This window comes from Bactrocera dorsalis, chromosome 5 (genome assembly GCF_023373825.1).
Source record: "Bactrocera dorsalis isolate Fly_Bdor chromosome 5, ASM2337382v1, whole genome shotgun sequence".
Lineage (NCBI taxonomy): Eukaryota > Metazoa > Arthropoda > Insecta > Diptera > Tephritidae > Bactrocera > Bactrocera dorsalis.
The window spans coordinates 11,551,614-11,623,702 of record NC_064307.1 but is presented as its reverse complement, the minus strand read 5'-3'; the positions used below and the strand labels follow the sequence as shown (position 1 = coordinate 11,623,702).

Genomic DNA, 72,089 nt, shown 5'->3' with positions numbered 1-72,089 from the left:
ACTTTCAAATAAATCAATGCAACAGATGCGCGAAAAAATTCCTGTTCTGTGCACATTTAGTTCAATAAATAATGTTATTTGGTGTTTAATGAAAATAGAGAGAGAAAGAGAGAATGTTTGAGTAGCCGGAAAACTAAATATCACTCTATTACCTTATCCCTTTTTCGTCTTAATCAGAAAAGTTGGTTGGAATCCATTTCTTCAATTCTCCATTTTTGAAAGCATCTTAAAAGCTTTAAGTTGTCATCATCAATGGAGATGATCAAGAAATGAGAGAGTCAGAACTAGTTCAGCGCATTAAGAGACAGCTGATGCACTGGTTAGATCATGTCGTCCGAATGGATGAAAACACTCGGAGGACTAAAACACTGGATACCTGTTTCCGTCTATCACAACATGATTGATCTGGTTGGTGGCTTTTCGAGCCGGATACAACCAGGTAGCTTCATGAATTTTTTGTGCTGCGATCTAGTACTACACATAACCATATTTTGGGCCCCGGCGAAGTCGATCAACCCATTTGAGGATATTTCATCGTGGAGGCTGAGTTTACCGAACGTTGTGCCAAAGATACCTTACTTGCCCACCCTGACGTTAAAGTCGCCAAGCTCAATTTTGATATCGTGGCGGGGGTAGCTTTCAGAGGTATGCTCCAAGCGCTCATAGTAGGCATCTTTGGTCACATCGTCCTTCTCTTCCGTTGGGCGATATGTTGTAAAACTTCGCTTAGATGCGGATTGTGGCTGGACGTTCATCCACCGGGGTGAATGACACTACTTGGCGCCAGATTCTCATCACGAATCACACAACGATCTCGTCTCGTAGACCAGAGTGTTTGCGTAAGCAAAAATGTTGCCTACATTTCGGCGCGCAGCTCGAAAGTCATTTCAGTCAAAACAGAAGGCGAAAGTGAGACTTTGTTTATGAATTTCACTTGATGATATCAGCAATTCTCAACCGATTTAGAAAAAAACTTAGTACTACAAAAGACACTTAGTGATGAAAAAAATAATCTATACTTCTTTCCTTCCATGATATAGATTACCGGATGGAGAAAATATTTCCTACATTTTCCTTGGATTATCTGAACGTCTCTACCACTGTTTATCCAATGTATGTATGTCAGTTCGTCGCATATTGAGTATTTAATTTGCTACTCTTTATATTACACTCTCACCGAGAGTCTTGTGCCTGCTTTTACCACCAGCAGTGTCTCTGCATGTTACTGGCTGATTGCATGCTCCTGAACGGAAGGAAATTACTTGCAACAAACTCCCTTTTGACATTTCATTTAGACGTTTTACCATATATTCGTTCCCTTTTTTCCTTGAAACGCTCACAGTCAATTTATGCAATTAATGTCTACTCATTACATGCCATTTCATCCTTCCGCCGTTCACATAAACATAATATAGATGTCATAAGTAGCAAAGCCTGAAGTGTAATGAGCTTGACTTTGACCAGGACATTTATCCTTTTACTTAACATTTCGCTGCGCTCATATCCGTTACGTTGCGAGTGGCTTGATTGCAGCGAAATTAATAGCATTGCTGGCGACACATTCATACATACTTACGTTTTTGACTTTTCGCTTAGACTTTGACTCCTTGATTCATATTACATACATTCGTATGCTTTTGTGTTAGTGTGGTGCTGGTTATGAGCTGTTTTATGTTATAACTATTTGTGTTCCCATGTTGATTACTAGTTACTTACATCATATCTTGCTGATCAATCAATATAATAGTGTAAAATAACGGTGTCTTCAGCTCTTTTTCTTTTGATTTGCCTACATTCAGTTTTGATATTGGCTTTTTCTAGTTATAAGTACGTTACTACCTCGTTATTATCAGAGCAAAATTGTTGAGAGTGTGCTTTGCTTAATTGATACTTCCTAGAGATGCACATCCGTTATGAGATTTGAAGCAAAAGAAGGAGATGGAAGTGTGCTTTTTCAAATATTTGTTTAAGGCCTTGATGCGGTGAGTAACTTGGATATGTTTCAGGAGTGATATTTTTATACTTTCTAAATCTAAAACGGAGCAAATTTATAATAAAATGATCTGGTCTGATGGCAACATTATTCAAAACATCAATGAAGGTTGCTGCAACAAATTATTAGAAAAAGTGTTTGGATTAAACGGATCGAATCCTATAAATATATAGATATTGGGGTTTTCAATAGGACACTACAAAAGTAGACCGACAGTTCCGTAGGGACAACAAATGACGCCACATTCTTACCCGCTCTTTTGACATTTCTCTTCATTGAGATTCGCTATTTCATCATGAAAAGATATATGATCCAACAACGAGTCGAAATTGTTACTAACGAAATTTGGAGTCAGTGTCCTCAATTTAAAGAACTGTTATTACCATTTATCAGACGAATCAAGGCATGCTTCGAAAATTTTAATATGTTTCTTCATAAGTATTTTCTCGAAGCTGTATTGGAAGCCTAGCCGGCCTATAAACGACACTGTCAACTTTATTGCTTGTGAAGTTACCATTAGGCAGATGGTTTATCTAAAGGGAGTGAGTTCAAAGTTTAATTAATTTCTATTTTTTTTTCAATTTCTGCTGAAGTTAAGCTTTTGGTTTTAGCGTTTTAGCGGACACTGGAAAAGTTTCCTTCATAAACGTAGAACTATTATTTTTTTAATTTTCCACCGATATAACAATCTAAAAGTTTTGGGTTTGGTTGGCTTAAATATGTGGAATCAGACAAATTTTGTGCATTTTTGCTTCAACATTTTCTACCAGGGGTTAGATTCTCTAACGCGATTTGTGAAGAGATATATGCAGAGCTTTCAAGGACTAGCTAAGTTCAAGAATAAAATATTTCTCACCAGATGACGTGCCTATCAATTTTCGACCCCCACCAGAGCTGCGGTAATGTTTTACAAGCCAAACAGGCTAATATGACGTCAGTTAAGCAGCTGATTTTACAACCATTTAAGATTTATCAGTTGTAAAAAGCATTTCTCTGTGAGGGACGGTAGATTTGTTATACTTTGAATGTTTTTTTAAGTCCTTGACGATTTTTGTTTTAAAGGGTTACAAGGGTTTCCTCGGGTAAAAAACAGCCTTTTTTCAATAATCTTTTCCTCATATAAAAATAAAATATTATATTACAATTTTTATCATTACAAACATACACTATTTACAAAGAAATTCTGAAATTTTTGGGAAAAAATCTTTTAAACTCGACCATTGCGACGCCATTTCCGGTGATCCTTCGGAAAAAACATAAAAAACATAGTTTTGAAAAAGAAACGCGTTTAAAAACGGCACACTTACCCTAGCAAGCCTCGAGAGCACAAGTTCTCAAGTGTGTTTCTCCAAAACTGTTACTTGAAAATTTAGGAAAATATTCTAGAGGTGTTGTAGAATTAATTAGACAATAAAAATTATATTTTTTGAAAAATTTCATAAACTGAGTTTATCGAAACGAGGAACCAAACTCATTGAGTTCATTTAGAAGCTAAGCTCTACAGATAAAGCAAAAGTAAATTAAAGAATTTGAATGATGTTGAAAACTCTATAAAATATTTATCACATAAAAAATCAGAATGACTGGGTTGGTTTAGACATGTCAGTCTATCTTTTTATAGGCGAACTAGTTCCGCAGTTTTTGAGATATCACTCTAAAATCTCCCACACATGTTGTACTCCTCAAGAAGCTGCTCATTTGTCGAAACCCTTGATATCGGACTACTATAGCATATAGCTGACTTACAAAATGGCCAATAAAAATGCAGTCCTTGTAGGGAACGGTTATCTGCATGAAATTTGACAAAGAATGTTATTAAAAGCGCAGCTACATTTTCCGGGTATGTTGTTCAGATCGGAGCACTATAGCATATAGCTGCCATACAAATTGGCAGATCAAAATCAATATAAATATTTGTATACGCTGCTGTGATATCGATTAATCAGTAACAGTTGCTTTATCAATAATATTATAGCTTCGGTGCAGTCGAAGTTAACATTTTTTTCTGTTTTTTTCCTAACAAAACAGCATTGACCGTCAGACAATGAACTTGTAAGTCAAGAACAGACAACAAATTACAAATTAATGTCAAGTTGCAGACGCAATATAACATGGTCCATGTTATTTGCACTTAAGCAAATATCACACCATCGAGGAGTACACCTTCGCGTAGAAAATATGAATAATGTAAATCATAACGGTAATTGGGCGTTGCATGAAATTTGTTACCCAGAAGAGTACCAGATTTTGGCAACAAAACGGATAATTAAAATTGTGTGATATTTTTATTCATTACACACATACACACATATTTATATACAGACATCGTGTGCGGCGTGGGCGCTAAGGAGATCCGCATAAATCTCGAAGGACCAGCTGTGTGCGACGAACGAGTTAACAAGTTGCCAAAATTTATGAATTAAAATTGTCAAAGAAATACCTGAGCGTTGTAATTTTTATGTGCGTTTTTGTTGTTGTGTGCTGCCGTGCGAATTGAAATTGGCTGACAGATGAATGTGCATGTTCATATATATTTATGAATGTATGTTTATATAAGTAGATGTGCGTGTGATGCCAACTTTTAGTAATATTTATTGTGGGAAGTATTATTCATAAATAACATTAGTGGGTGCTCACACACACACACATACATGAACATTCTGACAATGATATATGTGTGTGAAGATAGTTGTAAATATTTTTAGCGGCGCTCATTCATTTCTCTCATGAAGCAACCACAAATTATTTTTCACATACATCAATTTTATTTATATATAGAGATATGTTTGTATGTATATGTTGAGGTGTGTTTATTATTGGAGCTTAGCCAATGAGCAGATTTTTGTTTATGTATTTAGGCATAATTATATGTATATACATATATGCTACTATCAGTAATCTAGGTGAGAAAGCGCTCTGATCTGCTGCATGAAAAAACAACAACAAAGCACAACATTTGCATACTTACCAAATATAAAGTGATGAATTGTTAGGCGTTATTTAAAGCATAAGTTTGTACATACTGATATTGCCAAAAAAAAAACATACATACATACATAAAACAAGATCGGTTGCTTCGAAACTTGAATACCCTTCACAGTTGCATTTCTTCTTGCATAAAAGTGTATGAAAAGGTATTTTCTTGATTTCGCTTGAACAGTTTGTATGGCAGCTATATGCATTAGTGGTCCGATCTGAAAAATATGTATATTCGTGGATTGTAGCGTTGTTTGAAAAATAAGCCGTACCAAATTTCGTGAGGATATCTCATAAAGAAAATACGTTTTCCACACAAGAACTTCATTTTCATCACTCAGTTTGTATGACAGCTATATGCTACAGGAGACCGATTTGAACAATTTCTTCAGATATTGGAGCGCTGTTTACGGTTATAATACTTGCCAAATTTCATGAAGATATCTCGTCAAATAAAAAAGTTTTCCATACAAGCACTTGATGTTGATATATCGATTGTATGACAGCTATATGTTATTGGAGTCCGATCTGAACAATTTCTTCAGGGATTATATCGTTGTCTTCGATAATAATATTTGCCAATTTTAATTAACATATCTCGTAAAATAAAAAAGTTTTCAATACAAGCACTTGATTTTAATCGTTCAGTTTGTACGGCAGTTATATGCCATAGTGATTCGATATCAGCAATTCCGACAAATTAGCAGCTTCTTGAAGAAAAAAGGGAGCATGCAAAATTTCAGAGCAATATCTCAAAAACTAAGGAAGTAATTAATGCATATACACATGGACAGAGAGACAGGACTTAATGGACTCAGCTCGTGTTGTTGATCATTTAAGTGTACATACTATATGTATAAATAAAATTATATTTATTTCATTATTTATTTACCATAACTTCAAATTTATGTTTGTGTCTTACATAATTACATACGGCGTCCTAAAACTATTTGCGTCTCCGTTGTTCCATTTTAAACTGAAATTTACTGTTAGTCAAACAAACTGTTGCTATTTTCGAAATGCTTTTTGATTTGTTTTCTTAACTGTTTCCTTAACGGCGGATATTGTGGTAATTTGTTAGCAGCTTTTGAGCTGAAATATTTTTATTTACCTCTACTCAATCAAAAGTTGTGTTGATTTGCGCCGTGAGTACAACGGAAGTGTCTATTTTTACACATACACACCTTATATATATTAATAGATAAGTCTTAGAATATATATTTTCCTGTAATTTTTTCAATTTCAAAAAATTTCAAAACCATTTATTGCTGTTTATTGACTTTCCATGTCAATCAGTTGCACCAAAATCAGGCATTCGTGTTTGATTTATAAAATAATAGATGCCCTGATGCCTATAGTAGGTCACCTACGAGGAAAGAAGCGATTCCGGGGAGGACATGAAATAGCTTAAAAAATGTATAACTTAACTTACTATAGTAGAAAACTTAATACATAACACTTTAGAAAATGTTTTTCCTCAAGTTGATCCCCCTCAATTAGTCAGCATAGGCAAACTTTGCAAAATGTTGGTAAAATTTAAAGAAAGGAGTCAATGACCTCGGGAAATTGTAAGCAAAAGTGTTATAGATCTTAAATCTAAACAAAGGAGTCACTGAACCCACTCTCCCACAAAATGTAAACAAACAGGTCATTGACCTCATAATATATAAACAAATGGACCATTGACCTCGCAACATCCTTGCGAAATGCAAACATAAGTTTTTGACTTGAGTAAAGATAAACAAACAAAAGGGTTGTTGACCTCATAAATGATTACAAGGTGTAATTGACCCCTTGTAGTGTAAACAATGGTGCAAAAGTTCCGTTTCTTACTAGAAACTACTTATTACTCTGTACAGCCGACATCGGACTACCGTAAGATATACATAGCTACCATACAAAGTGATCGGTTCAAATCAAGTCCTTGTATGTAATTTTTTATTTTTTTAATGATTTATATTAACTTAAAATTTTCCTGTAGGGTATTTGTAAACAAAAATTTGAATTGGAATTTTGAATGAAAACAATAAATTTCCACGAAAAAAAATTATTTATTCACATTCCACATCGAATTCGTATATGATGAATATTGTGCTAAAAGACTGACTCTCTCAGCAAAAAACCCAATTTTTAAAAATAGTTGATTTGTTTGGTTTCGTTACGTCAAACTTGTTTGTGTGTGGAATTTACTTCGAAATATTTTTGTGAATATTATTTTAAGTGCACATTGGCAAACAACAGTTTTCAACGAAAAATTTTTTAAAATTTTTGTTAATATTAATTTTATTTATTTCCAATCAGAAACTTGCTCATATGGCAGTGAAATGCAATCCACTAAACGCAAATGTTGCGCAACATTCCCACTGCTAGCAACATTTTAAATAGCGGCACTGTGCAGCCGAAATCTGCAATGTTTACATTCTATTTCCCGCCAATTGCAAGCGAAGCCGGCACGCACACAACCATGTAGGACACCAATACACGGCGAAAGCTTTATACACACCCACACACATACACACACGCATACATAACAACGGTAGCCACACAAATTTAAGAGCCACCACCAAAATCCAAAAGGCAAACAAATACAAAAAACCTACAACAACAATGCTGCGAAACAGACGCGAAAGTGGTGGCATTTGGCCAACAAAAACCAAAACGAAATGTCTAATACTGTTTGCATAAGCAACAACAACTGTTAACTACATACATAGGCGAATGCGAGAGAGTAAATTCATGTTAGTCGGCTGTTTTAACAGTATGCTATTTAACAGTGTAGCAACACTAAGTAACATTTGTTTACATGCCGGTGTAGAAAGTCGGCGAAAGCAGTTTTGGCGCAACCGTAGACACAGACATTCATCCAACACGTGCCAAGTGGATAGTGGTGTCATGGGTGGGGTTGCCAGATGGTGTATAAAATATTTATTTTAAATTTATTTGTCTGGCAATTGAGTGTTAGTGTTAACATTTTCATAAAAATTACTTAGGGGACACATTTAAGTGGTTTCATGAGTTTCCTCGAGCAAAACACGACTCATTTTAAATAATTTTTTCTTATAAAAAAAATTAAATATTTTATTCCAACTTTTTATTATTCCCTAGGTACCTATTTTTAAATATTTTATGGAATTTTTAATGGAAAGTATGAAAAACTCGGCTATTATGACATTATTTTCGGCAGTACCTCTGGAGAAAGGGTACTCTGCGTTAACTGCAAAACTTTCTACAGGATCACGCGGTGTATTGCAGTCACTTGACATAAAATATGAAACTCCGGCAACGTCTGCGCAACGCCTAAATACACCACTGTAAATAAATGAAAGCGGTGCACGTGAGTGTGCTCTTCAGTTTGCTGAGCTGCATGCAATCGCTATGCATTTCCTCTCCCATAGTACCGTTACTTGCGCCACTCCACAGCAATACTTGCACATATGTATGTAAGTTGAGGATGGTCGGCCGGCTGTTGGCTGGCATTTGACGGCTGTTCGCTTTTCGCCTTTCGTCTTTTCACTTTTTCGCTGTTCACCACTGCCTGCTGTTCGTCGTGCGCTGTCGTCTCTGTGCTTGGGCGGCCCATTCGGCCTTTCGTGCAATGTAACGGCAATCGGAAAATTCAGTTGGTAACGACTTTTCCGTGCGTTTAGACGTCTTTTCGTTGCGAGCTTCTCACAAACGGCCTTCGCGTGTTTTTCAGTTTATTGCGCCATCCGATTCGCGCATCAACTCTTAGAATTTAGCGCAGCAGGCAGGCAAATACGCGTGCAGAATTCGTGTTTCAGATATTTGTAAATTTCCAAATTGAATTTAAATTCAAAAGTGTTTTTACAATTCTGAAGGCATTTTTAATGTGAAAACATAAAGTGAAACTGATTGTAAAGTGAATTTAGGGAATACATTAAGTATACTAAAACAAGTACTAAGTGCAGTCAAAGTTTGTTTATCAATTCGCACAGAGTGATCGTTAAAGATCGGTATTCTTAAACAATTTCTAGTGAATAAATATTGCAGTGAAGTGTCTGAATGTGATTTTTGGCAAAATTTGAATCAGTTATGATAATAATATAAACAAGCGCTAAAATATATAAATACTAAATTTTTGTAAACAAATCGTTTTAGTTTGAGTGTGTTTCGAAATTCTTGGTAAGTTGAGTTACAACGAACAAAAAATATTGATATAGTATTGTTTATCAAGGTTCTTCAAATATTGATGGAAAATTAAAAAAAAAAATAAAAAAAATATTGAAAGAAATAAACTAACAAATCTGAACGAATTATTCGCAGAATACAACGTTGGCTTACATAATAATCTATGTATGTGTGAATAGATCTTGTCATATAAAAACCCTTTCATACAAGTACTTGATTGTGATCTATCAGTTTGTATGGCAGCTAAATTCTAAAATTGTTTGATATCGGCGGTTCCAACAAATGAATAATGAAAATAAAATTTCGGATCGAGCCGAATATGGGTAAATCGACTCAGCTCGTCATGCTGATCGTTTATGTTTATTGTTTGTAGGGTCTCCAACGTTTCCTTTTGGGTATTAAAAACATTGTGGTAACCTTAATATGACCTCTTTAGGGTATACAAATTATTGAAAAGTGCTTTTAGTAGAATTTTTTGAGCGGGATTTTCTTAAAATTTTAAAGAGTCTTGAATTTTTTATTGAACATGTAGAAATTTCCTCAAATTCTCAAAGAATCTTGAAATTTTTTATGTACATGTAGGATTTTTCTTAAATTCTTAAAAAAATGTTCTTTAATTTTTTTTTTAAATAATTTCTTTCAGAATTCTGTTCAAGGAAAATATTATTAAGAATAATTCTAGATATTTATTTTAGTCAGAGTCATAATACTAGTTAAAAAAAAAATAACTAAAAATAATTTTAAAATTCTTGAAAACGGTCAGTGTATTAAAATACTTCATGAAAAGTTCCAAGAACAGCAACAAATAAGTTTTTTTTCGAAATGAAATAGAGATATTTAAAATTTACAAAAAACAAACCTAGTTTTTGATTTTGGAAGCGGCTTAAGAGGAGAAGAGATAAGCTCATGCTTGCGGCATCAAAAAATCTCCTTTTATTGTTTTCATACTCTTTTTTCGCTTTTTTAATAAACCGAATATGGTCAGTCAGTATATGAGTTATATTATATATTGCATATGAATGTTGTTGAATGTTGTCTAAATGTTCAAGTTGATGCGAGTAAAAGTTCTGGAGTTACCCCTTGAAAATTTTCGCGATCGAGATCCACTCTTTAGACACTTTAAACGCTTTATCTCGAAAAATTGTTTTCAAAGTCGGTTGCCAAGATTTCTCGCTAACATATCAACCGATCTTAATGATATTATACACAGGTCTTCGAAAAGTAATTGACACATTGCTATAACGTAGCATCTTTTTTGTGCAATTGCAACTAAGCAATAAAAAATTTGGACAAATTTTGACAAAATATGATTTTTTTGTAACAGCGTCTGCCTAAAATAATTTTTTCACTTTTCTGGGTTTCTTTCGTCCAATACCTAGCTGGAAGTTTTATTTAAAACACGTATTTCTTCATTTTTACTTTTGATGATCTTGTTATAAGTTCAGCTGTCAACATGGAGGCACCTTTTTTGGCGAGGTACTGCTGGATATGACGTCATAATGGCCGAATTTTGAATACTTTCCTTTGAAAATTTCATAAAATCTGTGGGGTGTGTATCTTTGGTATGAAGATGAGTTCAAGTAAAATATTTAGTTAAAAAATTGAAAATTACTTGTTGTTTGGGTCGAGGAAATCCATGGAACGCCTTAAAACTAATCGCGCCAAAATGTATGCTTCAGAAACAAAAAATTCCCGCAAAACAAATTATAATTCATTAAATATTGAAATTTTGCTCAGAATAAGAAAGAGAAATATGACCTTAAAAATGATTCTGCAAAGGTGACTTCATAATATGCTTTTGTTCAATTTTCAAGTTACTTTTATATATTGTGACAAAAAAGTACCCTGAAATTGCGTTGCGGTTTTTACGAATGGATACAAATATTGAAAGATCGAATATCGAAAAGAAAATCGCTGAAGGAGCTGAAGGCCACCCAAAAGAAGTTTTTGAAAAGTGTGTTGAGGACTGAAAAAAGCGTTGACATAGGTAGATTATATCCGGTGGGGATTACTTTGAAGGCGACAAAATAAATATTAATGAATAATTAAATATTTTGCATTTTATTTACTATTTCCGGGCACTTTTATGTCACAATTTATATCTAAAGTGAGCATGACTTAAAAGTGATGAAAAATATTGGCCTAAACTGCCATAAGGATTGTGTAATCTAGTAAAGCGATTTAATTTATTTATTAGACAAGAGGAATAGTCATTTGTTAAGGCTCTATAAACAGAACTGAATTATAGTGCGCCAAAACATGAAAAATCTTCCTTGTCCCAACGCAATTTGTGTGTCTTTTTTCTTTAATGCTGCTAATGTTTTGTTATTTGTATTAAAACGCAATGATTAAAAGCAAAAATTATATGGACTTAACCTCAAAATGAATAAAATTTGTAAATAAATTTCTAAGAATTTGCTACTACAAAAAATAACGTGATTTATATTGAAATATTTCGAATGTATTGGAATTATTGAACGTAAAATTAAAAAGCATAAATTGTCGAGATTTAATTGACTTTTTCTCAGGCTCTTGGAATGAAAAAAAAGTCGAATAAATGATAATCTTTGAAAATTACTGCGAACCGGCATATATACCCTGAAAAGAGATATTAATTTTGCCATGAGGAAGCATTGGATGCGTTATAAAATAAGTATATATGTACGTACATACATAAATGATCGAGGTGCTGAGATGAGTCGATTTAGCCATACCCGTTTGACTGTCTGTTTATAATGGAGCTAGTTAGTAGACTTCTTCAACTAACAAAAATACTAAAAAAGTGAAAGATATGATGCTTAAAAGTCGTCAGGCAAGTGTTACATAGATAACAAGAGAGCTCGACATCTCTCGCGAGACCGTTCGATTGATTTTGGTGGATATTTTGGATATGAAACGCTCGATTCGTCCCGATAAAGCTTAATTTTGTTCCAAAAGTCTCCAAAAGGGTGCGAATTGCGATCCCACATTCATGGTGAGCAATATAAAATGAGACTTGGGTATATGAGTTCAAACAATCCGAACAAAAAAACCTACGCCAAAGCCGCTCAAAAATCAAGGTGATGCTAATTGTTTTTCCGATATTCGTAGTTGGTGGATGCACCATCATGAATTTGTGCCGGACAGACGGTCAGTAAGAACTCTATTTGTCCGTATTGAGGCGTTTGCGTGAGAACATCCGTCAAACTGTCGGGAATTGTAGAAAGTCAATTCATGCCAAAAGCGCAATGAATACCATCGATCAATCACCGTGTTCACAAGATTTGGCTCCGTGTGAATTTTTGTTGTTCCTCAAACTAAAATTGGCGCTCCGTGGAACCCGTTTTCAGACGATCGAAGAGATAAAACATAATTCGCTAAAGGAACTGAAGGCCATCTCAAAAAGTGCTTTGAGGACTGAAAAGAAATGTGTGTTCTGTTAACAATTAATGACTTTTTTCTCGCAATATACATACTTAAAAAAAACTATGATATTTTCAACAATGAATCTCGAACATTCTCTCAAACAGTGAAATTATTTGAGGTTAGGTGCTTTCAAAATACATTCGAAATTGGTTACATTGTTCTCATATCTGTTTCTCATCATGCACTAACCACTAAATTTCGTCGGCTTTGTTAAATAAACACATTTGTTATGTTCTTCTCGAATGTTTATTTTTTGAAGCAAAGAGTGTTATACACTCTATTTTAGTTTCTTTATTGGCCTCTACGATTCGTTTCAATTCGCATGCTCGTGGACGCACCAAAACAGATGCTTTACTATTTATGCGTATGCCTGTGTGTATGTGTATGTGGCCACATTTTGTTTATAGTTCAAAGAATTATAGCAAAAAATCCGGCAAGATGTAGTTAATTATTTTCGATCTGTGAAGCCCCTCGCCTCCATTGCAGGTGTTGATGCCTGCATGTCTTGCAACAGAAGCAGCAGAGGAAGGCGAGTGAAGATCCGAGTGAATGTGGACGTGTTTTCGAAGTGCTGAAGTAAGCATTTTCCAACACTACAAAGTGTTCGCTAAATAAATGTTTACTAAAATAAATACTTTGGCGCGAGTGTTTATAGAAATTTTCGGGTACTTGTTAACACGATTATTGTCCCGAGACGATCTATGGCTAATGGGTGAGCAGACAATAAACGAGAATTACTTTCGCAACAATGTGCAAAGCTCGCAATTAAATTTATAATTTATTTAAATATACACACAAACTGACATGTGCACACACATACATACATGTGTGTATAATCCTAATTAAAATATGCTGTAATTTCGAAAGTTTTGCGCTCGCACTCGTTGGGCTAAATATTTCGCAGGGCTTCTTTGTGTCTGAAGTTTCAAAAGCTCATATGTATATTCCCCTGTTATGGTTGTTGTTGCATGCTTAATGGCAGTTTATTGTTGCAGCATTCACAGCTACTTCAGCTGACTCATATTTCACAATATTTGTTGATACCGTTAATTCATCAAGAGAGCGTCAACATATTGCGGTAATGAATTACAATAAATTACAGTAATGAATATTAATGCGCGAAATAACAACTACAAATAATTGAAAATTTTTACGCGCGTAATTTACTGTTATATGCATATATATGTACATATGTACAATATATAAGTGTGAGAGCGTAAGTGTGGGTTAAACTTGTGTTCTATCATTTATGCGTGATTTTAATGAGTTAAAGGAGATGGAAATTGTAAAAGCAATTTTCTGAAAAAAATACTTTTATAAAAAAATTAAAATATTTTTACTTTTGTTTTTTTAATTTTTATTTTTTTTAAGAAAAATTTTCTTTTGCGAAAAATTAAAAAAAATTAAAATTAAAAAAAGAATTAATTTTTTTGTGAAAGAAAATTTTTTTTGTAAAAGCAAATTTTTCTTAAAAAAAAATATTTTTTTCAACATGAATTTAACAATAAGAGGAATTAAAAAATTCATGTTATGTGATTTTTTGCTGAAATTTTGACTTTTTCTTCAATGTTGCTTGAAGCTTAATTTTGAAGTTCTGCCAGACCTATACAAAAATGTATCAATATGAAAACTTTTAACGTGGATTTTCTCGATTAACTTTACAATTTTTGCTTTAAATTTCAACTTACAAAATTCTTACGGTTCTTCTTCATTTATATCTAAAATTCTAAATTTTCGTCGAAGTAGGAGATGAAGCGATTGTCTCACAAACTGCATATATAATACTTTTTCAACTGATGATCTTTAACAAGAGCACATGGTGGTTCAGGGAGGACAAATTAGAGAGAGATTCTAGTCCCGATGATTTCGCAATGGGTCTCCTAAAGGCCTAGACTTACCTAACTAGTGTCTCAGCTCATCGTATTCTCTTACTGACTCCATTGGATTTATTATATTCGATGTTAAAAAAATGTTTCACTAGTGAACGGAAATCCTCCTAAAGCAGTTCTTCAGAAAACCAAAATCAGTGTCTCCCTCAAGGTGCTATCTGACGATTTAACTGAGTGACTCAAAGTTGTGAAATATAGAAATAAAACTTTAAATGGTTAGTTCTCACTGAAAATTATATGGATTCAATGTTAGTTGTACCCATTCACATAAAATTTAATTTAGAATATTTCAGATTTTTTTCCAAACTATTCTCTTTTAATTTTATTTTAAAAATTGTCTGCTGTAAATACTCACACAATATTTAAAATCAAGAGCGTGGGAAAATCCCCTGAACCTTTCTCTGGGACTTCTATAAAATCTTGTTGAAAAAAGTGACATATAAAATATAATTTTGGTATATGGAAAATTGAGACACCATGAATCGCCCAAATACATTTTGGTTGCCAAATTAAAGCTAGTTGATATTGATATAGTCTCTATAATATAGTCTGGCAGAATTTCAGAACCGATTTGATTAATTTTTTAATACCAAATCAGAGTATCTTAAATCTAACATACTAACCAAATTTTATTATACTCACCCACTCCGACCGATAAACACCATCTGTAGTTGAGTGAAGGTGCGGAAATCAATATTTTTGAAATAAGTCACATAAATGAATACATATATTAACCGATTTAGTGTAGCTTTGTTTCTACGAGTATATAGAAATCATCACATAATAAATTCGTTGAATGAAAATAATCTCAAATATTTTTCTTTTGATTTTTGAAAGCTAAAAATATTTGTTTTTGTTTTTATAAGGCAAGAATTAATCAGGAACTAAAAACTAATTTTTAATTATATTTTGTATTTGAAATTGTGTACCACCCTGCAGGACCCTTTAGAACAGTCACATTATAACTACATACAAGTAAATATCACTCATACGCTATGGTGTTCCCAATATTACATGCAAAGGTAATACCAATAAGTAAAAAAAAATATTAAGTTGACATGAAATGGCAATTTGTGAAATCAAATTTGATCTGAAATGGGATATTAAAACATTTAAGCAAAATTGGACTCCTGTATCTAAAATGGTTATGTGTTTGTTAGCGAAAATTAGTAGCCTGTAGTAGGAGCTGCCAAATCTTTGAGGGTGTCGAAACGAGCAAATTAATAGTATAAATCATATAAACTGCCAAAATGGTAAGATACAAAAAAGTGTTTCCATAGAGATCATATACAGGGTTTTCCAATAAGAGTGATATGATTTCTTAAAAAAAGCACTCTAATTGTTAAGGTAAATCAAATATTTCTTTATGTAATGTGAAGTAAAATCAATACAATGAAGTCCTGAATATTACGTCATTTAAATAACCTCTACGAGTTCTTTTGCAGGAACCAATTCGATGAACTCAATTTTCGCGTACTTCTTCCACTAAATCAAAAAAAAAAATCATGAAAAGCACGTTCAATATGGACCTCTAAAGCTTGAAAACTGTCTTGTTTACTGCTAAAAACTAATGAAATCAAGTAAATCCATGCTTATGAATAATTTTGTGGATTTTCTTCACACCAGTATCAGTTTGGTTTAATTACCGCAGCACTCAGATGAAACTGAGCCTCTTCGAAGAAGATGATTTTGTTAAAGGAATCGTTATTGTTGTTAAGTTGTTCGATGCCAAAATTACCAAATTTACGTAGTTTATGGTGATTCATTGACTTCAATTCTTGAATGAGAACAATTTTATATGAATGCAAGCCCAAATTCTTTCTCAAAATCTGTTAGGTTTTGATTTGAGATAGTTCCAATTCTTGAGAACGGCTAGGAATCGACAAATTACGGTCTTCAGCAACACTTGCCTAAACGGCAGCAATATTTTCATTACTTCGAGCGATTCTACATACATCGTATAGGAACATTATGTGGACGATTATTACTACTATGTACAATGGAAAAAAATTACAGATTATTGCATATTAAAAATGGCCGAAACGTCACTTAGAAATCATATCATTCCATTTGGAAAACCCGGCAGAAATGGAAAGAGGTTATCTTGAACGAGAAACTTACATTATATTTTCTAATAAATAAAGCTGGATAACTTTTTTGTTGGTTTTACATATATTTTTATGACACTGTAAAGGGTATATTAAGTTTACCACGAATTTTGTAATATCCAGAAGGAAATATATATAATGATCACCTAGAAGAGCTGAGTCAATTTAGTCATGTCTTTATGCCTGTCTAGTCACTTAGCTTTTGAGACATCGATCTGAAATTTTCCACACGTTGTTTTCTTCCCAAAAGACTGTTCATCCATCGAATTAGCCGATAGGTGCCATATAAACTGAACGATACAAATGAAGTCCTTGTATGGACAACTTTTTTATTTGACAAGATATCTTGATAGAATTTAGCAAGGATTATTGCACAAGTTGATGCTATGGTCTACGAACATATCGTTTATATCCGATAGCTATAGCATATGGCTGCCATACAAAGCAATAGAACGGATCAAAATTAAGATAAATATTTTTGTATGCTCTTTTATACTATTATTTATTTAAGTGCACTAGCGACTCAAATACATGTAATATTGATGATTTTGATTACTAAACTATTGAAAATAGTAAAAAAATATTTCTAATATTTTTGGTAATGATTTTGATTTCAAAAATATTGAAAATATAAAATATTTAATTATTTCCAAATATAAATATGGCTACATACGTACATATGTGTAAGGAAAAAACTTTCAGCAAAAATAAACTATCAAATCTGTAAAATACCTTTCTTTATTACAATAATCAGAAAATCTTCAAATGTAAATTCAATTGCATTTCGCACTTCATTGCATTTTTTTGGCATTTCCTTATGCCAAACATTTGCATATCTTTTCACAGTTATTAAAATTCGGATAAATATGGTTCTTTAATATTTTCGCAAAAGAATACGAAAGCAATTTAAATTTAGCAACGAAAAGTGGTGAGAAAACATTTTCACACATTCACTTTGTTATTGTTATTGCTATTGTTATGCTGTTTTTGTTGCAATTGCAATTGCAATGGTGCAGTTGCATTCGCCGCTGATTTATGGCGAGTAAATGAATGCAGACAAAAGGCAGAAATGCCACACTTACACAAATATACGCGTGTGAAATAGTTGTTGCAGTTGTTGGCGGCGTGCTCGTGTCGGCGTGTCCTTTGTGTGTCTAGTAAAAAATGTTAATATTTATAACGAGCCGAATGTTAATGCTAAAAATAATTATAAATTAATTAAAGATAATGCCGGCGACGAGCGCAAAGTGATGTGTGGCAGACAGTCGGCCGCTCGCTCGCTGGCTGGCGCATTTGCTCGTATGTCGGCGCGGCGTTGCAGTGCAATGCAGCGCAGTCACTTGTGGCTCTAATGAACTGTCCACAAATGAAAAAAGCGACACAAAAACTCTTAACTTGACAGTTGTCGGGGCAAAGCGGAGAGAGGAAGCAGAGTAGCACTTTTAATACATATCACACACGCTTACAAATGCCTCATATCCGCACAATTCATATTTATACATTCTAGTGTGTACTGTTTGTTGTTTTTGTGCGCCAACTATATATTGTTCTTTTCATCTTCTAACCCCCCTCCTATCGCCTTTTATAAACACAGATAAGTTTATTTATTTTTCGGTATGGGTTTTTGGTGTTTTTGCATACTTGCTCGCATATTGTGCCACTCTTGTGTCAGTTTGCTTGTTTTTGTTGTTTTATGTAGCTTTTGTGGTACATGAGCGAAATGAAAATTGAGTGATGGATTGGCTTTTATGACTAATTAATGTGAACGGATGTTGTCTGTGTCGATTTCACGCCAACGCAACTCGCACGAAAGGCAAGAGTCGGCATGTAAATCTGCTCAGCTAACAGGTAAATAATTATTTTGGGATGGTTTTTTGGACTTACGGAAACTGCCAAGGATCATGCGCGTCAGTAAATCAGGGCTTTTGGATTTTCAGCGCTTTTAAACGAATTTAAACAGACCAGCATGCCAAATGCTGCTTGTAATAAGGGAACAAGATTGGTCACCTCACCTCTAAGTTACTGTGATGCTCGTGATATGCACTTTCTTTTAAGGGCTCCTACTACTAATGAATTTTGAAACTTTACTTCAGTATAATGCCAAGATTCCGTCACATAATTGTTTCATTCCAACCTAAGGTACGTAAAAGTTTCGAATATTCAACTAACTCATCTTATGTTCACTTCGCTGTACTTCCCATTTTTGATTCTGATTAAAAGTGAATAGTATATGTAGAAAATAAATCTCGAATGTTAGGCAAACTTTGCTAGTATGTCATAATTTCGATCGAGTAAATCTTTCGGATACTAACAGAATACATCCTGGAACCCTATTAATATTCATTTGAAAATTATATAAATATGCTTCGAAATACCCGTTATTTTAAAAATATTTTTAATAATGATTTATTTTCATGATTTTAGACCAGATTTTAGTTACTCTTCGGGGATCACACTTCTTCAGTCTATTTGCTATCACTTATTTATTGGTCCCTAACACCATATTACATCTAAATATTTAAAAATTTTGACTGAGAGTAGTTGATTTGCTTAGTAATTAGTAAATGTTTAACTATTTATTTTTTTTGGGATCAGCGAACAGACATTTTTTTCAGCTCTCTCGCCATTTATTTACCAAGTTTCTAGGACAGACCTCCGAATTGATGAAAAATATTACATCCTGGAAAAGTACAAATAGTTTTTGAAACATCCTTTCTTTAGATCGACAAAGTTTGATTAAAATATTATTGTTACGATATTAAATATGAACGAGGCATCTAAGAAAAATTATAAAAAATAATAAGTCATAAGTTTTATAGAAAATAACCACAAATAATATTAAGCATGTTGAAGAATTTAAATTTACTTCGTAGAAGAAAGTTCTTAATTTTTCCCGTGTCTCGTTTTGAAATCGATATAAAATTTCCCATTAGGAAATTGTGAAAGTATTAAAAGTAGATCTTTATTTTAAGTATGTTATATTCTGAGGGATCTGACATACTTCAAGCTTAAGCTCACCGCAATTAGTCTTGTAGTCTTTATGTTTGGTTATATTCCTTTTTGGACCTATTAATTGAGAAACTAAATTATAATTATTCAAAAAATATGATTGGTCCTGTAGCCGATATTAGGTTTGCCACAATGTTTGAAACACCCCAAAGGAAACATCGGAGACCCTATACAATATACATGTACATATATAAATGATAAGCGTTACGAGATGAGTCGATTCTGCTATGTCCGCCCATTTTATATATGCAAGCCAGTCTCTTAGTTTTGAAGATATCGACCTGGAATTTCGAACATGATTTCGGATTTGTTTGGAAAATTTTAAAATTTGAAGAAGCATCTTCAAGTAATTTGATATGAACCATTACTTTAGGCAATAATTCAATTGCAAATTGTTCAGATCTGTCTTCTATCACATATAGCTTCCATAGAAACTGTATGATCGCAAAAATCTACTTGTATGAAGAACTTTTTCATTTGACGAAATATCTTCATAAAATAGTTAAGTATATATATTATTCTTCACTGTCTTGTCTTAATTTCTGAACACTAGAGCTTATAGCTGAAATTCAAACCTACAGATCGAAAAACCTTTTTATAGCTCTTTATACTATAAAAAATGCAACTGTGAATGGTAAATACTACATATAACTCATACACTGACCGACATATTCGGCATAAGTTTTATTAGAAAATCGGAAATCATTATATGTATGTAGTATATGGCAGTTGGGGAGTATCGATCCGATTTTATCTGTTAACTATTATCATACCATATACTAAAAAAAATGTCCATGGGTTTTAATAAGGTATCTCACTTACAATCACCAATCATATTTAGCAAATTCAGCCGGATGTTCGAAATTCCTGGTAATAGTTTTATGGGGCGGTCAAATTTTCGCCCAATTGTATCTATTTTAGGCACAAAGATATACTGCTATGTGTAAAACATGTTCTGTAATTTTTATTGAGATAACTCAAATATAGGCTGATATATCTAGTATAAAGTCTCACGGAAGTTCAAAAATCTTTATATTAGATGTATGGTGGCTCAGGGAAACATTGGCCCGATTCAACGCTGTTTTGATACATAGAGATACTATTGCCAGGAAAGGATTCTCTCTGAATTTCAAATGTATAATTATTCCATACATTAACCGATATTTTCGGTCAAAAGTCAAATTTTGGAAAAACCGTTATGTGAACAAAATTATTATGTACTGTAGCAACATGTTGCAAGAGTATAGAAATCTCATTCCTTTATTTATTATACCTGGCAAGTATATCGAAAAATGTCGAGTAAAAATTTCAAGTCAATTGTTCTTGCCATTTTGGAAGTTTTCCTCACCTTCGTTCTGAACACAGCGTTTCGAAAAAAATAAGATTACTAAGATTTTTTTTAGTTTGTTATTCCTTTTTTGAACAGCTCTGTCTCCTTAAAGTTTTGTATTTATTCTCAAGACAAATACTTTATTTGACTCCCCTAGAATTATTCACATCGTTCAATTTAATGCAGCAACGCCTACCAAATTAATATGCCAGACGATAATTTGCCAACACACACACACATACACTTTCAACTTGCGCTGTGTGAACATGTGTTTTGTTGTCATGCTTATGAACAATTTTGATTTGTTGAGCCAACAAACGCTTTGTTTTGATGTTATCGTTGTATGTTGTAAACGGTTTCCGTTGCATGTTAGCTACGAAACTTTAACGGAAGTAAACATTACAAAATCCATGCTCTGAGCTTTCCTAACACCCACCACCACCCCCCGCCACTCAAAAGTTAACGAAATAATTGACAAAACAAATTTTATGAGCGATAAAGTGAGTAGATGAGGATGTGAGGTATGTATGGAGGTATGTAAACTATTATATGCAGTTATATATACAATTTGTGGCAAATACAAATATAGTTGATACTGTTATTGTATGCCTGAGTAAAAAAAATTGCGCACGCAACTTGCCACAACGAAATTTTGTGGCAAATTGCGCACACATGAATGACTCTTACATACACACATACAACTAAAAGTGCATATGTATATGTATGTGAAGAGGCAAAACAAATATTTACGCTCCCCAAATGTGTTGACAGCCGCAATGTATGCGCATTCGATTGATTAAAAAATATGTAACAACTTGCCACATTTGTTTTACTGCCGTCAATACCGCCCGGTGGCATGCCACACAATACCACGCACTTGTGCGCCATATATTGCCGCAAATAACTGTCAATATGTGGGCCTTTTTACACGTTGCTAAACACTTAATTCTATTAATATGGCCCACCCATCATCGATACCGCGCCGCAACAGCCACTCCTATGGGGCAGCAAGTGCCGTGGCAGCACCGACTAGTTTGCGGCAATTTTTTTCTTCACCGCTGAGGATACAACAGTAAATTATTAGGCAGCGCTGCCCTCTTCACCTTTTTCGTGCTGTGAGTGGCACCGTGCAACGTTGCCGCCACTTGGCTGCCACATTATTGGAATTCGTAGCAAATATCGTTCGCATGTCTCTCTCTCTCTCTCTCTGGCTCTCTGTGCCTGCCTGTCGGCCTGTTTGTGCCGCTGAAAGGCTTATGCATGCCAAATTATTAGTTATTGTGTGGCTCATAAATTGCATTCTCATGCTTTTGCGGCGGCCTCACGCCACGAGCTGGCATTCTTCGCCGCATAGTGTGAATAAATGACAAATTTGCTGTGTGTGCGCAATGGCAATTCAATCATCATAAATGTAATTTTATCAATTTCACTGCTTTATTCCGATTGACATGTGTGAAATGAACTGTTACCGTTAGTTTGATGCAGCGACTTTATTGGTTCTCAATTCCCTTTAGTGGCAGCCACTTGGGACAAGGTAGTTAAATAGTGATTGTCGGTTTCAATTTATTTTTAGTTTTGCTTTTTACTATTTTGTTGACGTAAAGTGATTTAAAAATAATCAGTATTAACTCGCAAATTATTTTAAATCATTATTTTATTATAAATATTCAATGAGAGTCATTTGTGGCTTTTTCCGACAGTAAGAAGTACATAGTGTAATATTAATATTATTTCGTTTCAAAATATAAATTAGAAATGTGTCACTATTCTGAATTAAGTTAAGAGACATATAGTATGTATCTAGTGTAACATCCATTATTATTTAAACTGTAATATCATAAAAATAATCTTTGAAAAATTTAAGTTAATCCGACAAATACTTTTTGAGTTAATCAATAATTAGCAAAGAGCTCTCGACAAGTCCGACACGTTCGTCATTTCAGTATTGAACCGCATGATACCAAAAGAGATCCAACTCGGTCCCATTCCGATGTGAGTGCGGCAAAGGTACCCCTATCTCATTTTCAATGAGGACAGACAGTGAGGCTAGCTTTGAGCGCACAGCTAGCAAGCTCAGCGTTAGTATTGCCACTCCGCCTTCGAAGTGAATGCTCATCTCGCTAAAAGCGGCTGAATTTCGTAGCAGTATGTCTACTGCCACCATAATAGCAGGCACCTCTCTCTGAAGAACACTACACTGGTCAGGTAGCCTAAATCTAATATTGATGGAGAGCTATATACACAAAATTCCGCTCCGAATTTTCCTCCTAGCTTCGATCCATCCGCGATAAAGCTCACTCGCCTCTTCTCCAAGGACTCCTCCCCGTCTACACATCCTTCCTAGTTATGTGAGCAGAGAAAAAATCGACACGAGTAGCCGCTCTTACGCAGTGATATAATTTTTCAGAAATGCAGTTAAATGAGGAAATAATGTCGACAGACCGCTTCATATTCCCAGCTTCCCTGAGCCTTGCAACTGAGGTGCAGATGACAGACGCTTTTTGGACGCTTTCGTAGCAAGTGTAGCTTTTTCAAGCGCCTTTAACCAGACGAATATATTATGGACGAATACTGGTTTGACTACGGTTTCATAGAGCCAAAACGCCATCTTTGGCGAAAGTCCCCACCTTTTCCCTATAGCTATTCTACAGCAATACAAGGCAGCCGATGCCTTCCTTACTCTCTTCTCAATATTTGATTTCCATGAAAGCTTTATATCAAAGATACGACCGAGGTATTTAACCTTAAGAACAGATTGCAGACGTGACCTTCCGAATTTGGGTTGACGGATTAGCAGCTTCCGTTCCCCTAGTAGGATATTTTGAATAAAATAAATAAATAATAATAACCATCCGATCTAATCGAAGCAAAATTTGATGTTGTTTTAATTTTTTTCTATTTTATATTGTATAATAAGTACTGGCTATAACTAAACCGAAAAGTTACACAGAAAATGTGTATAAGATTACGTCTGAAGTCGAAAGTCTTTTAAAAAGTGGAAGAAAATCTAATTTGTCTCTCGAATGTATTCTTTGATTACCCTCTCTCTATGAAACTCATATTCACATCAGTACAAGGCACATAAGAACAAATGGGAACTTGCAGAGTTATGAATACTTTCCATTGAAGATATATAGCTTAGCCTGATTGTATGTTTGTACAATTGTCTGAGTGTGAGTGGTTTTTGTGTGCCAATTCAGAAGCTCATCGACTTAAAGTTTTACACAATTGAAATCCAATCAGACATCATTCATAATTCAAACGAATTACGCGAGCACTTTTCAATAACATATCATAAGATAAGATTACTGCACATACATCTGTACATACGCACCTGAAGATCCTCATACATACATATACCAACATATCGTATGTACCTAAGTTCATGAATAAACTATTCTGCCAAAGATTATATCCAATTGCTAAAAATACTTATGAAGTTATATGAGCGTGTGCCCTGTTGGAAATTTCATTCAGTGTTTTCCCGATCTTTTGTCATTTTTCTTACTTCATGATGGAAAGATATACTATGCAACAACGAGTCGATATTACAAGTATAAAAATTTACTACCGAAATTCGGAGTCAGTAACCTCAACTTTAAAAGGCCTACGTCCAATATATGGTCGTCACAATCGTCCGGCCAGATCAAGAATTGTGCGCCTAGTGGAAAAATTTTATTCCCGTAACAGTGAGACAAAGAAGTGACCGTAGTGTTGCTGAAGATCCTGGAAGGAAGACCTTGGGCATCTCTGTAACGACATTGTGGCGAATTTTGCGAAAAGACCTTGGCCTACATTCTTACAAGATCAATTTGACGAATAGACAATAACTAAAGCCAACTTGGCCACCATATTTTTGCTGATTTTGCGAATTGACGCCGATTGCTTGAAAACCGTCGAAAATTGGGTTCTGCGTCTGGTCTACTGCAAGCGTACCCGTGGTGGGCTTGCAAAAGAAATCGAGTTCCATGCATAATGGCATCGAATGTACTTTCACAGGAATAAAGAATTTCATCGACCCTTTGTTCTATTTAAAACAAAAACTTGTGTAGTGCTCTTATTGAAAAACCCGTTATAATATTTTTTTCTAAAATTTATTAATTATTTAACTTTTCTACCTATGAACTAAAAGGCATTAAGGTATTTCCCTACAGGGTAGCTGTTTTAAAGCGCTCTTCAATTGTGTTTGCCTTCTTGCCAATAAGCACACATATTTAAAGCGCCTGTGGTATTTATGAGCACGGCTTTGGCTAAGTAGTTGACGATATAGAGCTTTTCGTATATATGTTTATATTCATTTAGCTACCAATAACGGGTGGTTTAAAATTGAATTTAATAAAATATTTCAGAGTTTCGAAAGTCAGAAAATATATACAAGGTTTTTGGTATATTTAGGTAATTAACCCGAAGCAAAGAGATATTTAATATTTTTAATATTATATAATATCATATGGGAATCTTTATTTGGAACAATATATAAATTCTTGGATACTATTGTTCTATTTTCTAGGTAAATATTCATTCCACCTTGTGCCAATATATAGCGGTGTATCCTTATAGTGAGCCAACATACATATACACTCATATGATTTTGCGAGCGAAACACTCGAGTAATTTTCCAAAGCTCATTGATTTCGCCTTTTGAATGTGCGCCAAAGTCATGCGAGAACTAGAAGAGAAGTTGCGGTGTGCAAGAATACGTTCTTTGGATTTTTAGATTTTTTATTTAAGTTTATGTGAATGTCTTCTTTAGATTTCTTATTAAAGTTTATATATATGCATGTCAGTTAGCAATGCAGCAACTTAATATGGCCACTCTCCGCTGGCATTTTTGAACCTCCTCAATATGGTCTGCCATTTAAGTAGACGCCAAAGCATATTTACAGATTTTGTTTAAAGACCAAATCGAACTTGTTGTTGTTGTTATTCTACCTACGATGTTTTTTAAATTTTCGTACTTTTTTCTCAGTTTTTCTAGCGAATGCGGTGCATGCCGAAGTATGTCTGCAAAGGATTTTCGATTTCATATGCAATAGATTTTCATATGAGCGTATGGCTGTGTATTAATGGGTAGCATGTATGTGTGTGGGTGCATGCGCCGCTTCGTACGTTGTACAAGTGGAGCTAAATGATTTATGATGTCGAGTGGAAGAAGTACTAAAGTTAGTTATTAAGTGCCTTGTAAATAGTAGAAGCAGAAGCAGAGGCAGCGACGACGGCAGCGGCGGAGGTGGGGACGGCGGCTAAAATCAGTGTGCTTTATTATTGGCATACATACATATGTACTTTGTACACCCACATATGTGGCTGACAGCATTTGAAGGGCTTTCGACTCCATGCATGTGTGTGTGTGTGTGGTCCGCTTGGAGCAAGGAAATTGCTTTGTTATGGCTGGCGCGTTGTTGCATGCAATGCAGCGAAAGTATTGATGCGGCGTTGAGTTCTCGTGTCCTGTCGAATGCATTTTCAGCTGCAATTAATCAAAGTGTGCTGAATTGAGCGAAAAAGGAATACTTTGAACAAAACTTAACTACCTGAGAACAAAATTGCGCTAACTACTTATAGCGTTTATTCTAAATTACAGTTATATTGATTGGGATTTTAGATGCCGGTGATTTAGTTGAAGCATTTCAAGGATACATGCAATATTTCGCTACATATCTCGTTAGCCTTGACTTTTCGTTACAGTTATGAATAGAATTTTATTTTATTTTCAGTAGATCTTGACAGCTTTGACTGGTGTGGAATGGGTTATGTTGCACTAAAAATTTAATAATAAGATGATGAGTAAAAATACATTTTTATGGTACAACAAGGTTTCGAATTCAAGCAAGTTTTTTTGAAATATATATATTTTTCTTTTTTTCGAAGATCCGAGTTAGATCTCTCTTTTTTCTATGTTATATACATAAATAAAAGCTTGAGCGAAAAATGGTACACACAATTGATATAAGAGGAAAATGTGGATCATGTACATACCTATCTCTGTCTTGAGTAACTTACTTTCTTTGCGTTTCGAAGTTAGACTTCACAGTCGCAATTTTTAACTTCGAAATTAATTTAAATTTTCATTATTTTACTACTTTTTATTATATATTTTACTACATTTAATAATAATGATTTTAATCAATTTCGAAATTCGAAGTTAAAAGTTTCGACTGTGAAATCGAACTTCGAAAAGCGAAGAAAATAGTAAAATTATGACAATTTTAATCAATTTCGAAATTCGATGTTAAATTTTTGACTATGGTGTTTAACTTTGAAAAGTGAAAAAATTAATTTTTTTGCCTCTGACTAAGTTTTCGAAAAGCTGGTTTTTGGTCTTAACAATCGCGCTGTTAGTTCTGATTTCTCTAGACTTGATAAGGAGTCGAAGCATATGAGTCTGGTTGTGAACGAGGCAAGACGAAATATATCGTGCCATCAAAGAAACAGTCGTCCCATTCGAGACTTGGCTCCTACGTCACTGTTGACCATCATAACTTCGAAGCCGTAAATAAAATCGTCTATCTTAGAACCAGTTTTAACACCAACACGAACGTCAGCCTCGAAATCCAATACAGAATAATTCTTGCCAACGGGTGCTTCGGACAGAGTAGGCAGTTGAGAAGTAAAGTCCTCATTTTCCCCGTCATGTTGACGGGTGTTTCAATAGTGACGCTACAACAGTTTCCCGCTCTTTCGACATTTCTGTTCAGTAAGGTTTGCCATTTCATCATGGAAAGATATACCATCCAACAACGGGTCGAAATTATTTAAATTTACTACCGAAATTTGGAGTCAGTGGCTGCTACTTTAAGAGCGTCTTGTCCAACTTATGCTACATGGCGTTCTCAAGCGTTGCGAATATCTGTGACGTCGTAGTGGCAAAGTTTACGAAAAGATCTTGCCCTACATCCCTACAAGTTCAAATTGATGTAAGAACTGAAGCCGCTTGACCACCATAATCGTCGTATGTTCGTGAATTGGACTCAGCAACAACTTGAGAAAAATCCGGACTTTCATCGAAAAATCATCCTCAACGATGAGGCTCATTTCAGGCTGAATGGATTCGTTAATAAGTGAAATATGGATTATTGGACAGCCAGCAATCCACACTTACTCCATGAGCACGAAAAAATTACGGTTTGGTGCGATTTATGGATCAACACCGGCACGTTACAGTGAATGGGAATCGCTACTGCTCAATGATAACCGAAAATTTTTAGCCCGAATTGGATGATATGGAATTGGAGAATATGTGGTTCGAACAGGACGGCGTCACAGTCCATACAGCGAATGTCAGAATCGTTTTATTGAAAACTTCCGTTAGACTATTTCTTGTGGGGCTACGGCAAGTCCATGGTCTATGCCAACAAGCCACTACTAATTGATAATTTTTTGATAAATAATTTAATAAGACTTATCTTCAAGTATCAATGAAAGAAACAAATGTTCAGCTTTTCGTCACGAACGTTTCAAATGCACCCCTCACACTTTGTTAATATCTCTTAGGTTTACTTAAATTGCAACAGATTAAGGCAATAAAGACGCTAAGCGCCAGCTGCTTGAACCACCCCTTAGCCACCGTGAGTACACTTGAACCTGAGAAATCCAGCGCTGGATATCAACAATTACCAGCGCGATGAGAAACTTTACGGCACATTTGTTAGCATTTATTTAGTGTATTTGTTGTACTTATTGTTGTTTCAGTTGTTGTTGTTGTTATATTATCTTGGCTGCCGCTTAAGTGACTCAACTTGCGACTAAAACATCATCGACGGCAAATAAGCGCAAAACACGCTAAGGACAGATATATTTATATATACACACATACACACGCATTAGTTTGAAGTCACACATACACGCACAGATATACACACAATTCAGCAAACCACGCGGAAAAAGCTTTGATAAATGAAGACTGACATTTACAAAACAACAGTTGTGCAGCAACAACAAAAAATATATGTGGCAAAAGATCTTGAAATGAAACAACAATACTTGCAACAACAACAAAAACTATTTATTTTTGCAGCGCGATTTGCGATTTTGACTTCAAGTGGGCCGCAGGGTTGCTTCGCCTCGCCACTGCTGTCTTTTACGGGACGCGCTGGCTGTCGGCAAGTTTTAGCCAAGCAACAACAAATATCTATATAAATAATAGCATTTACATGCAGCGTAGATTTTTCCGCGTCATTCATGCTCGTTCTTCGGCAGACATTTCACTGATTTCTCTTTTGTTGCAAGCTGTAGATGGTAAATAGTTGTTGTTTTTGCTGTTGTTGTCAATTGTAATGTAGTACGTGAAAGATTTAAAACAAAACCACTTAATTTTTGAGTCATGCGCTCACCAACACACACAGACACGAATACATGCAAATGTCATCAGCGGAATTGCGGCAATTCATCTCACGCCCCTCTTGGCATGGCCTACACTTACTCCACGAGTATATCATGTACTCTTATGCCCCTGCAACGCCAAAAGCTTCGCTGTTTTTCGCATTGACGGTTGACAATTGCATGAATCGCAGACGCACGCTTGCGATGCCTTCCCGGCTTGCCTGCTTTCTCCCACTTCCTCGCTCTTCCTCGGCGACATTCGTGCTGTGCGCGTGTCACTCGCGCGATTTTTCATAGTCCACACATACACTTATATACTAGTTCGTATTTATATATAATTCCGAATCCTCATTTATCGCATCGCGTCTGACAAGCTTTCGCCTATGAAGACACTTATTTGCGCCCTTTTAGTCCACTTAATATTAATTTGGACTCGTGCATTTGGCGTGAAATTTGTTTCGCTCATATTTTCTCTCATTTACATACTATGTATGCAGCACATATTCTTATTTTTATCGCCGGTTATCGGCTTAGCAGCATATTTGTCATTCATTTCTCTTTCCCCTCGGCACTTGCTCGCGCCTCATTGGAAAAGTGTTGGCTTCTTTTTCAAAGCATGAAAGAAATGTAGCAATATTTAAAAGCTCAAATATGCTTAAGGCGACATTTATCATATTTTTGAGTGGTTTTGAATCATGCGTGCTTTAATGTGAACACTTGTTGGAACACAAATTGCTAAGTACTAACCCATCAATAATTTTCGAAAAGCCTCTTTTTCGAATATATAAATGTTTTTTTTTGCTTTCATACATTTTTGTTGTTATTGTAGTTTAGTATAAGAATTTCACAAAAACAATGCGCATGTATAAATGAAATAATCATAGGGAAGACTATGTTTTCACTTGGGTGTTTACAGTTATATTTCCTGTGGTCCTAAAAAGGAGTAGGAATATAACTGCTCTTGAGAAAATTAGAATAGATTTTATCTTTAGCCTATACTATTGTCCAGTTTGTGGTTTTGGAAGTCATTATACTGCTATTACTAGTCATGATTTAGACTTCTTAACATAAAAATCGATAAATCTTAACTTGTCAAATTCAACCAGGACTCGAACGGACAAAAAAAAATTAACATTATTACCCATTTTATTACTGGACTTCATTATCATCTTCAAAATATGTTTCTTAACCAATGAAGCATGCAAAATCTTAGTCCCATTTTTCATAGACTTGATATAACCCCGGTGGGATGGCCTTTAGTGTCATTAGCTTTCAGTGAATTTTGTTTTTTTCGCTTCCAGAAATTTGATTTGGATCGCTTTTCGCTCGAGTTTCGGTCAGTCATATCCATAAACCTATGTCTCGTACCAGCAATAATTGCTTTGGTGAATGTAGGGCTCTGAGCTACGTTGTTAAGAATCTATTGTATTTTGCGACCTCTTCTCGATACCGTAGCCGTGATTTCAATTTGAAGACAAAAATTCGTGCAAAATCTCTCTCCAGTTTCTTTTTTCATGGTCAAAATCAATAGACAAACTTTCCGCGTTGTTAACAAACAGCTGCGAAGCCCACACTAATTGACATTTGTAGATAAAGCTTCACATGAACATAAAAAAGATTGAACTTGAAAAAGGAGGGTCTCTCATCCGACGCTGTTTTCATCTTTTAATTGAGAGTATTTTTACGTTGTGGGTCTCAAACTCAGCGCACAACCCTGGGGAGGGATGGTTCGTCTACTCACTTAAGCTTGCCTTTGAATGTTTTCTTGCTACCAAGAGGCTACTTGGTTCTAAGACCGGCAGTCGTGAGCTGCTTGAGCCATATGTAAAATAATCGTTCCTGTCTACTTACAAGTGAATAGCGCCCAGAGAACTTCCCTCACTTGCGCGAACTTATGTTTAGTAGCTATAGTTTTTGTTGAGAGGCAGCGAGCGTTAGGAAATCGATCAAATGGAGACGGAAAAGTCTAATGCTGATCGCACACTAACATTTTAATGTTTCCTTAGCACTTTTGCCGATATACTGCCTATCGATATTGTCTAAAATTAGATTAGAATTTAAAAATTGCCTACTTGAATAATTTTAGCCTAAAATAATGTCTCAATTGCGGTAGATATGCATATTAAATAAAATTTGCCGCTCATTTGGAAATTCTCGATATTCAAAGGCACAATTTTGCAGGAATTACTTAAAGAAGCGACTTTTATGGCAACTAAAGCCTACAGCTTGGCGCAACAACTATCGTAAAATCAATGTTGAATATTGCGTACCAGGGTTTTTATGCAAATGAGCAGAGAAATGTCTTCGTAGACATACGCAAATAATATGATAATTAATTTAGTCAAGGCCAATGACGACAATTTCACTCAACTTTTGTAAGTTAGTGTGTGCAACAAACTTTTTTTGCTAACTTAACTAAAACTAGCGTAGTTCGACAACAAAGTTATTTTCTGTGCTAAACACAAAATCGATAAGTGAAACTTGAAAAAAATGTGGACGAGTGGAAGGTCAACAGAGTTTGCAAAGTATGCGCTTTCATAACATTGTACGTAAATTGCTTAATATTATTGAGAATTACAGAAATATTTATGTGAAGGTTATTAATTTTCGCAATCATAATTTCACACAACTGCCGATTTCAAATTAAAGTAAAAGCACCTTGAGATCGTTGCGTGATCATATCGTTGAGTTTCAAGTGGCTTGTAATTGCCGCGAAACGATTCTTGTAAAGGTCAATTTTATGGTATTCATATTTTACATCCGAGTGATTTTAGATTTTCCCACAAAATTACTTTTTTTGTATTATAAAGACCACGATTTTGGGAAAGAGATATCTGTCTTATTTGCTATTCCGTTTATAGAAGTATAATCGTATTAAAATCCTACGCAGTATGATTATTACGGTTTTGCTTTTTGTTTTCTAATTTTCCTACATGTGTTTCGGTTTTCCGAGTGATGACCTTAAGGGCCGTATTTACTAAAAAACCATAACATTTCAAAAACTGTATCAAATATAATAACAGCTCAGCTCGATAGACAGTAAAATTGAGGCTTTGCACTACGACCTACGGTTTATTGTGCCTTAGCTCGATGACAGCTGGCTAAACAAATCGAGGTTTTTGGTTGTCAAAGAGCTTTCTGGTAGTAAGAGGCTGTAAATCGTTAGTCAGAAGCAATTGTTTAGTTCAGAAATGTTAGCAGCAACCCTTTTAAATTATTTTAAAACAATTTGGGAGATTGCTCTTAGAATCAGGTAGGCAGTAGATACAGTGGCTGTCGGTAGTCGGCTGCTGAAACTCCAAATTCAATGGGGATTATTTCATTGAAAGAATGTTCTTTGGCATTTAATTCTTGAGGATTATTTCTTTCAAATCTAGGTCGCGGCTACGTCTCAGTCCATTCATTGAGTTTTCGATGACTCGTTCGAACTTTTCGATTAGTATTTGGCGAATTACACGCCTGATGTTTTGCTTCAAGGCCTGAAACGAAGCGGAATTGTCCGCATAGACTTTATAGTTTACATATCCCCAAAAGAAAAAGTCTAACGGTAAAAATAACACACGATCGTGGAGGCCGTTTCGATCGGCCCAAATGTGAAATTACCTGCTCAACGAAGTGTTTTCCCAATAAATCCATTGATTGATGTATTGTGTGGGAAGTGGCGGCGCACAATGGTTTCTGCTAGTGCATACTGCGGCTAAAAATATAAGGAGTTGTCGCAGGACAATGACATTTGGTACATCATTGTTTTGGATTCCAATTAAGAAAAAAATGAAAAAATTTTTTTAAAAAATTTTATTTTACGCCCACCTCCCATATAAGGTGAAACTTAATTTTTGACCTACAGCACTGATTTTTGGTACATAGCATTTCTATGACATTATATATGTTGGTGTTAAATTTCAATAATATCCGCCCACTTTTACGCCCACCTCCCATACAACTAAATTCTCTTTTATCAAGTCTCTTTTAGCAAATTTCTTACATCTTCGTGACATTCTGACACTGTTTTTTTCAAGGGGGGCAATTCGGGGCAGCTGAATTTTTTTTTATTGTTTAGCTGAGACTTCAGGCTTTAATTCGGTATATGTATGTCGACAGCGGTAGACAGCGCTAAAAAGATGCACCACTTTGAATTTGAAGAAAATTGAAATTTTGACGTCCAAATTATGTTGTTCTACAAAATTTTTTATGCATTATTTTTTTTAGTGGATTTTGATGCAAATTTTTTCTTTGATACATATTATAAATGAAAAATAATAACAAAGTTGAATTTCAATAGTTGTTTTATTGTATCAATGATTTGACTTTTGAGTAAATTTTTTGCTAATTTTGATGTTCTCTACATTCACCAACTTTGGGTATTTCTGGACAAAAAACTAATGCAGATAGAATCCTAATACTTTGGGAAAATAATGTATAGATAGTTGGTAACAAACTGTGAAATTTTCATTCAAATCAGACAACATGAAATTTTTGAATTTCGGCCACAGATATACCAATGTGCGGCGTCTTGTTGAAACCAAATCTCACCGAGATCACGAGTTTCAATTTCAGGCATCAAATAGTCGGCAATAACCGGCGCTATTGATGGTGGCGTTCTCACTGGTAGCATTTTTTAAGGTATATGGACAGATGATTCCACCGGACCACAAACCACGCCAAATCGTTGTTTTTTCTGGATGAAATGACAGCTTTTGAATCTGTTCAGGTTGCTCTTCGTTCCAAATGCGGGAATTTTGCTTGTTTGCATACACATTGGGCCAGAAATATGCCTCATCGCTGAACAAAATTTGGCTCGAAAACGTCGGATCTTCTTAGAACTTTTCAAGAGACCATAGAGCGAAGCGATATCGCTTGCGGAAGGTAGCGGTTTCAGTTCTTGCCAAAACTGTATTTTGTATGCTTTAAATGGAAGATCTCGACGTAAAATGCGCCAAGTCGTCCCATACGTCATTCCGAGTTGCTGCGAACGTCGCCGAATCGAGCCTCCACGATCTTCGTGTACACTTTAAGCTACGTGGCGTGCTGGGCGTGATCTCTTCGTTCGAATATTATCCAATAATGAATGCTGAGTCTCAAGATAGATGATGGTGTTCTGTCCGGCATAGAAGCTTCGCAGTTCAACGGACTGAGGAAAGTATCAGAATTATACCTATATAAATTCTCGGTTAAACTTTGCAAAAAGTTTTTGCATCCTTCAGCTATTATTAATAAAAAACCTCCATCTGGCTTCACAAAGGACCTGTAGGTTTATGAAAAGCCCGAAAGCCAGCCTAAACTAACTTTGGTACTTTTCTATAAAATTTTTTAGTAATCATATTAAAATAATATTTAAGAGAATTCTTGTGATGGACTTTTGTTTGCGTTAACTCGGAGCCAATAAACTCCACTCTCATGTAATATTAAAACTAATTTAATAATTAACTCATTGTAAGATTTTTTTTGCTCGCCATTTAATAATTTTCCTTGAGCATAAAGCTTTTGCTGATTACTTACACACGGACTCAATTCAATTTAATTATTGTTCCAATTATATAAATAGCCCTCGTGAATAACGGTGCCTTAATTGCAAATTATAGCGAAGGATAAACAATGCAACAACAGATATCCGCGCAACAACAATGTAATGAGTACAAGGACATGCAATCAACTATTGCCGTCAACAAAATTGTTCCTTTTGCTGTTGTTGCATTTGTATTTTTGCTTTTGTTCGGCATTAATTAGAGCGTAAAAGTTTCGCATTCGCCGCCATTGTCGATTGCGGAATGCGACGTTGAATGCAACACCAGTGAAGCGCTGCAAGCGCACAAAGCCGCAAGTGTGTGTGTATATGTGTAAGAGAGGAAAATTTAGGATGGTTAATGTTGAAGAAAATCAAAGCGGAAATCAAAGGCAAATTCAACATATGCAGCACACAGCACACACACGCACACACTCGAGCTTTCATATCAAATACAATGTGGCAACAATTATCTAATTTGCATGGCGCAGCTGTTGCCCCAACTGCTTTGGAAGCAAAAATAATAAAAGAGTCTATAAAAAAATCACCTATGAAAATATAAACAAGCGAGTGGTGAGCTAATTAAAACAAGAGCGGCCAGCTTGCACCTTTCCAATTCGAATTTTAATTTCATTAAATTTTTCTGCTTTTGACCCACATCTGTGTGCGTGCGTGTGTGTGTGTGTGTCGGCACTTCAAAGTGAAAAATCTGAAAGAACTCAAATCATTTTTCCTTTAAAAATTAAGTATTATGTTCTATTTTTCCCTTTCAAAACTATTCAACTTTGTTTATTGAACTTTTTTTTTGGATTTTCCGTAAACTTTTTGTTTTTGTGATTATTTGGCACCACAACCGTTACATTAGCGCTTGTGGTGCGGGCAACACAGGTGCGCTCGCCATTTCACTGATTGCATCAGCGTCAAATTTTATGTCTTTTCCGTTGAGGTGCCGACACATGGCGAATCCCCCCGCTCACCTCTCAATCTCCAAGTAAGCACACTCAAGCAACGGCTTTGCGGTGATGTTGCAAATCAAATTTTTCTCAACACTTACGCAATAAACAATGCACACTTGCTGTATTCCGCAACCGATCTGCGTGTATTTGTGTGTGTGTGAATGTGTGAACTGCGTCATTGGTTTAAAAATAAATAGCTTTCATAGTGCTTAATTCGCCGCGCAGGTGTGTTGAGCAGTGCAAACCAATTTTGGAATTTGTATTTGTTATGGAGAGGGGGGTGTATATAAAGTATATTTTCAGCGATTACAAAATTTCGCGATCTTCAAAGCGGTTCTTCATATACTTACATAATATACATCTGATTTTGATTTTCGGTACTCTGGAGACCTCATTAGTTAGAAAAAGCGTTAATTTCGGCTGCATCGAACTTTCAAGTATTTTTTTTTATAGCTTAAAGCGTATAGTGGTCCGATTTGAAAAAAAAAATCGCTGATTATAACGTTGCCTTGGAATGATCTGTGCCCAGTTTCCTGACGTGACCACTATCTATCGTGATCCCTCACTTATGTGGTACAGCAGTTTCCTGTTAATAAGGTAGCTAAACATCACAGCTCTGAAATAGTCTGGAACTTTAAAACTTTTTTCGAGAACGTCCACCCATCTAGCGGTATTGAAGGCATTCCGGACATCTAAGGTCGCAATACTGTTATTTTGTATTTAGTCCATCTAAGTTGTGCGGCTCTGCACTTTCAATGGCGCAATTAATAGCTTCTAGAGCTGATCTGCAGGATCTAAAGTAGTATAGTTTAGGGGACAGTCTTTCAGCTTCTTTGACAGCCGCTTCAAGTCTGAGTGTAAGTAGCCTCTCAAGCATACGTAGTGGATGGTATGCTCATGAAAAGTTAGGATATCCTTTTCATGCTGATTAGTACCAGTCGTTGCTTTTTCCACGGTTCAGGAAATATTCCGGCTTCGTGGCTGACGTACATATTGAATAGTAATCCGGGTCGCTCTGCAGCGATTATGTTCAGGATCTCTGCTGAGATCTCGTCCTGGCTGGGTGATTTCTTAGCTTTGAGTTTGCCAGTGGTTAGTTGCAGTTCTTCAATAGTAAACTGAGGGATTCGCGGATATCTTACAGTCTGTCCTGGATCACTAGTACTTTGTTTGTGTGTGGGAAAGAGTGCGATGTGATCTATTTTGGCAGCGGGTAAGTCTGGTGTATATATTGAAGAAGGCAACGAGAGGGATTTTCTTTTCCTAAACTTTATCTGGGATCTAACGGCTAGGAGATGTTCTTTGCGCTTACGACGAAGCTGATTGGTGTGATCAACGTCATTCTACGAGTATATAACCATAAGAGATACCAAAGATAGATAAGCCGTCAAATATGCAGCTCCTGCCAGTGTTGTCGTAGGCGGTATTAAAATCGACAAAAAGCTGATGGGTGTTGAGCTGTTTGTCGTGGGTATTTTCCAGGATTTGACGCATTTTAAAAATCTGTTCTATTTTGGATCTGTCATACCGCATTTATAAGGTCCAATAAGATTATTTATAATGAGCTTCAGATTTCCACATAATGTTGTCGAAGGAACCTTATGCGCAATGTTAAGAAGGCTGATCCCGCGATAATGAGCGGAGACTGCGTGATATCCCTTCTTATGGTTAAGGCAGAGGACATTCCAACTATGAGTTTATCCGTTCAAATCATGCTTAGCTGGAACATGCGCTTTTTCAGCTTCTCATCACAGGCTTTAAACAGCCCAGCCAGTAATACATCGTCCTCCGGAGGCATTGCTGTTTTTAAGCCACTTATGAACTGTTTTCACCTCGTCTTGATCGAGAGGTGGGACGTTAACGTCGTCACTATAAATTTTTATTGAATGTTCTATTCTACATCCATCGCAACACTGTTTTAGTATTTAGGAGTATCGAGATGGGTTCCCATCAAAATTAGAGTCTACTCTAGGTACCGTTTTCAGATTTCTATGTCTGACTTTACAGTAGCCGTCACCGAATTTGAAACCATTTGCTTGCTGCCTTAATTTATGATATAGTTTTCGGACGGAACTCCCGCTAACCAAAATATGCAGCTCTTCGCACATCAAAAAACATACAAAATTATTGATTCGCGAAAATTTTTTAAAAATTATTTGGTTTTTCATAAACGAATTATTGTTAGATGCAGAAATACTGCGAGCAATAGTTGTGGCGTTCTGTAGATTTGTGGAAATTCCCAAAGGTTTGGTCTTAAGTTTCAGCATATATTCCGAAACAATATATTGTGTTTTTCCAAAGAAACTCATAATATGATATTTTAATAAGATCTTCAGAGAATTTTCAGGTTACATTCTTTATGCGTATTTTGTTCTTCATCATGAAATTATGATCACAAGTGTGAATCCTTTGCCAACATGTTGATGTTGCTATGTAGAAATTTATTTTCTTTGTTTACTGAAAAAGACAAGCTTGTGAAATGAACTTTTCTTTCATAAAGATCAAATTCAGATCTGATTCCAGTCTTTGGAACTTACAGTTTTGGAATTCTAGGATTGAATTTGTAGCTGTCGCTAATAAGGATTGAAGCAATAAGTAGAGGAATAAAAGGATTCAAAGAAAATAGAGATCTGTTACTTGATATATGGTGATTTCGTTTTTTGTTTACGGTTATAGAGCCAGAAAACATTCTTGAAAAAAATGGAAGTCGAGTTGACAGTCTTTGTCTGATAAAATTTCGGTCCCGTTCCGGTTATGCAGAGCCGACGGAATTTATCATATCACCGAAGTCAAAAATAATGCATTGTGATTTTAGGGTGAAAACATAGTAAGGCAGGTGAAAAAGGAGAGAAATGAAAAAGAAGGAAATATAAAAAATTATTATTTAAAGTATCTGAAGATATTCTGGAGACAGTTTGGCTAATACTTGTTTTAGCAAACCTTCTTTGGCGTCTTTAATTCACCACTTTTCACCTTTACAATCACTATATTTAGTGTCTAAGCACTGGAGGCCGAAAGTGCGAAAAGAAAACACAAAAATAATATTTTTTTTTTTAATATAATTTAAAAATATTTTTCGCTTATATCCCCACATGCATTTTAAAGAAGTGGAACCGTTTCGTATGATTTAATTGCAGTAATTTTTGCAATAATATTGCTCTGCGGCTTGCTGGCAAATAAAGTGATTTTTTTTTCATTTTTTGCACGAAATTGAATTTCAATCCAAGGGTGGCTGTGGGAATATGTATGTACTTGTATATCTACAGACAATCACACTTTATCCCCATAGACCTACGCAACATCTGCTCTGGGGTTTCACTCCATGCGTTTACATATATATGTATATAAGTATACACAAGTAGCTACATATATATACATATGTATATATATAAGTTTGTTTGCATGTAAGTACATATTTCTCCACACTTCGTTGCATTTCAGTGGGCATCTGCGGTTGACCGACAATATCAGCCGATTTTGCAATTACGCACCATTTCTGGACCATTGCCGACGTCGGCGTCGTCGTTGGCGTCGACTGCGCTGGCATGCGGCTGTTAAATGCACTTTTAATAAATTATTTCTTTTATTGCCGCCGCATTTAAACGCACACTTGTGAGCATGTGTGGTATGTGGCATCACCCGTTGGCCACCCGCAAGTGTTGAAGGAAGATTTCGTTGAGTGCTTTTTAAATGCTTAACGCCTCGCCTTTTTGAGTTTTCTTACTTAAAATCGATTTTTATTGCATGTGTGTGATTGTGCGTGATTATATATATATCTATGTATATATAAATTTATGTATTATCATAGTCCACTTAAAGCTGCTTAACGCCTTTCTGCTCTCAAATTGTGATTTTAAAAATGCACCAGTGATTTAACTCCACCACTTACCGCTGATCAATCGCTTAAAAACTCAAAATACAGCAAAAAAATATTTTTTAATATCGTGAACACCTACCACACATGTGTTGATACGTGTATGTACCGTTAGTGCGTATGTTTATTGTTTACGCCGCGTAATTAGCGCATAAAAGTGGCGCAGTTTTCGGAAATTAACTGAGAAGATTTGTGCGAGGTCGCCGGTGGTCTGCGTTTCTAGCCCAGATTTACCGAAAATACCGTTACAGCAATGCAACATTTACACTTCATAAATCGTACACACCTGCTTGTGGGTGTACGTGTGTGTATGTCTACTTTTATTTTAGCGCACTTACAGGCGGTTTGATTGGTGAAGCAAGTTCGCTGAGATTTTTACGACTCAGCTGAACTATTTGCGGCCATAAATATTTGTATTAGCGACTAATAAATGTGGAAATTTTGTGGAATTTCGAAAAAATCTCATAAAAATTATTGCTTGATTCGGCGATATCTTTATGTGCTTCAATCTGTGTTTGTGTGTAGGTGAGCAGCATATCATCTGAAATGTAGGTGTAAATTTCCCAGATCATATGCAGTTTTTGGAATGGAATGTGAAGGATACTGCTCTGCTATCTAAATTCGAACATTTAAGGCGAGTGTTTACTTTGAAAATGTAACAAATTATTGCATACTAAATAATTGTTGGCCTAGTTTTAAGAATTAAAATTTGTTTGATGGAAAAAATCTGGAAATATTAAGAAAAAAATAATTTATGAAGATCTTTATCTTGTTTTTGATTGGTCTGTTGGTATGTCTTATATGTATGCTTCTTGCGTTCTACGACGTTTTCTTCTGGCTGTTATACACTTCTTGGTAAATTTAGAGAGTGTTAAGGGTATAATAATGAAACAAAAAACTATTTTTTTATTTAAATATTACCCTATATAATGTTGGAGTTGCACCTCGAATAAAATATTCTTCGACATTAATTGTTATACAATATTAAAATTTTATTTTCTCTTGATTTTTTACTGTGGGCAAAAAATAGTAAGACTTTTTACTTTAAATTTCGCGCGAAAACTCGTTCGTCGAAACATTTTTTTTCTAGGTTGGTATGATTGCCAGTGACATCTGTACCCAATGTTACATCAAAGAAATCATTAGTATTTATTTAGTGTAGGCTTGTCTTTCTGAAGTATATAAAGTGCATTCGGCGATTTTTACGTTGAGTCAAATTATTGAAAGAAGTTCCATTAAATTTTGTTTGCGGAATCAAATTTCTGGTGCCGAAACGTTCAGAATGTTGGAAAGGCCATCGGTGATAGTTCTTTGCCTCGAGCAGGTGTTTTTTTATTGATAGAACTTATTCGAAGAGGGTCGAGAACACGTTGACGACGAACTACGTCCAGGACGGAACATCAACTGATGATCAACACGTCAATAAAATAAAAGTCGACGATTTACAGTCAGATACCTTACTAGCATCGTTGGAATATCGGAAGGATCGGTGAAAACCATTTTGAAAGATCATTTCATTTATGCATAGAAAAGTGAAAGCAAGAGGTGTGGTGCACTTCGAAGTCCTTTCGATCTAACAAAATATCAACAGGGAATGCTATTATATTTGAGTGTCATGCATCGTTCGCGTGAAAATATTCGTCATAAGAAGCCGGAATTATGGGCCGACAACATTTGACGCTTGCTGATACTCAAATGATCCTCTTTGTCATATCTTCTTCAAATTTAACTTCATACTTATCCATTTTATAAACTAAATACATAGTTTGAACTGAATCCACTTACACAAGAAAAACTTAAGACAGATAGAAGTAGTGCTGCTGCAGTCGATTGCCGACTTCATTAACAAATATAAAATCGAGTATATCTTAGTGTTTTTTTAAACTTTCTATGCGACCGCTAAGACCGTTTATTTTATGGAAGGGGGAATTTATAAGATTATGACTTTTGTTAAAAATTAATATAAAACTCTCATTATACATCCCAAAATTTTTAACATCTTACTACATACATATACATATACTATATACATATCGTATATAAGTACATACTTAACTTCGGTTAGTAAAAATACATTTTTTCTTTCAAATTTTAAACTCTTGACTCTTTTCGGTAAGTTAAAAAACAGTTTAAGCAAAAACCATATATTATAGCATTTTACAAAAAATCGGCAAATATCAAAATTCTCCGACATTAGGTAAACGGTGTAAATACCTTACACCTAAATTTGTATAACTACTTATTTAATTTCCTCTATTTAATTTGGCCAGTCTGTTACACCAGTTGTCTATTCGATTTACCACGCTCTCATGTCTGAAGAATCGAAGACTGCAACTATAAGTATTACAAAAATCTACAGTTATTTTTTTAAAGCCGACTTTTTGAGGTTAAAATAATAATACGAGTTCAGGTAGCTCAATACCAATCAATTAGACAAGTAAAACACGATTAAACCTAAGGTCTATTGTGACCATTCCAATCAATATTTCTGTGCTTTAGAAATTTTTATAACAACGAGAACCAAGCTTAATAACTATGTTAAACACGCTAAGAGGCAAAACAAACTGGTTTAGCTGCAAACGAGGATTGAAGAAATATCTCACACTCTTTGGGCTTTCAAATCATATTCAATCTATTTTATTTCAACGTTTTAGAAAATAGTACCAGCCTGTTTCCAATCAAGAATAGTAACAGCCTTCACTTTCAAGGAATAATTCTGTATTAAAACATATTCAGCTTTCACAGACCTTATAACCCTTGATATAAGACTAACAAAGTCCCAATATAAGAGAACGAAGAATGTGAGTATTCCGTGAGTTCCCAGTCACTGTTATTTCAGCAAATAATTTATAGATGTTTTGACAGTCAATGAAAACGCAAGGCAACGAATCAAAACAGAATTCGAGCTCCAGCAAAACGCTTAGTTCTAACACTGCGGCTCAGAGAATATCGAAATTGGTAAAAGAGAGGGAATCAGCTTAAAATAAAATATTTTCTGTGTCGTATAGATCCGGCGTGCTCACACCCCATTTTTATTGGGGTTGTTGGCATTTTTACTTGGGAGGACCTAGTATAACTCAGCAGGTGTGCCACTGATCTTGAGAAAAATTATATATCCACTGTTTGGAAGTCTCGTGAGCTAGCCGATACCGAATTAGAAATTTTAAGGATTTTGTTGCATATATGTGAGCCATAAGTTAAACTACTGCGTTCCTAACATAACTAAAATTTCTAAAATTACAATCAACAGCTGATATCCCCGTGTTTTCTTATCCATGTCAATTTTTGCAAATACAGTTGTATTATATTTGTAACGTCGCTGATTTGCATTTGGCGCTGTGGGCGTGGCAGGAAAATGTCTTTTAATTCGCTTGCGTGTGGAAAATTTAAAACGTCTTGTTGTTGTATATGACGAAATCAACGCAACAACGAAATAGCTTGAATCATTCATATACATATTTGTATGTATGTATATGTATACCCCTCAGTGGGCCTATTTGCCACACATAAATATACATTGTTGCCGCACACACATACATATTTACTCATAAATTACATGCATTGTGGTTTGTTGCTGCAATTGCTGTTGACTACCGCCTGTCGGTGTTGTATGTGCGTGTGTGTATGTTAAAATTATTCTCATCTCATTAGTTGCCACATTGTTCGGTCGAGTGTGTTGCAAGTTGCTGTTAGTTTGTTTACAACTTTGCCTGATTACATTAATGGCCAGTTTGTTAGTGCTGCACAATTTGTTTCATCGATAATAAGTTGCATTGCTGTTGCTATTATTCTCTCCTTGTGGTAGTTGTTTTTGCTGTTGATTGTTGCTTGCTCGTCACATCCAGGCGGCAGCCACACAGCCGTCTCATTACTCCGGCTGCCACTCACTTGCTGTTGTTGTTGTTATTGGTGTTGTTGTGGTCGGCTGTTGCTGCCGCTTTGCTTATTTTTATTGGTTATTGTCTGGCGGTTTTGTTTACTTTTGCGGGACGGTGCACCGGCGCACCGGCGGGCTTTTTGCGCATTGTTCGCTCCACTTTGGCACTTTAAGTAAATACTTAAGCGAATTAATGGGCGAACTTAAAAATTCCAGTTGCCAAAGAGTTGAAAGGCGTTGCAGGCAAAACTTTAGCAGTCGCGCCACATAACATCTGCTTGTGTGTGTGTGTGTCTGCTTACACATGCATGAGGGCGAAAATGTGTCTGTAGAAAGTCAGCGAAAATGAAAGCCACAGTGTAAGCCTGAAACAATCGGCAAATTGCTGCAATTTCGTGTGCCTGTCCATGTGTGTGTGTACGTGTATGTGTGGGTATACAGATGAAGGTGGAAATGGCGCAAAGTTTTAATGATCAAATATCGAAATTGCTTACGACTCACAAACTGCTTGTCGCTGTCGCTTGGCTTGGCTGTTGAGCGCCGCTTGTCGCCTGATTCTCAGCCGATTTCTTATTACTGTTCGGCCGCATTTCGACTGTGACCGCTTTTGGCTGTCGTCTAAAGTCCGCAGTGCACACTTTCGAAAGTTCTTTTGTCACATTTTATTCCATTGTAATTAAGTGAATCGTTACAAACAGAAGTGTGTTGTGGAGACAGTAAATAGAGCGATAAACTAGTGCTTATGGTTGGCTATAAAAGTAATGCCACAAGTGAATGAGTCGTAAAAAAATCGAGAATGCCTCTCGTACTTGAAGTAAAATTAGGTTCTTATTTGGATTGTTAAATATAAACACATATATATATATATTTGTTCCAAATCTTATCCTGAAAAATATTCCTTATCTTTAAAAGTTTAAAAAAATTCTGTCTCTCCGCCGCTTTCCAAACAATTTGAGATTTTACTCGACAATATTCAAACTCGAATCACTATATTTCCGGTTTACTTCTTTGAAAAGCTGAGAAAACTTACTCTCTTATTGTCAGCCGATCGTTGATTTATATTTTCCGAAGTGATAAGTTACGATCTCTGTTCGATGATAACTACATATGTACATCAAGGTCCGACCTTTCTGGCATGTTTTAGTAAACAGAAGTGTTTCATTGTTTAAGGAATAGAGTTTTTATGTATTTTTGTCCTTTTCCTCGCTCTCAAGTCTCTGAGTTAGAAGTTCCACTGCCGATTTTAAAAATATGTGTTGGATTCACAGCCTGGTAATTGAGGACTTTAAATATACGAGGTTTGACAAATAAGTAATGAGACTGATTTTATTGCCACGCTTGTGGTAAATCTGTGAACTTTAAATACTCTTTTTCTTTCTTCGGCAGTATTTGGCCTCTAAAGGGATCGCCGTGTTGCAACAGCCGCCTTATTCGCCCGACATGTCACCTTGTGCCTTTTTTGTGTTTCCTAAAACAAAATCGGTGGTCAAAGGAACCCATTTTGAGTCGATTACGGACATCCAGGCGGCCGTGACGAGGGTACTCGCGGACATCCCAATCGAAGCGTTCCAGAAATGTTACGAAGCATGGAAAACGCGCTAGAATCGCTGTATAGCTGCCCAAGGGGACTACATTGAAGGGGATGACAGAGTTGTAGAATAATTTTCAAATATACGCTTTTTATGGAACCAGTCTCATTACTTAATTGTCATACCTCGTATACTAAATCGCTTGGAATATATCTTTAGGCCTGGTCGACCCTATGAAATGGTTAACAACTCTCCATGTCTAATCATCACAAGTTTGCTTCTTCTTTGAGTTACTGATAACTCTAATTCGCCCGGAAGGTCACCATAAAGAAAACCCGATCATTTTGTTTAAGTGGCTCAACTTAGCTTTTTAGATCATATTTAAGAATATAACATTCGTTTTCATAAAGAAAACATTTTTATTTCACTTAGTTCTTTATTCTTTCCACGCCGAAACACTTTAAGTGCCATCTCCCATTCGCTATCAAATTGAGCACTCTCTGACCCGCTGCATTAACTTGTGTCTTGCGCCAGCGCATATGCTAAGCTATTCATTGCAGTACAATGTTTATGTTTTAAATTAAACGATAAACATTTCTATGGTTTCACAACGCATCGATTTAACGTAAATTACAATTGCCAAGAAAATACGAGCGCTGCAAAGAACTTAGGGAAAATTCAAGGAAAGAAACGCAATGCAGCCATAAGCTCATATGAGTGTCGGGTAGAACGAAGTCAATGCTGATGACTAAGCTAAGAAGCCGCCAAGACAGACAGCAGCTGGCAGGGAACATATGGATATAGATATTTATGTGGCAGCTAAGGCGGGAATGGCAAGACAGGACAGCTTAACTGAATATATATACTTCTCCATACTTGTATATACATACATATATACTTATATATTCATGTACACATAGATATGTACTTATATAGTATGGTCACACATTTACAAATGCAAAATATAGCTATAAGCCATATTTCTCTTATTTATTCCACCCTCAGCTTGTCCTTTTTACCCAGTCTGTGCATTGCGTTATTGCTGTTGTTGTTGTTTACGCTTTTTGCTGGTATATTGCAATTCCCCTCCCGCCCCTTATAGGAATACCATTACGCCGGCAACAGGATAAGAAATAGTTTAGTGTTGCATGCCAATGTCAGACCGCCTTAGCATGCCATCGACGAAAAATTTTAGTGGCAAGCAGCCGAGCAGGAAGCATGCAACAAGGCATATGGTAGCCGCAGCAAATGGAACACTACATGCCTTAACTTTATTTATATGCACCCACACATGTATGTGTGTGTTTGTGTGTCGCGCTTGCATTGAAAAATAACGTGTAATAACTTGATACCACGACGAGGATGACGACGACAACGCTGGCGCTGGCGATGATGACGATGACTTCCAACTGTTTTATGTGCGCCGTAAAAATATGAAACAAGTAGCCGCCATCAGCTGTCGAACTACAGCAGCAACAACAAGCAGCCAACTAACCACTAGTAGTTGCACAAATACCAGAGAAGATGAGTTACGGCGGTTGCATACAGCCATATACATACATATATGTTTTTATGAATATGTGTATACATGAGGAAAGTGTTAAATATTCCAGCTTTTCGATAAATAGCTACTTGCGGCAGCTGTAGCATAACTGCAGGCGCTTTAACGTCCACTTACTTCTCGTCCGTATTAGGGTTTATTATGCTATTTAGGGCAGCAATTTGCGATATTAGTTAGGAGAATGCAAGTTTCATAGCATCAGACTATAATGTTCAAAGCAAATGGAACTCAAGAAATTTTTCCAACTCGGCTTCGAATTGGGAAAAAATTAAATATTTTGTTTAGAAGTGAGATAGTCAGAGACTCTTCTACTACACGGGCGTTGCAAGCTGTTACAAAAAAATCATTGTAACTAATAACTCCTCGCGCCGATGTTGCCTGTATATACTCTTATTGTCAGTTACGGTAGACTACTACTACGCAAGTCCGGAGTTCTAAGCTGCTTTCGATCAATATTTAAAGTTTTTTCTATAAAAATCGCTAGTTGGCGGATAATAGTTTGTTCGAGCATATTTCTCAAACAAAGATCATTTAAATTAGTCAGCTGTTTGGAGTTGAATTAAGAAACTTTTAGATCTAATTGACGTTAAAAATAATTTGTTGTAGGTTACTTAAGACTTTGATCTATGGTTGTGGATACCTCTTTCTCTAGAATATTGTTAAATATCTCCGACTCAACTGAAATGTGTAATATATTTAATTAACGGTTTCTGCTAATGAATTTAATATCCATCCACTCTTGAAGCATAGAAAGATCGTAACTGACTTTTATCAAAGAAAATACAACTCTTTTAACACAGTTGAAACTTGCCATTGATTCGCATTGGAGAGCGTCAAATTTAACAAACAACTGGTATAGGTCCAATTGTCGGACATAGAGACAATTAGAGATAGAGTACTTTAATGCAGTATCCACATTTGTACTTCCGAACAAAAATCACCACGACTAACAAGAAAAAACCTTTATTTCCACATATTTTAATACAAATCTGCATTATCGCCATCAAAATAGTCGCCTCACCCTATAGAATAATGCCAATTCTTTATCCGATTTTCTATGCACACTGCCTCGCCTGAGATTTAGTCCAGTCATTTAAGCTTAAATTAGGTAAGAATCTCGAAATTCGAGATACATAGCTGTACGTCTGTAAATACTTGTATATTGACACCCTTACAGACTTACAGCTGTGTATCTCGAATTCCGAGGTGAACTTACTATAATGACTGGACTAATGGTCTTCAGCGATTTACCAGAAATCATGCGTTTGATGTATGTAGGGCTTCTATATTATTTTGCCACCTTTCACCTATTTTGATACGAGTCTAGCATTCAAACTATTCCTACCCAAAATATTAACCAAAATATGTTGAGTCGATACATAAGAGATATTAAGATTCTTTGCTAGTTCTCGCTGGTCAGCACGATGATTTTCAAGCACTGCTTCATTAATGCTTTCGATGTAATCATCATTAACAGTGTGGACGACTCGCATGAGACATGTTCTAGAAGGCTTTAGAACCGTCATTGAATGCTTTGTGACACTCAAATACTTCTGTTTGTGACAATGTACATAGATTTCTCAAAACAATTCAGTAATATTTTCAGTGATTCCATAACCGTGATTCCATCGGAAACACAAAATTTCAAGCAAACTTGTTCTTACATTGTTTCATTATAAAAATAGCAAGCCAAACTTTTCGCGATGTAAACAAAGAGTCACTAAAAACAATGGACATATGAAGATCAAACATAAAATGTGGTTGTTGCAAACCACCCGACCAAATGTGATGAGATGGCAGGATCTTTTAGTGGACGCGGAAATTTAGCTGGTTTTGTTGTTATTGTAAAGTTTTTACTATCAGAGCAGTGCTCAAATATAACGAGCAGGAAAATGCCGAATCGAAGACGGCAGAAAATGTTCTTGCTTGGATGAACCGGAAAATTGGATTAAATTGTGTTTCAGAGAAATGGATAAACAATTGGTTACCTTTTCGAATAACTGAATCCTTTAGTTCATCACGTATTTTCATTAAACTGGGAGCTCAACTCAAATATCGCTAATGACTAGGAATATACAACATGACTCTACTTTGATATTCTCACAAGGGGTCGTAAAAAGCATGCAAAAATATACAATTACATCTAACTACCCGCCTTATAAGTAGTAATATTTCAGAAACATTAAGCGTGTGGAAAACATTTACAACAAATTTCGAAAATCACGGGAACATTCTGATTCAATACCTTCAAGTAACTATTTTAATTAGGCGCTTAGGTGTTAAAAAGCAAACACCTTCGCCATTCTCATCCGCAAACATTTTCTAAATTCTCGTGCCAGTAAAGTGTACAGTAATTATTGTATAAAGGGCGCCTCTATTTTATTCCCCTGTTGCGATTGTCTTGTTGTGCTATTTTTCGTTTGCAGTAATTAGACAAGATTTTTCAAATGACTCACTAAACATTTTCTTGGCAATTTTTCAATTGCAACAACACTGTGCATCCGTGTGTATTTCTAGGTATATGAGGTGGTCTCATGCACACGGTTGCATTGTTGTCTTCCTGCTGAATGAATTTGCCAGCAGAACAACGGTACGTCAGCTGCGCCGCTACAATGCAACAACAATTTGGGAAATGCAAAATTTATGAAATTAATTTTTGAAATTCTCTGAAATGAAATCGACTTTGCATTGCTTTGCATGTAAAAATTTCCAATTAATGTGTGTTTCGCGTTGTTATCATGCAGCGATTCATCAAAGCGCGATGACAGATGCGTTGCAGAAAGTGTTGAAATGCCTTTGAAATGCACGAGTGTGTCTACGGAATTATTTCGAGTGATGTTGGAATGCATGCGAAGGGTTGTGTGTATTGTTGGAGTGTGGAACGTGTTGCAAGAAAAATTTTACAAGTGCTTTGTAAGTGGGAAAATATATGAGAGGGAAAAATAATTTTTTTTAATTATCTATTAATTAAAAAATTAAAAAATGTTATTATTAAAATTTAGAAAAAAAATTATTTTTTTGTTATACTTAATTAAAATTTGATAATTAATTAAATAATTAAAAATTTGTTATTATTAATGATTTCCTAAAAGTAATTAATTTTTGGTTGTTATAACCAAATAATAATACATTTTTAATTTTTTAATTGAATTGAATTTTCAATTACTTAATTTTTAAACAATTATTAATTTTTATAAAATTATCTTATAAGTTATGAAAATTAAGTGACTTAGTTATAAAATTTTAATTAATTTTTATAACAAAAAAATAATTATTTTTACGAAATTATTAATAATAACAAATTTTTAGTTTTTTAATTAATTATCTATAATTATAAAAAAATTATTTTTTCCCAAATTTTGGTTATTTATAAATTTTTTTTCTTAATTAATAATTATTAAAAATTAATAAATTAAAATAATTAATTTTGTAATTAATTTTAATAATTAAAAATTTTGTTATTTAAAATTTTTTTATAATTATAGATAATTAAAAAAATATAATTAATTATGAAAAGTAATTAAAATTTAATAACTAAGTCACTTAATTTTCATAACTTATAAGATAATTTTATAAAAAAATTAATAATTGTTTAAAAATTAATTAACTAAAATTTTTTTAAGTAGTTATTATTTTAATAATTAAAAAAATGTTATAGAAGTAATTATTTTAGCACTTAACTTTATTAACTAAAAAGATAATTATTTCTAGTTAATTTTAATTTATTCTTTTCATTTATTAAAAAAATATGGAGTTTATGAAAAAATTAAAATTAAAATCAAATTAAAAATTTTAATCTGAAAACTATTTTAATAAAATTTTTTTTTTTCAAAAAAAAAGTTTTTTTAATTGTATAAGATTCCAAAACATTTTTTTTTTTTAATTTTTAAATTCCCAGCTAAATCCTTTTCAACCATTTTAAGCGTTTTCACAGAGTTACCTTCAATTAAACATATCGATAAGGTCACTTAAGTGCTGCCAGCGCATTGAAAATTGAAGCACGAAATTACACATACTCAATAACGGTATACACCAGTATTCAATATTAATATAATGCAGTGAAATATGGCACCATAACGGTTATTATTATGCATACCGGCGATTGGAAGTGATATGCACACGGACGAGCAGTGGCAATCAACATTAAAAGCGACATAATTGACAACTCGCATCGGCATACTTCCGTGCGACATAAAGCACTCTGATACTTTTAAAATACACAAAACATACAAATATATACATATATACATACAGCAAGTATATACATCAGGTGTTAAGGGTACAAAACACAAAAAAAAAAGACATTATGTGACTGCGATTTTAAGTGCGCGCCTTCCAAAGATCGTTGACACATGGTCACCCATACCTTTATTTGCATATATTTAAATACCATATAGTGGCAACGCTGTGAGAAAAAATTGATGAAAAATTTGTGCTGAAAAATAATATATTTTAATGGAATTATTTTCAGTAACAGAGCATATATTTTACTATACCTTGTATTCGAGTTTTCTCTTCTCTAAATTAGAGATACATACATATTATTTCTTAGTGGGATTATCAAAACCCAAAGAAAATACAGCCGAGGTATTAGTATTTGATAATATTAAGTAGTGGAAGAAATACTCCATTCTTAGTAGAACGAATTAAAGTAGCAGTATCATTTGCCTGGATTTTCCTAGATGGTCACTTGAACCTGAAAAATCACACGTAGCACTTTCAACGTTTGTATGTGTGTTTGAAATGAAATTTAATATGCCAATACAACAGGTTGTTGTGCATTAAATAAACGGAAACGGACACAAAGTGTAATGTCAGCAGTCGTTGAGCTTGTCAGTGCTCTGTTACCCGCTTAACTGTGAAAATTTTAAAATGTTTATGTTTCGGATTTCTTAAAATCATATGTACTGTTATTGATTGAGGATTCCATGAGAGAATTTAGTATAGAATTCAAATATCTGGTTATCATGGCGCGATTACGATCGCCATTGACCCATCGGCATCATTTTCGAAGAAATATAGACCGCTGATTCCAACGGCTCACAAACCACGCCAAATCTTTGGTTTATTTGTAAAGAATGGTAGCTCTTGAATCTCTTCAGGTTGTCCTTCGTCCAAAATGCGGCAATTTCGCTTGCTTACGTACCCATTGAGCCAGAAATGGGCCTCATCGCTGAACAAAATTTGGCTCGAAAGCGTCGGAACTTTTGAGAATTTTTCAATAGTCCATAGAGCAAAGCGATGTGGCTTGGGAAGGTCGAGCGGTTTCAGTTCTAGCACAATTTTGACGTAAAATGCCTCAAGTCGTTCCATACATTAGTCTACTTACGTGGAAACCACTGTCGTTCGAACTGGAATATTACTTGTGGAATATTTTAAATGTTTGCTGTTTTGAAAGGGACTCATTTTATATTTGGTCCGTTCATGTTCCCAACCCTTATTACTCGGATTTCCGGTGCTTTAAATGTATGTACTCAGAAACAAATGGCAGCTCAATAAGGCCAACTTTAAGTAGACGGAGAAGTATTGCTAATTCGGTGGTACATCCTTAAGTTGTTACGCAATATTTTGAGTTGGTAGGAATTAAGGTCGCCTTTTTATTCATAATTTAAAATACCGTTATTTGTATATCGGGTTGTGAGAAAAGTTCGTGTCGTTCAAAACTAAATTTATATAGTGTTGGCGTACTTGAAATACGAAAATAACTGCTGTCTTCCTTAAAGTATTTCAAATACTTCACACTTCACCTAATATTTTCCAAACACTTTCAACTTTGTAGTCGCAACAAACCCACACTTGAAGCATCCATATCAGCACTCTTTAACTGCCATCCCCATTCACTCGCTCATACTTATTGTTCATTGACTTTGAGCTTCTAATTCTTCGGCAGTTTCCGGCAAACAAAACTCGTTCACTCATCATGGGCGCAGTGGCCGGCGTCTGCCTCAGCCGGACTGTCCGAGTCTAGAACTTTGTCCTGCGGCAGTGTGTCACTGCGACATCCTGCCTGCCACGCCACACACGTGGCTATGTCAGCGGGTAAAGTTGCTGTCGTCAAGAAGTGCATAGTTCCACATACACTTATGAGTGTACGTGTGTGTGGGCACTTGCCTTGACTTTAATATACTCATCTCGTGCGATCGGCATTTTCCTGCCTCCGAAGTTCCGCTTGTGTCGTGCTTGTGGTTGCCACGCCACACACGCTCGCCACGCGCATTACACTTAAAGCTATGTAAATAGTGGTAAGCCTGTTGTTTCTGCTATTGTTCTTGTTGTTGCTGTGAAGTTCATTACTCCGACATGTTTTGTGCGAGCAACTATCGCTGACACATCCTCCTGTTGCTTTTCAACGAAATTTTCCAAGATAAAGTCGGCGCACGTTTTTGCTGTCAGACCGCTTCGCCTATCAGTTGTGTTTGCCCGTGTAAGTGTGTGTGTGGCTGGTTGCATGTTGCACAATGCCGCCAAGTGATTGCTGCAGACGATTATCAATAACAAAGTGTAAGCAATGACTTGAAACACAACGGAGATTGGTTGCTAAAGTGACAACAGCAGCAACAACAACAACACCCGTTGGTAGATACAATAAGCAGAGCAGCAACTAACGGTGGCAAGTGCAATAAAGTGATACCCTCTGCTTGAGGAGTACTAGTAGTTGTTGTTTTTGCTATTGCTACGACATCATTTGGCCATTGACATTGCTGTCGCAGCCGATGTCGCAAATTTATGCTGCCGAAGGACTACACGAGACGTTGACAGCGACAAGCACGTACGAACGCACTGCGCTGCGACTGAGATGCCGGAGATTGCCGCATTTGCTGGCTATGATCGCAGCTTGTGGCAGAGTTTAAAATACTTATTGAACGCTTAAATATTTTGGATATTATTCAAAGCCTGATTTGATAAAATTTCGCTATTACATAAGAATAGCCGACGCTTAAAGAGGACATACACGGGCACACTTGTGCGTTCGATTTGTGTGAATTCGTTTGCCCATACACGACACACAAATCCATTTTGCGTTCGTTCTTCACACAGTTAACATGTGCGACAGGCAAGCGGAACATTTCTTCGAATTTATTTCCAATGCAGCAATTTTATCTATTTCTTTGTATTTCGTTAATAAGTTATTCCAACTTTTATTTTTCTCAATATTATTTTTATATTTATCACTTTTCGTTTGCCAAATTGCCAATTAATTTTTTATAAGATCAATAAATTCAGACACGAAATCTTTATTAAGGAGAGAGCCCAATCGCTTAAATCTCTTTAAAAATTATCTAACCACAAACAAGATACATACAAGGCCTAGAAATTTCGCTACATGTGTGCCTGTGTATGGCCGCTATTATTATGTAAAATAGTATTCCTAAATTTCTGGACATTGTCTTCTTCGAAAAGCAAGTCTTTGTTTACCCAATATATCCAAAGTCTTTGCCAATAGTGGCATACTATTTTTGTACAAGGAACCGAGAGACGATTGGGATCAAATTCGGTTAACGTATTCATAAGCCGATCTGCCGCTAGCTATTGACCCATCTAGAATTGAAGTGCCGCTACATTTTCATTTCGAAAATAAGACCTTGAGTACTCTTCCTCCATCATGATCTTTTTTATTCCTATATACTGAAGATTGATTTGGACTGCACTCACGGCCTTACAGCGATTTTGTCTTCTCGTACCCATTGCACAATATACACTATTATTCCACATACAATATCCCATGTTAAATGAGATGTTAGCATAAAACTTACTACGTCTCTTGAACGTATTTGTCTTTGGTTTTGGAAGCGGACACATTCTACCACTACATGATCTGCCGTTTCAATACCTGCTTGAATTTATACAGATAGCTTCTGAAGCAGCCGTGTCCCGATAAAAACTGCGTTAGGTGGTAAGGTGGTAGTTCCTTTCATCATGATCCCGCGTAACCCAGTCTCTAATATTTGCTATCAGAGAGTGCGTCTACCTTTCTTTCAATGAGGTACTCCATCTTTCCTGCCATTGCCAGAGTCATAAGGTTCGTTATGTCACTTATCTGTGTACCGTGGCAACTCCTCTCACGTACCATCTATGTCTAGTAACAGATAACCAAATTGACGCCGCGTATAAAATAATCGAACTACTGACACTTGTCAGCAGCTATTTCACTAGTTGTCTGGGGCCCGGTTATTGGGCATTATTCTATCAATTGCCGACACAGACCCCGCCCCTTTGATGTGTGTGGCTATTAGGTGCTGCTTGAATGAATGTCTGTGATCCAGGTTTACTCCCAGGCATTTGAGATTGGGCTCGATTTTATTGTATGCCCATCAATACAAATCTTAATTGCTTGAACTCTCTTGCGACTACTCATTAATATCACTTTCGTTTCGTGAGCAGCTAGTTGTAAGCTAGCTGTCTCGAGCAATTTTTTAACACTGCTAGTGCTTTCATTACATTTGTTCCTCGCCTCGTCAAGGGTTTTCGCCACAACTGCAACCGATGTGTCGTCCGTATATCTTACTATCTTTACCACAATCGACATAGCGACTCTTAAAATATCGTTGTACATTGCATTCCAGAGTACATGTCCGATAACTGACCTTTGCGGAACACTGCATGTGTGTCAGCCCATCTACATATACGCGGACTAGTTTTTGGGATATTTATCTAAAATGTGCCATGTCATAGATTCTTTTTTCTCCAAGAGATCTGCAAACATTTGGTTCCGGAGCGACCAATATCGAGAGACGTGGACTAAATCTCACCACCCGAGGCAATGCAACGACTACATAACCGGAGAACTGAACGAAGTCAATTCTTGTATGGAAACTGGGATCTGCGTTATAATAAAAACAAAAACATGATTAATTTTTGTTTAACTGATTTCTTTTGTTGCCTTCAAAAGGAAAGAAATAACAATCTTTCGATTTTTAGATTATAGATGTTTTTTTTTCCGCAGGTAGTTGAAAATCCCGAAATCGCTAATTCATCTGCAGCAAGACTATCATAATATTTTTGTGGTATGGTTCATCTTTTCTTCGAAAATACATTCTTAAGCAGACACGGTGAAATTCTTGCTACACAGCCATACATACAACTCGTTTTTTTGGAGTCCCAAAAATAATGAATGAAGATTTCAATGGAAAATTTTTCAAAACTTTATTGCTTGATGAAATTCTTTTGAAAAACTTTTTATTGTTTTAACGGTGCAAACGATAAACAATTACGCTGATATGAAAGAATTTTATTTGGGCAATTATATTATTAAATGTTTCGAAAACACTTAGACTCAGCATTAAGCAGTTTTAGCCACTAGTCATAACACACGCCACGCACATTGACCTTCTCGCCACAGGGCCGTTAGTTCATGTTTACGTAGCACTAGCAAGTAGCGGCTGCCGTAGATAAATACATTAACTCAATTAATTGCGAAGTAAACCGAAAAATCAGTACGAAAATCCCATAAAAATTAGCACAAATTGACGCCATTTACCGCTACGCATGCAACAGCAATGCGGGGTGCTGACATCACAGATCGGTATGAAGGTGCCAATGGCTTATATGCTTTGTAGCTTGTGGGCAAGCGTCAGAATAAACGAAGACTCGACCGCAGGCCATAGAAAGAATCTCAGAATTACCGAAAAATATTTCAAGAATGTGAAAGTGAGTATGTGTGTGTGCGTGGAAATTGATCGGCGAGTGTGCAGTAATACAAATTTATATCACTATATATATATACGTATGTTTGTGTGTTTGTTAATGACTAAAATCGGGAAACTTTTGGCGAAGCGAAAGCCACTGAATCAGCATTTTTTAAGAATATCTACATGCAAGAGTACACTCATATGCGTGCGTTGTCTGAGGGGCGCCTGTGTCTGCATTTAATTGCTCTTTGTTGGCAAATAATTTGATTTTATGTTGTGGCTTGCTTTTTTTGCATTTGTATTTGTTGTTGTTGTTTGAGACGTGTATTCATGCAAAATTCAGTATCAGGCTATGTAAGGCTCTTGATACATAAAAGGAGATACATTTGGAATTTTTATACTTTTGTAAAGAAAACACATAGAAACTTCAAATTTCATGGGGAGTGTTTTTTTATAATTTGGAAGAACATTTTTTCGCATTTATTTTTTGAAGATTATCTCTTTCAAATGTTGGACGCGGCTACGCCTCAGATAATCCATCCGTTGAGTCCAATTATCGATGACTCATTCGAGCATTTCGACTCGTACCTGCCGAACGACATGGTAATGTTTCGCTCTAAGTCCTGAATCGAAGCGAGATTGTCAGCATAAACTAGAGACTTTACATATCCTCAGAGATAAAAGTCTAACGATGTAATACCGCACGATATTGGTGACCAATCGACCGGCCCAAAATGTGAAATTATCTGCTCACCGAATTGTTCTCTCAATAAATCCATTGATTGTTGCGATGTAAGGGAAGTGGCGCCGTCCTGTCTAAACCAAATATCGACCAGATCACGAGCTTTAATGTCAAACATCAAATTATCGGTCATCATGGCGCGATAACGGTCACCATTGACGTTTACGTTCTCACCAGCATCATCTTTGAAGAAATATGGACCAATGATTCCACTAGCTCACAAACCACACCAAACCGTTTTTATTTCTGGATCAAATGATATTTTTTTGAATTTCTTCAGCTTACTCTTTGTCCCAAATGCAGCAATTTGGCTTGTTTACATACCCATTGAGCCAGAAATGGACCTCAACTGTGCTGCAAAAATGTCTTTATTAATTTTTACAATTTTTCGGTTTCCTGTCGAATAACTCTAAACCTCCTGTGATTATTGAGAGAAAACATTTCTTTAACATTTCAAGATTGAAGTCAAATGCGTTGGCGAACGCAATGAACGTCTTCTAAGAGATTTTCCTTGTTGGAAGGCGCTCTCAGTTAAGCCATTCCTGTCTAAATAATGCAAAACTGACTTATTTGAACAATTAAAGATATTTATTTTGGGATATATTTTGCAAGTATTCGAAACCAAAGCGTGGATTTTAGATAGGCATAAGTGTAGTCTGTTGCAATTTTTTATTTTTATTTTGGAACCCTTTACTCAAAATTCCCTTTTTACATGTGCACATTTAAGCTATTTAAGTGCCCTTACCCATGCCTTCATCAATTTTTTGCCATAAGTTTTGCGCTTCGCAGCCTCTTTGCCTATCTGATTGGCGCACAGATTTTCGAGAATCCACAGCATTCAACGAAAATTGCTGGCTACAGACGCGTCACATGCTTGGAATAATTCTGAATTTCACTTGTCAAAATTGTAGGCCTAGCGCTGCATGCAGCAAAAGACTTTCAAATACTTTCCTTCTTTTACACAAACGCAATGAAATATCTTTACGCTATTCTCCTTCTTCTCTCGTGCGGTCGCTCTACGCTGTCGTGCGTGTTTGACCGTTTTTTGCGAGTATTTTGAAAAAGATGAATCGCTTTTGGCTCGCCAAACAGCGGTAATTGATGGCGTCGTTTTAGCAACAACAACAAAAGACAAACAACTACACGCCTAAGTACAAGTACTCACCTGTCCGTCTGTCCGCCCGTCTGCTCGCCTGCTGTGCCTAAAATACTTTTCTTCGTTAAATTTTAAAGAAAATAGTTGTTGTTTTAGTCGCGGCAAGGTGAAATATTGTCTGTGTGTACTCGCACTTGCTCGGTCATGTCGTGCGTTGTTTCAAAATAAAAATTAGCAATTATTTAGTTTTAAAAATAAATCCACTGCTTGCGCTGCTCAATTGCCTGTGAATGCGCGTTTTATGTATTTGAATTTAATTAACTTGTGAAATTGCTAAATTTGCTAAATAAAATCTAAATTCTCTAAAATACTATCTTGTGAAAATATTTATATACGAAATTTCAACGCTTTTGTGAGAATTTCTTGTTTAACAAATGGCAAAATTAAATTAAATTGTGTGGCAATCACATTTGTAATTTTAAAAATTTATTGAGTAAGTTTAGAGCATATTTTTATTTTTATAACAGTGCATTTTAAATCACAAAAATATTTATAGATTCATTTATGTGTGGAAATTCAACTGAACTTCAGCGAATAATTTGTATATCATAACATTAAAAAAATTGTATATCCTGACCTTAATTTATAGCCTGACATTTTTATTACTCTATATGACCGTTTGATAAAATGAAATGAAGCAATCTAAATTTATTCCAAAAAAAAGCTTGTAAGAAGGTTTTGGTCGAAAAAATTCACACACAGACAGAAGTTTGGGTTTGCTTCAAAAAATTTTTTCTGATCAAAATAATATAATAAGTACAGGTATATTTTATAACATCCTTTGCATTTTGCTTCTTTTTTTGGCTGCCGATACGTTTGTTAAAGATTCCAACATCTCATAGTACTTTTGGAACTATTTCCTAATTATAAGTGAAGTACCTATAGTAAAACATTAGGAGTTAAGCCCATTTTTTAGGCTCAACGAATTAGTTTGGCAACATTTTGATGAAGCCTTTGAATCTAAAGAAAATCGTTACTTCAATTAAAGCTTAGTTCAAAATTGCTCGCATAAATAAGTTTGGAAAATGTGAAATTTAATAAAAAGGTTTACAAAAGAGATTTTTTTGGAAAGAAAATAAAGTAGAATAATGACCTCATCTTGAGGTCGGCATTGTATTGCTTTTTTTTTTTAAATTCCAAATTTCATTCAAAATAGTCATATCGTATTTTGGTCAGGGAGGAAAAGTATATCACCCATTATTTATGAAAGCGATCTCTTACTAAACGCATCATGACAAGTCAGTTTTCTAAGACCAAAGCGAAAATAAAATTCAAATTCATAAGAAAATAGTCCAATTTTATCAATAATCAGCTCCACTGTGGCCGACAGTCATTGCTAAGTGGGCTCTTTACTCTACTATGGAGCTCAATGTCGGAAATAACTTTCTGTCATGAAAATCCTATTGAAACCAAATATTGTTTTATGCTTGGATTGTCAGCCACAAAAGCTTTTTTACCAAGCTCTTAAAGAGCCTTCGAAGAAAAGTTTGTTTGCATCAAAGTAGTTAGCTTAAAGAAAAACGGGTCAACGATATCGTCACTCCCACATTGACAGCAAATTTATGCTCCTTGAGTGCGAGATAAGTGTAACTAGTACAACATAGTCGGTTTTCATTTTCAAAATATGGCACTAGATCTTAAAACGATCCGTGATGTATTATATGAATTTTGGAACTTTAAGTGGACTGAGATATTCGTTTCTTTGTTTAAATTATTTTCTATAATCTGATTAATTTAAGAAAAATAGGGGTCTAGTCTTCTTCAAACGAGCCTGCATCCGGAGCTGTTGGTCTGTCTCCTGGCTGACTAGGCGCAGCATTCAGTCAACAGAGTCTCATTCGTATTAAGGTGAGGTTGAAATTTGGAAGAGGTTGGCTCTATGTGGGTATTAGCTATATCACAAGAACATCAACAGAATTTTTGGCATCAAATAAATTGAATTATGAATTGTGTTTCGCCTGGGAACTTCGGAAAAGTACATACGTATATAAAAAATTCTCTATAACAATATCTTATTTTTAAATATTTAAAAGCAAAAGGAAAATTTTATATAATGAAGCTTGGCCTATTATTCAAAGGAAAACAAAAGTTTTTGATTTTCAATTGCGCATTATTTGTAGCTAAAGTCTTACTCGAACAATCGGATGTTCTACCTTAGATGCCGTGATACTGAGTCGGATTTGAGACCTGTTCGTGCCCTAAGGCAGTGTACTCGCCCCTATGCTCAACATTGTTTATACAGCAGACCTTCCGGTGATCAACTCTGACTTCACAATGACGCCAATTTATGCTGATTATACTACACTGCTAGCATCAACTCCTCATGCTAAGATCCCGCGCCAGTCTAAGGAATAACTAAGTTCCTAATTTATAAGGTAATACTGAGGCCGATCTGGACGCATTGCATTCAAATTTGGGGCAGTGAAGCGAAAAATAAATTCAAGCATATCAAAATAAAGTTTTACGCACTATAATTGGGGCTTCTTTCTATGTGAGAAACGATGTTCTCCATCAGGAAAGTAATTTAAGTACTGTAAAGGAAACAATAGAAGAATTTATCACACGTCACCTCTTCCGTTTGGAGCATCATAATAATATATTTCCGATGTCCACAAAAGAATCCCATCGAATGTTTGCTAGATTCGACCCTTCCGATACAAATTTGAATATTTTGACTATATTGCATATCTGATATTTAACGACTTGAAATTCAATTTCGTCATTCGCGCTGTCAAGTTAGTTGAGCCCCCAAACTCAACTATCGGCAAATTACATTCAAATTTCCCGGCGGCTGACTAGCGATGGCTCCGAAATCTAGGTCAATTACGCGAATTTACAGTGTCTGCTCTCGGCTGCTTTCGGCTGTCCAACCGCTTGACACCAGCACCAGCAACAACAACAAGTGCAGATAATTTTCAACACTGCTGCCAGTGGCATTGAAAGTTGCGCCCACTCATTCATAAGCGCTCGAACGCCAATGTAGAGCATGCAGCGATGACGGCAACAGTGTCGCCCCACAGATCAACCGCAGGCCCCTTCTACCAAGAATGGCGCTGTTCGAAGTGTTTTTGCTGCCACCAGCCGCTAATGTGCCGCATCCCGTGGCGCGTAGCACAGCAGGCAAATTCATTACATCATCAAAGCAGGTGTGTGTGTGTGTGTATAGTTCTATGAAGTACGAATATATGTGTGTGTGTGTGCGCTTGTTTGGGTGCATTTATATGACTTGTCATAATTTTTCGCCAATTTTCATGGCAGCGGTCCCTCTTAAAATATTTCGCGCATGCATGTTTTTGCAATACTAAATGTGATGGCATACATGTGTATGTGTGTGTACATATTTCTGCTGGTTTGTTTCGATTTCCCATCATATTTCATCGAATTCGCACTCTGCTAATGAGCGTCGAGCAACAGCCAATTTATTAACAATCAATCAACATTTCTACGCGAGCTCTTCGGCGAAGGCACACACACATGAACATATTTGATTAGGTAAATACATTTTTGTGTTGAAAATAACTTAGTTTTGGGTTATGCGAAATTTTTTGAAAATATTTTGCATATTTGTGGCATAAGAAATTATATAATATTTTTGTCATAGCATTTGAGCATTCCAATTATTTACCGTTCATCCAATTAGAAACGTCTTGGCTGGTTGCTAGTGATGACACTTCAGTTTGGTATAATGAAATGCGCGTGCCTAAAAGTATGCTATAGTAAAATAAATAATGCCATATTTATCATTGCGTTTTACTTATTATACTCCGCTCCAATAGTCTTTTGATAACTTTTAATTAAATTTAAGAATCACGTGCCACTTTTTGCATTATAGTTTATAAATAATAAAAATAAATTATCAATTATATGTAAATTAATGAGAAGAGCCTTCTATTTAATCTGTATTCATATAAAAATCATAATATCAGATCACCTTGAGCATCAACTTATGTTTTGTTTTTTTTTTTCAAAGACCTTTATCCTCTCCTTTACCTTCTTTTTGCACTGGAATGATGAACAAATTGTGCTTAAAAAGCTAGAAACCAGCTGTGAACCAACTTCAATGACATACAAAATATATTTCTTAAATTTTTATATATAAGCGTTGCCACCTGCTGCAAAAGATTTTCAACTTTTTGCCTTTTTAAAAGTTTCTTCCTCTATACTGTTTCGTTTGTTCACCGAAACTTTTTTTACTTCCAATTCCAAATATTTTTAAATAAGTCAAAAAAGAGTGGCAAGCCTGTAATATACTCTTTACAACTCTAAGCCTTCCTAAACATTTTTAATTCGAAAGCTATATAATTCTTGCTATTTAATATAACTTTTTGGAATTATTATTATAGAAAGGTGGCAACCTTTTTCAAAAATAACTACTTCAGACATTTTTCTGGTTTAATTTAAAACCCTTCTTTAATATTTTGTTGCTCATATTAGTTGCATTATTTTTTTTAAATAGGTGGCAACCCTTACAAAAATATTCCATTCCATTTCTAAGACTCCAAAGTTTTGCCGTTTGAGTATATTTAGTACTCTTTAGTTTGATATTTTTATTGTACACTCTATTTACCAAACAAATGTTCGACTTCCAAATTAAAACGTATTGTAATAATTCCAAAAATAGTGGCAAGCCGGCATGAAGCTTTTTTCAACTTTAATCCTCATTAAACCTCGTTATTTTGGTATCTATGTACATACATATGTAAAGTTTTGCTTTGTAACAAATATTTTGGAAATTAATTTTACAAAAAAGGTGGCAATCCTTTCCAAAAATATTTGTTTCTGAAACTTATTTTATTTAATTTAAAACCAAATCATAAAATTTCTTTGCAATCATAAATTAAATTTTTTTTTTGAAAGGATGGCAGCCCTGTTAAATAGAAATTTCAACTGTAAGCCTTCATAAATAAATAATTTTGCAATATTTTTTTATTTTATAATTTTTTCTTAAATTAATATATTAAAAAATAGGAAACCTTTAACCATTTTTGCTTTTAATCAGTCTAATGCTCGTAGACTGGACACAAAAAATTATCAGCTTCACTGGGGTGCCTCTCTCAGTGCCTGAATTCTAAGTCTATCCTAGAGACTAAAGAGCTTAAAAATTCGAACAAAGTAGTAAAAGTGCTTTCCTGTAAACCTTAACCTCTGTTGCAGTTCGTTTGAATAAAATGTTGAATGTCTCCCACTAATCGTTTTTAGGACAATTCGGGAAGGTTGAAAATTTTGTTTTTAAAAGTACATTTATTCGTTGAGAGTACAATATTGCCATAAAGGTAGGTTTTTAACACAAATACCTGATTTAACTAATCTTATCAAATAAGAATTTAGTACTTACCTCCGTAAAAGACAAGTCATGGCAGATAAGACGGTTCCATTGGCTCTATTCAAAGAAAGCAACCAGAAAAAGTTGCTACTAGAAATGAAGCTAGCGAAAGTAACATTCTCTGTTCAAATCTTTTTGCCGTTATCAGCATGATTTCATCTAAAAACAACAAGCGACAATAACAATTTCCTGAAGATAGAGACCGATGACAATCTTTTTGAGCGAAACGCCTTTAGGCACGGTAGTGAAATCGATAAGAGCCACCTGAATGATGGTTGAATCGATTCGAATTTGGTTTTACAGTTTGTTCTGTATGAAAGGGGGATGGTTAAACACATTTTAGTTGAAGCATTGCCACTTGTTTCAAAATCGAAAAAATAAAAGACAAAAATATTGGTAACAAACTGGAAGCGTTTTTACAAACATAAAAGTTTAAAATTTTATGAGCAGAGTTGCCACCTGTTTAAATATTTTTTTCAACTAAATTTATAATATAAGTGAAATTTTACCATATGAGTATAAAACACAAGCGTGAACTAATCTATATATCTGTCGGCGATACTACTGATTAGAGTTGCCAACTGGTTGCATATTTAAGTAAAAAAAAAATTGTGAAATATACACTACAATATGGGTATCAAATGAAAGTATTTTAAGAAAGCTAAAAATATAGTTAAAAATATTTTGTTTCAGACTCTAGTCATATCCTCTTTATTAAAAATAAGTATTTTTGTTTATAAAAGTCGTCCTTGTGTTACTTAAAAATAAAACAAAATTTATATTTTTTCACTTTTAGTCTTTATTAATAAAATTATTTAGTTTAAAACTTTTTGTTTTAATATAAAAAACACATATTGCTATTAATAAAAATATTAAATTTACAAGAAAATACAAATTTGCTGAAATAAAAAGTCGTTATTGGCGCTAAAAATACAATTACAGTTATATTATTAAAATAAAATAGCGTTTAATTGCACAGATATTCATAACATGCAATTTCTTAAAATACTCGACATGACTCCTTATTTAATTAGTTATACTTTCAGTACGCAGGGAAGACGACGTTGAAGACTTTCTACGGTTTTGCGTTGTTCATTTTTATTAGAATTGATTTTGTTAACATTTTTAGATAATTTTTATAGTAATTTAATTAATGCACCATATGTGGGATGTATGTATGTATGTATGTACATGTATAAATTTGAAAAAAAAAATCTCAAAAAAATATTTAAAAATTATTTTACAAATATTTAAATTATTACCATATTTATTTTTGTTCCTACGAAATTAATAAAAAAAAATTAATTTAAAATAATTTAATAAAAAAATTATTTTAATTAAATTTGTAATTAAATTTTAAATTTTATAACATATTTTTATAAGCAATTACGTAATTAATTTAAAATTATAACAATAGAAACAAAACTAAAGTTTAATTACAAAATTAATCATTAATTAGAATTTTTTGTAAACACTTTAAATAAATATTCCATAATTTTTAGTTAAAAAAAAAATAAATAATTATTTGAGCTACAAACTAGTATACTTAAAAAATTTAAATTTTGAAAATTAAATAAAATAAATTTTTCAAAATTTTTTTTATGATTTTAAATTAAATTTTTTTGATTTTGAATAAGAACATTTTAAATTATTTTTAATTATATTTAATTTCAAACTTTTTAAATTAAAGTTTTTCAAACTAATTTTTTTTTAAATGATTTTTTTAATTAAAACTTTTCAAATTAATTTTTTTTTAATTTAAAATTTATTCAAATGAAACGTTTTTAAATTTGAATAATTTTTTTTATTTGAAATTTTTTTAAAATAACATTTTTCGATTTTCAGTAAAAAAGTTAAGAAGTGTTTAATTAACAAAAATAAAAACAAAACAAAAATTTTTTAATTAAAAATATTAAGAAGAACCATTTTCGCAGAATTTAATAATTAAGAAAATTAAGAAAAATTTTAACAACTCATTGCTGTCTGCGCACATACATTAACCCAACTATTTATATGCTTGTTTGTGTGCTAAACTAATTTGTTGCTGTTTTTATTGCGGCGCCAACAAAAGCCAGACCATCGACATAAAATTTACTTATTTATTTCCCGGAATTCCTTGCAGCATTTGGCGGAGGAAATGTTAATCGCGAAAATTTATTTTCAATTCTTAGTTGTTATTGTTGTTAAGCAACAATTTGCATTTATCCGAATAGATGTTTGCAAACTAATTGTATCGAAGTTACGTTATTGTTTACCATTCGTATACAAATATATATATATATATATGTGTATGAGTGTTTTTCTGTGTCTGCCTGCGTTCAACGGCCATCAATTAAAGAAAGCCGCCCGCCGCTGACCTTGCCGGGTTAAACACGAAAATTACTAAAATTCTTTAACAAATGTCGATCAGATATACAAATGTATATATCAAAGCAAACTAAACAAATGTGAATGTATGTATGTTTGTGTCTGTTTACACATGTTGGTGCCCTTAATATGTCTGTATTTGCCAAGAAATCTTATCGCGCAACTTACACCCATAAAATATTTGTTTGTCTAAATATTATTTAATAAATTTATTAAAATCAGACACTAGCCATCGCAGGTGTGTGCTTTGTTTTTTATGCATCGATGTATATGTAGTAGCGTGTATGTATTGGTATGTACTTTTAGCAGTATACTCAATAAGTCAGTGACATTAACATTGATGTATGTAGCTATCGTCTACACACTCACTTTAATTATATAAAAATGTAGATATAAGTATGTATATATATATTTACATATATTTTTTGATTTAATATAACATACATACATATATACATAGATTCATAGTATCTACTTTTATTTTCCTCGATTTCTTTAAAGCTTAGGCGCGGTCGTGTTGTTCTTCGTGACGCATGCTTGATCTGATTTTGCTTCTAAATTCGAGCAATATTGTTGTTTGATTTTTGTGCTTTATATGTAATACATATGTAACTATCTATAAATGTACATATACATTTTTACTATGTCTATAACATCTGTTTGAAAGCTTCTATGAGTATTTTATGAATCAAACATTCTTGTATTTCCGCATATACATATAATTATATATGTACATAAAGTACATACATACATATGTATAATACTATAAGTCATTACATGCAAGTTGAACACTTGTAGCTTTAAAAATATCTCTTTTCCAATGACCTTAATACTTTATAAGTGCTGAGCACTTGAAAAACTGGCAGAAGATCGGGAAATCTTAGCTTTGTTTCAGAAGTGCTAGTAGCTGGATAGCAGAAAAAAATGCGAAAGTTGACAAGTTACGCTTACGAAGAGCATAATATTGAGTAAGTAGAGAAACGGAAAATCAGTATAAATCGGGAAAAAATATGAATATGTTGTTTTTAATAAATGTTTGAAATTACATCAATAGAATTTTTATTTTCACTGTTCAAAACTATTATAATGCCCAAATCAAAGCAAATGCGTCAATTATCACCCGTGTTTAACAGCTGCGTCTTCATTTGATACCAGCGATCGGCCGTTAGCAGTAACCAGCAACTCTGTTTACTTCTTTTGATTTCTATTTGTGCTCTTTTCTCGTAGATTTTTGGCGTAAGGAACGCTTTTCCAGCAGAAACTTCGGTTGCTAGTGATAATTAGCCCTTCTGAAACAAACCTATTTTTTAGAAAATAATTGAGCTAATTTTTAAATAATTTTTTTTCAAATATTACAACATTCATTTTGACAAGTCCTTGACGTCGTTTTATTACCTCAAGCGGTTAAAATCAATTGGACTAACTCGCATTTTTTTCTCTAAAAGCCTGAGCTGAGCTGACCAATGGAAGCAATGAAGTCAAAGTAAATCGATAACGCAGGCTTTGATAATGAAAAATCTTGCAGGGACTGCTTTATTAATTATTCATAAACGCTGTGTATAATGATTTCTAATATACTTTAGGCTTTCTTTCTTTTTTGCCGCCATTTATGCAATAAAGTGTTGACAACCCAAAAAAATTCGTTAGGCAACAGTTGAAGCTTACTGAAAATGGATAATAAAACAACGTGTCTTCATTATTGAACAACATTTCAAAAACAATAAAAGCTTGTCTACCAATGTTCGAAAATTTCATAGAAAATATGGTTAAAACAATATTACAACTTCGTCAACTGTGAAGATTATTTGAAATGGTGGCAAATTCAAATCGCTTTTTTATTTTGGGACACCATTTATATATGCACAAACATATATAATACCATAGAGCTTGATATAAGTACAACAGCACTGTCTCTTATCATTGCATTGTATTCTTTATTTTTAGCCTTAATGAATTCTTATAATTTCGAGTACTTTGTTAATTGATTAAGCAAAAAAATTGAGTAATCAACTACAAAACATCCGGTTGCTCTTATTTAAGTGTCAAAATTATGTCAAATGATTTGAAAACGGTGTTAGAATCAAAAGCAAAAAAAATTGCAACATTCAAGAATTTTCTGAAATAAGACAACTTTATGTAACTGCAATTTTTGTCTATACCCTCTACTTTCTCTTGCGTGCTTTTAAATCTATGTATGAGAAATTGTGTTCTAACTTCAAAGTCTACAACTTTATGATTTTAATTGTCTCTCAATTCGTTTTAAAAGCAAATACGTTAAGTCACTAACTTTAGGGTTAAAAGTTTCGAAGTCAAGGCAAAAATGTCTTAAAATATTTAATCCACTTAGAACTGCAGTTAAGTACTTTTAGTGGTTTTAAAATTTTAAGTGCATAAATTTGGCTGGCAAGTGGTCGCTTGTGTTTTAAAAATTAAGTGATTGAAATGTAGCAAAAATTTGACCCTCTCATATGTAAAGTTTCTTAGAAAGGCTTGGGATTTTCATTAATACAAAGCTAAAAGAATACTGTGGAAAATACATTTGAAAGACAATTATTCACATATAATATGTAATTCTCCACTTATTTTTATGTTTTAGAGTGTTTGAGAACTGATGTACAAAATATAAGCATTTATTGACTCCGTAAACAGCTGTTTTGCTGACATTAGCCGATGCTTAATTTTTTTCTGATATTTAAAGAGTTAGCTTTAAAAACAATTAACGGCTTTTCGGAAAAATATTGCGGTTTATAGGGATATCCAAGATAAAGACAAATTGCTTTCATTTTTATTTAATTATTTTTCTAGGAAGCCGAAGTTATGCACATTCTTAATCTTCTTCCCACACATTTCTTCGAAATCAAGCTCTATTTTTTTAAATAAAAATACTTTTGATCTTTCCAACATCAGTAATCTGTAATGTTTGTATACAAACTTTCAAGAAATCTAGAAAAATCCAGAATACTTTAAAATTATTTAATTTAAATAATGAAAAAAATTGAATTTTTTTATAACAACACTCTCGCATACTTTTAATTTACACACTCTCTACAGTTTGTTGGCTGGCACATAGTAAAAACTCTCTCTCTTTATCTCACACTGAGCGTGTGGGCAACTCATAAACCAACTGAGTTGAGGTTTGTTTCAGATAAACTCTATGGAGTTGAATTGAAATTAAGTAAGTTTTTACTCTTGTCTGGCTTTTGTCGTTGTTTTTGTTATACATAGTATGTATGTATTTGGGTATGTGTAGTTGTTGTTCTGCGCTGCGCTGTGCATTCATATTTATTGAGTTACAAACTAATATGAGAGAAAAAATCAAAGAAAAAAATTATGGAAATAAAAAGAAAAAGTTGAAATAAAAATGCGAAAAATCTAAAATATGCGCTTTGCTGCTAACACACGCATACACAAACACTTTTTCCACATTTTTTACTGTATATGTATATATACATACATACGTATATACCACACACATACGGTGCATTAATTAGTTAATAATAAAAATTCCAATAATTTCTGCGCTGAGTTTACATTTTCTTAAATAAGTTTTTATTTTTTACGGTTTCAGTTTTTCTTTCTTTCTTTTTGCTTCTATCAGACATATTACATATTTCTAAAGCATAATAGACACAACAGTATGTACTAAAAGTAAACAGCATTGCTTCAAAAATGATAAAAAAACCACGCATTGCATGCAAAATTTGTCTTTAGATCTTCAAAAAAAATAAAAATAAACAAAAAACCAAAGCCATTTTGTCTAATTTGTCAAAACATCTTACACTTGAAAAGTTGGCAACATCTTCGCCGCACTGCGTCCGTCCACACACCACCAATAGCAGCACTTACAACAGCGCACATTTGCGCGAACGCTTGACTCGCATCACCGGACACAGCACCGAACGTATGGCCTCATCGAAGACCGTCTTCAAGCCCTTCTGCGTCAACGCCGAACATTCCAGATACTTAACAGCACCAATCTCCTTGGCCATTGCCAAACCCTGCGGATATGTGATGGGTGTCAGTTTCTTCTCCTTCAATTTCTCAATGGTTGCTTTGTCGTCGCGCAAATCCAGCTTCGTGCCGACCAATATGATAGGTACATTGGGGCAGTGATGACGCACTTCGGGATACCATTTGGCGCGCACATTTTCGAAAGAGGCTGGATTCACCAGCGAAAAACAGATGAGGAAGACATCTGTCTGTGGATAGGAGAGTGGTCGCAAACGATCGTAATCCTCTTGGCCGGCCGTATCCCAGAGACCCAAATTAATTGGTTTCGCATCGACCATCACGTTGGCCGAGTAATTGTCGAAGACGGTAGGGATATATTCGCCTGGAAAGGCATTTGTTGTGTAACTGATGAGGAGGCAAGTCTTACCGACGGCACCATCGCCGACGACGACACACTTAATGGCCTGCATGGTGGTGGATTTGTGGTGTTGCGGTTGGTTGTTGTGCTGCTGCGTTGATTTATTATGCTGAGCGTGGTTGTTGTTGTTTTTGTTATTGCTGGAGGCTGGGTTGTACTCAAGTTGTTTAGGGTTTGCGGTTGTGGGTTTGCTGTTGTTTTAGTAATATTGTGAAATATTTGTGTAAAATTTTGTTGTTGTTGCTGTTTTAGTAATAATTTTAATTATTCTTTTGTAAAATTTTGTTATTTTTTGTTCACAATTTTCGTTGTTGTCATACACTTTTTCGTTGTTGTTGGTTTTTTTAATATTTGCGTTGTTGTGGTTTCGAAATATTTCGGTTTTAAGCTTTTTTCTAATAATTCTGTTGTTGTTGCTTTGCAAGATTTTTGTGGTTATTGATTTGAAATATTTTTTATTAGATTTTGTTGTTGTAAACTTTGTGGTTTTTTAATATCTTGTTATTTTGTTGTTATTGTTGTTTTTGTGCTATATTTTTGTTGCCACTTTTCCTTGCTATAATTATAATTTTTCTAATTTTTGTTGTTGTTGTAGTAAATTGTTCTTGTTGTTATGGAAAATTGTTATTGCATTTTTGTTGTTGTGTCGTACTTTCTTTATTGTTGTTTTCATTAATTTTATAGATCTTGTCACTTGTGTCTCTTTGTTGTTGTTTGTTGTTTCAATTTTTGCAGTTTAAGTGTCTTCTAAGAATTATCTGCTTGATTGACCAGTTTCTTTTCACTGAAATTGTTGTTGTATTGGTGCGTTGGAGTTGACGTGTTGGAGGACTTGTTTGCGGTTTGGGGGGCGATGACTGCAATATCGCTGTATCTCTTCGATTCCACACTCGCTTACTCGATTAAAATTTTTCATGTATACACAATCATATGTAAGTGTATGTACGTGTGGGTGTGTGTGTTTATTGCCTAGTTAAACACAATTTGCTCTCCACTTGTTCGTAGTCCGGAATTTTTTTCTTATTTCACTTTTAGCCGTTTCACTAATTAAAAGCCAGCCAGCAGCTAACCAGTTTGTGTCTGTTCAGCAGCCGTTTGTTGTGACGATTACACAACGCCTCAAATTAAAATTCAGAAATTTTTTTATTTTACTTTTTTTCTGCTCCAAAGGCGTTGCGGCACAAATTCAATGTCAACAATTCGCGCGTCACTCAGCCACCCTTCGAATGTGCTACACCTTGATTTGTTTTTGTTGTGGTATTTTCTTGAATATTTGCCAATTTTTGAGTGGCCAGCGTGTTTTTACATTCACACAGCGATTTTTTTCGTTTTTTGCTCTTTTTCTCTACTCAATACACTTTCAATCTTTGCAGTGGTCGTGACGATGACAGCACGGCGACAACGCGTAGCAGGAAAAACACACCCAAACGCTTTGGAATCTCAACAAATACTACAAGTACTCAACGCTGTGCTGCTAGGTAGCGCTTTGTGGGCCGCCAGTGTAGGTAGTTAGTTGGATACAAAGATACTTTAACTTGATCATGTAGTGCGCTCACTCTGATTGCCGTGGAGCGTTGTACAATTCAACTCTCTTCCACTAATAAGCCGCTAAATCATTGCTGATAACCCTGTTCCAAGTGTGATCTCACTCTGAGCGATCAGCGTTCACTTCAAGGCACAGTGGTGGCTATTAAAATGCTTACATTCGCCTGCTTTGTTTAGTAAAATTGTGCGCTCAGCAAATTGCTGTACAAACGAACACGCGCTCTCTTGTGCGCTCACACTCAGCGCTGCATTTGCATGCTTCGCCCACGGATATACGCATATTAGTATGTGTGAGAGCACAAAAGTCGTAATTCATTCAATTGTGCTCATTAAATTTAACAGCAAACTCTCGTACATATTTATATTTATTAAATATATACATTTATAATAATTTATATGTATTTTCGTCAACATATGGTACAATATCTGTCTGTATGTATGCGCTCGCCGCGTATCTTTCACTCACAGAAAGAAATC

The 72,089-nt window shown here is 34.8% G+C and overlaps 1 protein-coding gene across 1 annotated transcript; it reads right to left on the bottom strand.

The window, feature by feature from the left end:
• Positions 1-65,793: 65,793 nt before the first annotated feature.
• Positions 65,794-71,561, bottom strand: LOC105231459 (ras-related protein Rac1). The gene has a single exon (XM_011212767.4). The coding sequence runs from the start codon at positions 70,117-70,119 to the stop codon at positions 69,541-69,543; it is 579 nt and encodes a 192-aa protein (XP_011211069.1). The 5' UTR covers positions 70,120-71,561; the 3' UTR covers positions 65,794-69,540.
• Positions 71,562-72,089: the final 528 nt, after the last annotated feature.

Excerpts from the sequence above, each read along its gene's own strand:
- LOC105231459 (XM_011212767.4), bottom strand. The coding sequence starts at position 70,119 with ATGCAGGCCATTAAGTGTGTCGTCGTCGGCGATGGTGCCGTCGGTAAG.